Source organism: Balaenoptera ricei, chromosome 15, assembly GCF_028023285.1.
Source record: "Balaenoptera ricei isolate mBalRic1 chromosome 15, mBalRic1.hap2, whole genome shotgun sequence".
Classification (NCBI taxonomy): Eukaryota; Metazoa; Chordata; class Mammalia; order Artiodactyla; family Balaenopteridae; genus Balaenoptera; species Balaenoptera ricei.
The window spans coordinates 11,588,320-11,649,267 of NC_082653.1; the positions used below are offsets into that span (position 1 = coordinate 11,588,320).

A 60,948-nucleotide genomic window follows, 5' to 3' on the forward strand; every position below is an offset into this window, starting at 1 on the left:
CAGGCCAGTCTGGTTCCAGAGCCCACCTCTTAACCATTATCCAGTGCCCTGCACGCAATCAAGGCTAGCTGCCATTACTGTTTTTGTCACTGTTAATGTTGGTATCTGCCTAGCTTTCTGCAGTTAGGGTCCTACCCTGAGAAGGAGGGTACGTCCAAACTTCCCAGGATCCATCCCAAATGCCCACCCTGCTATGACCCTGCTGGGGAAACTGAGGCACAAAGCGGGCATGTATGGTGCCCAAGGTTGCACAGCCCTGGGGTCAGCTACAGCTTCTCAAGGCAGCCTCCCCCCGAGCCAGCATCTCCTGGACCACTCCGCATCTCTCTCTCTCTCTCTCTCTCTCACACACACACACACACACACACACACACACACACTCCCCGTGGGGCAGGGGCTGCCTCCCCCGCCTCCCTCGGCTCCACGCCGGCTGCGGGACATTTGTTACTGTGTCAGTTCCAGCTCCCGCCCTGATGGGGGGCCGACAGGCAGGGGGCTTCCTGGCGGCTCTGGGAGGGAGGAATGCGTCCCCGCCCCCAGCCCCATATGGCCTCCATCCCGGCCCATCTGCTTCCCATTGCCTGACGCTGCCACTGCGGGGCCGCCAGAGCCCGCCCGCAGGGGTGCGAAGTTTATGTGGCCGGGCCCGGAGCCGGCGGTGACAGGGCCACACACGCTCGCACAGACACACACCGGACACCCCCCACCAGCCCCGATGCGTGCACGCACACAAAATCCATCCTTCCCTCCGCCCCCAAACACACCCGTGTTCTCACACTCACACCAGCTAACAGCAAAGACCCCCAACCTGAACACTCCAGAGACCTCCAAATCCCACACAAATACACCAGAGCCCCCCACCAAACCCTGACACACGCACAACAATCCACTCCACTCCCAGAACTGACCCGCTGACAAATATACACACAGACTCACACATGCAACCACTCTACACTCCCCACCCACTGACACACACCCCCCACTCTCCCAAATGTGTCTCCCGCACAAAGACACACTCACACCTACACACACACACCCTGCCCTGACCCAGATGACACCCAGATGACAGCGACGCAAAACGGTGACTCACACACAGTCCCGGGTCCCAGAGAGGCCACCAGGCACAGAATGGCCGCTCCCCTCCTTCAGAGCCCTGTCCCACCCTAGCATCTCCCAAACCTGGGAGGTGTTACGAGGGCCCAAACCCCTGTGCTGGCCATCTGACACCTACTGTCCTGCCCCATCTTCCCTCCTAGAAGCCTGTGGAAGTCGGACCCAGGGGACTCCGTATCCGGTTCCTTTTCTAGAACACCTGAGGCTGTTCCCACCAGACTCACCTGGGCTCCTGGGCACCTGGACCATCTCCAGGAGACCTCATCATTCACCACCACCTCCAACGGCCCACGGTGGAATTCAGGGGTCCATGAACCTGGACTGGGAAAGAAAGGTACATCTTCACTAACCAACTGAAATTCAGCATTTCCTGCTCTTACAGGTGGACTTGGGAAATGAACCTCAGCAGGACCGTGGCTTTGTCCCTCTGAAATCACATGCTGTTCCACATCCCTCTACAGTGTCTCAGAAACAGCTTTTATCCTCTTTTCAACTTCAACATTACCCTAGTTATTAGGTCCGATCTTATCATTAAATTCATTAGCAAAGAAGTACAGCTGTCCCCGTATCGAACATTCGACTAGTTCAATATAACTGGTTTTCTTTTAATCCTATACACTTTAATTTATAAATTTAAATCTAAATTTACAAACATAAAAGGGGTCCATGGCATGAAAGCAGATAGGAGCCCCTGAACCAGGTTCAGGTACTGTATTATTTCACATTTTTAATATTATTATAGCTTTTTATGGTTAGGAACACAGTGCGTTTGGGTAGCTTGCCCAGGATCACACAGCTCCAAATGGCTGAGCTGGGATTTGAACCTGGGCAGCCTGACTCACCTTGAGCTCTATGCTATCGGGACTGTGAAAATGCAGGGTCCGTGCCCCGCCCCCAGGGAGAGGATCCCAGGGTCTAGGAGGCCCCACCAGATACACTGCCCAGCCTGGGGACCCTGGGAACGTCCTGGCCAGCCCAGGGCAGATCCAGCCGGCTGCCCCAGCCAGAAGGGAGCCTAGCTGCCTTTACAACGTGTGAGATTTCTCACCAGTGGCAATGACAGGAAGAGCAGGCTCCCAGCTCCCGGGCCCGCATGCCACCGGGGCTGCTGCAGAAGTTGAAAATGAGCTTCCCTCTGCAGGGCCCCTGGAGGAGGGAACAGCCGGTGGGCCCTGGACCCCTCTGTCCCCTGTCCCTCTATTCACCTGACCCTCTCTCTGTCTGCCTGCCTGCAGCTCAGGAAACCTGTCCCCTACAAGCCAGAAACAGTAACCAGAAAGAAAAGGGAGGTTTTCTTTGTCCTCCACTGCTTGGCTCTGTCCATTCATTCATTCCTCAGTCATCTATTGAGCACCTACTCTGTGCCAGCCTGGGAGCAGAGGCTACAGCTGTGAACAAAATCCCCATCCTGGTCGAGCTCATGGGCAAGTGGAGGTCTCAGACAAGAAATACACGAACAAAAAGATATATAATATAATAACAAGACATAAATCAGGGCCGGGGGCAAAGAGAAAAGCCCGGGGTGGGAGTGTGTTTAGATAGTGGTCTGGGGAGGCCTCGTTAAGGAGGTGACCTTTGAGTAGAGGCCTGGAGGAAGCGGTGGCGAGAGCTGTGGAATATCCAGGTGGAGGAAGGAGCAGATGAAGGGCCGCTGCCATCTGGCTGCCCTGAGCTCTGCTTTCTGCCTTCTTCCAGTCTGACTCTGAAACTGGGCATTCAGGAGCTTGCCTTCTCGCCAATTCCCCCATCCTGGGGTCACCTCCCTTCATCCTCCCGTTCCTCCCTCCCTCCCTCTCTCTCCTTCCACCCTAAGGGCCCAGGGTGTTACATAAGCACCTATGTAACTATTTGTTTCCCTCTTTCAAGGGAATGCCTCGTCACCTCCACTGGAGTGGAAGCCCAGGAGTCCAGAGGCTGGGGGTCCTGCTCCTTGCTCTTCCCCAGCACCTCGTACAGTGCCTGGCCTGTGCCCATTTGACAGATGAGGAGACTGAGGTTCAGAGCAGCACCTTGGCTGACTCAAGCTTCGCCATGGAGGCTCTGCAGCTGGGGACTCAGCTGTGTCAGACTCCAGGTCCTGGGCCCATAACCTTAATCTGATGGCCTCTTCTTCAGGGACTGCCCTGATTCCAAGCCTGTCTCCCGTCTCACCGCAGGCGGTGGAGAACAGCCCCCAAATCCAAATGTGCCGCGGTCTCCTGAATACCTCAGCCTCAACTTGTGGCTGATGAAATCATAAAGTTTATGGTACCCATAAATTACTAGTTTTGTCCAGGGCTTCCCATGTGCTGGACACCATTGCATCTATCAACGCATTTAATCCTCCCACCCACCCTAAGAGGGCAGGGCCCATTTTACGGAGGAGGAAGTCAAGGCACAGAGCAGCAAGGCGCCTGGAAGGGAGGAACAGCCGGCACGGAAACGAGCAGAGCCCAGGCGCACGGCGCTTCCCGCTCCCTCCACCTGCCGACCACGGCCACGGGCAGCGCGGTCCCGGGGGGCCCGGGGAATGCGCGGGGGCGGAGGGCGCCCGCAGAGCCCGGCTCACGTTTCCGGCCCGGCCGGCAGCCCCCTCCGCCCCCTCGCCGCCGCCGCTGCTGGCGGCCCCCTCATTAAGGCGCCTTGCCTTCCACCTCCGAATTTTCCACGCAGGGTTAGCCTGGCGACGCGCTGTCTGCGGGCCCCATAAAGGCCGCCGTGTGCTGCATTCGTCTCGCTGGGGGCCGGCGGGGGAGGGGGCCGCGGCCTGGAGGGGCGCCCGGCGGCCCGCGGGCGGGGACCTCGCCTGCTCCTTGCAGCAAGGGCCCCCTTCCCGGGACGGGACGCAGCCTCGAGAATTCCACATTCATAAATATCCATTTCCAAAAGGCAAACAACAACAAAAAAACCCAGCCGGCATTTATGGAGCCCTGCTAAAAGGACCAAGCGAGCTTCAGAACCAGCACGTCCCATGAGACCCTCCTAGCAAACTCAAGGTGGAAAGGCTTTTCTGAGCTTCGTTTTTGCAGGAGAGAAAACCGAGCCCAGGGAGTTGAAATAAACTGACCACGGTCACACAGGAGGGTGTGGGATCATTTTAATGAATCCGAGCACAGCTCAGGCTTCTCTATGGAGTACCTACTATGTGCCAGGCACTGTTCTAGAGATTGGGATATAGCTGTGAACAAAACACAAAACTTCCTACCCTCCTGTGGCTGATGTTCCAGTAGGGGAGCCAGACATTGGCAAATAAACTCCTAAAATAAAGTGTCAGATGGTGGTGAGTGCTGTGGGGAAAGATCAAGCAGGAAGGGGGGCTGGGGAGTGAATGTGGTGGGGAGGGGCTCTGTGAGGGGGGTGGGGAGTGCATGAAATGGTCCATAATAGGATGGTCAGGAGAGGTCTCTTTGAAGGTTGGAGTCATGTGGACTTCCATTAGATAATGGAAGGGTGTTCCAGGCAGGAGAAACAGCATGTGCAAAGGCCCTGAGGCAGGAGCATGCTTAGCCAGCATTTCTTGATCATTTACTATAGGTATCTCTCATGCATTATTTTTTTCCATTCCTTTCAACCACTCTGGCCAGTCCAGGAATCTACATAATTCTCTTTTTCTAGCTGAGGAGATTGAGGCTCAAGAGATGTTAAGAGGCCTACCTAAGGCCCCTTAGCAGGTCAGTGGCCAAGGTGGGATTTGAACTAGGGTCTCTTGCACTCATAATGATGTGGCACATTGATGTGACATGGGCAAAGGCAAGTCTGATTCTCCATCTTTTAGCACAGGGACTGGCCAGGGCAGTAGGGGAGGGACAGAAGGGAGGAAGAATTTCAGAACAGTGTCCACCCTGCATCCATTAGTGGTGGGATTCCTCCTGGTGGCTCATCTCTGTGTGAAGATGCATGCAATAAATAATACCTAGATTGTCTCAGAGGAGGGCAGCATCTGGATGAGTTTGTCTGAGCCGCCTGCACCTGGTGCTTACAGGGTCCTGCAACCTGCAAGGGAATTCAGAGGGCAGAAGGACAGAACACTTGGTAAGTGAATCTCTGTCCTTCTGCCTGCTTTGTTTATATCCACGTTTGTTTCAAGGGCACACACACACACACATACACACCCCACACTACCTTCCATTTCTGCTGTCAAGAGAGGGCTCGGGTATCCTGGGAGCTTTGGGTTTCTCAACCATGTCCACATCTGAGGAGAGTGGGGTCCTCCCATGAAGGGTCCCCCGGTCCTGACTCCCCAGACTACACGTCAGTCTCAGCCAGCTTCTCACTGGCTCTCCAAGCATCTCAGAACCAAGAGGCAACTCTTGACCAGTGACCCTGGCCTACTTTACATTCTCCCCCAGCGACACCAGCCTCCTCTGCATTATCACCTCCACTGCACAACTTCATGTTTCCCTCTCCATGCCAGCCAGGATGCCAGCGGAGTTATTTTGCTCTACCCGGACTTCCCCTGGGCATTCTTCAGAATCGCTGCGCTCATCAACAATATACCATGTTTTTTTTTTTTTTTTTACTCCCATCACTTAGGAATTCATGCCCAGCTCTCCGAGAGTCACCTGTGTCACCCAGCTACTCTCCAGCCATCCCCAGATTTCTGTGTGAGTCAGTCCATCGCTCAGGAAATCCCCGTCGGCTCAGACCTCGGGGGTTACTCCTTTTGCTCCCCCATTTATACAGCATTGCCTCCCCGACGTCCTCCAGTTCCCATGCTTATCTTTCCCACTTGACACACCCGGGACCTCACAGCCACGCTCCATGATTCTCCTTTTACTTCAAGATGTGACCAAGGTTTGGGTCGACATAAGCCAGTGTCATGCCTATTTCTCCATGTCCCCGTCACAGTCACACACCCACCTGCAGAAGGAACACTCCTGCATCCCGCCCTCACACACACTTGCTCTCAGAGGAGACTCAGCTAATGGCTGACTTCACCACCCTGGCCTTTGTCACCCTTTCTCTGTGCAGTGGGACCTTCCTGCCTGCCGACGTCCTGGCTTCTGGGGTCCATGCTAGCGTGACTCCCCAGCTTGCCTGTGTCCTTTTGGGTGACACTGCAGATGACGGGGACCCCGTATCCCCAGTGTACCTGCGTCACTGCTGCAATGATCCCCTAGCTTACATATGAGCAACTGGTAGAAAACAAGACTGTTACTGAATCACCCTCTTCCTTCACACCACCTCTCAGCCTCCCAGTGTCTCTCGACAATTTTAAACCATCTTTCCCTCCTCATTTGGTTTCTCGCTGTCTGGCCACTGCCCCCTCTTCTGTGCTCTGCCCTTTCCCCGCCTTTGCATCCCTCTGATGTCATCCATCACTGCTTTTGTCCTTCCTCTCCGGAGGCCAGGCTTTCCTCTGTGTTTTCCCAGGAAAAGGGCTACAAGCCCAGCTCTCTTTTAGTGGCCCCCTCTGCCCTGCCTTCCTCTATCCTCCCTCTTTCCCTCTGTGTCGGCATCTCCTCTCCATTCTTCCTACGGCTCCAGCCTCTCAGGGAACACGTTGTCTCTATTCATCTCTCTCTGAGTCCCTGTCTTAGGTTCATATCTCTTTCTTCTCTTTTCTCACTTTCTAGCAACTCTCTCATCATTTTACTCCCTTTCTACCCTCCCCTTCTCCAACCTCCCAAGGCCCCCTTCCTCCTCCCCGTTCTTGCTCCCTCCATCTCTTGCTCTTTAATCCTTTCCCCCATCTGTCACTCACCCACCCCATACCCCAGGTCTTCTAGTCCCTTGTGCTTCTTAGTCCCCTTTTCCAAGTCCCACCCCTTGTTCTTTCAATTAAGCCCATCACCTTATTTCCTTCCTCCACCCCATGACCCTGATCCATCTCCAGATCCATAGATATCTTTATGCCCTTTATCTCGCAAATTTATATTCACCCTGGTCCTCCCTCCACCATCTTTGGCCTTTATCCAACCCCACCCTGACTTTCATCTCTGCACCAGCTCTTTTCCCCATGAGCTCCATCCCCTCATGAGCCAACCATCCCACTCTGCCTCAACCTTGTAGGGTCTTCCCCCCACTGTATGGTCTGTCTCCCAGCCCTGCTCAGACCCCCTACTAATTCCACATCTTCTGCCACCTCCCCTTTTGCTCTCTGTCCCTGGGCCACCTTTCTGCCCTGTCCCTTTTATCTATCATACCAGCTACACACTCTCCCCTCCTAACCCCATGTATACATTTCAGCTCAGTACTAAAATTCCTGAGGGTTAAAATCTCTGTTTTCTGAACGCTGACTGAAGCTGAGTATCACCACCATGGAATGCATCTGAAAGGCAAGGGGGAATGTAAAATCCTATTGGACAATTTAAAACTATCCGTCCATTTTATTATTACTATGATTAGTAGTCAATTTTAAACTTTGAGCTCATTGGGAAGATCAATTTCTCTCACGCTGTCAGCTGCTCGGGGACCCTTTCCCTGCGCCCAGGGAACCACACTGAAGAGATGGGCCCTCTCAGCAGACACATGGAAGGCTATCACTGGTCTCTGGGTCCAGGGCCATGAATTCCCAGACACACTTTTTCATAATATGTTCTCAAGATGGAACTTTTTTACCCAGGATTCACGATTTGGGCAAATTTAAAACATCCTTCCTTTTCAGCTACTGAAGTACTTGCATGAATAGCAATAACTATAGCACGTTGCTTGTACAGCGTTGTAGCCTGAAGAAAGGAAATAGTATAGAAAGTATGTACCTAAAGCTCTTGCAGGATATCCATGGTTCTGCAGTTTGATCGGCAAGGACAAAGGATCATGTGGTTCCTCATTTTCTCTAAATCTTCCTTCATTTTCTAAATATGCCCAAATAAGATTTTTTCCTAAAAGACTCCTAAAAGAGGAAATGAAATAACTGAAAACTATTACATTCTTAAAGGTTATATTCTTATTATGAATTTTATGATTTGTTATGAAAGCTAGCAAACCACGTAATGGTACAAGTAGTAGAATTAATGCTACTGCTCTGTTGCTATCGTTTAATTATTTATAATCATTTGCTCGAGAAAAAATGATGTTTCATCCAAAGTTATCACTTTTGTATTAACCATCTATTTATTTCCTTAGTTTTGATTTCTTTGAACCTTCTTGTTTTTAATACAGTTGACCATGTTCACAATAATTATTAAAATAGGACTGTGTTTTGCTCCTTTATAGTAAATATACATTTATATTTCAAGTGATTTATAGACTTTCAACCAATAGAGCCCACAAGAAGATATTCACTCAACTGTCCTGTAGTGACAACTTTTAAATTTTGCCAACTTTTAAATTTTTATTTTTCTAAGGCCTGTAGGCTTTTGCCAATGTTTCATGATGACTTTTAGAAGCAACCAGTAAAGTGAAATACAAGCCTTGTTCATATCCCTGATGAGGTGCGACACTGACAGCGTGTTCACATATTGGCAGGTCAGGCCAAGTGTGGCTGAAAATAACCGAGAGAAAAGCGCTTGGTTCTTAGGACAAACAAGGCCATTGTAAGCGTTTGCTTATGAAGAAACAGGAGTTTCTTAAAATAATTCTCATCTTTAACACCAGAGGGACACAGCTATAGTTCTCTCTATTCTTTATTCTATTTTACTTATTTATTTATTTATTTATTTTTGGCCACGCCTCATGGCATGTGGGATCTTAGCTCCCCGACCAGGGATCGAACCCACACCCCCTGCACTGGAAGCTCGAGTCTTGACCACTAGAACACCAGGGAAGTCCCCTATTTTACTTATTTTAAACAATGCTCGGTCTCATTTACCTTTGATCATGGACTCCCACCCTCATCCCCACTCTCACTAATATTTCGAGTCCCAGTGTGTCACCCCCTTTCAGAGCCTCCTCAGCCCCTAGACAGCCATGGAGGAGACATGCACTTTCCCAGCACACGCTCTACGGGCCAGGCTCTGGTGTGGGTCTCGGAGGAGGCAGGTGAGGCCATAAAGGACCCTGGCCTTCAGCTCCTCCTCTGTCAAATGCAGTGATTAGTTCTGATCACTCAGAGCTGCCGTGAGGATTAAGAAAGATGATCCATGTGAGGGGACAGGGTGATGCTGGTACAGGGTCACCTAATCCCCACATTTGTTCAGACACAGACCTGCTCCCTCAGCTCCACTGCCACAACAAGTCAAAAATCTGATATTCCATTGAACTTGTCTGAATTTCATTAAAATAATAATAGTAATAATAATACCTAATTTTTTTTTCCAGCCTTTACTCCATTTTACCTGCATTCGAGTATTCAACCGTCATATGAACCACCTTACAGATGGGGAAACTGGGACACAGACGGAAGTCCCTTGCCCAAGGTCGTGCAGCCAGGGAGTGGCAGAGCTGAGATTTGAATCCTAGCACTTGCACTCTAAACCACAGTGATGAAAAGGATAGCAATAAAACTGCCAGCCAGTGTTTCCAGCGTATATTACAACTCTCTTCAGTCTGTCTGCCAAACATATCTGATAAAGAACTTGTATCCAGAATTTATAAGAAACTCTCAAGATTCAATAATAAAAGAAGCCAATTTAAAAACGGACAAAATATTTGAATATTGTATATCTTCACTAATTAAGATCTATTGATTGTAAATAAGTGCGTGGAAAGAGGTTCAATGCAAACTAAAACCACAACGAGAAACCAGTAAACACCCAAGAGAATAGCTAAAATCTAAAAGACTGGCCGTACCAAGTGCTGGTGAAGCCATGGAGGCGCTGGAAGCCTCGTGCACTTCTGGTCGGAAGGCAACATGGTGCAGCCTCTTTGAAAAGTGGTTTGACAGTTTCTTAAAAAGTTAAGCATATACTCATCATTCAGTCCAGCAATTGCACTCCTGTGTGTTTACCCAAGAGAAACAAAAACATATGCCCACACAAAGACTTGTCCATGTCTGTAGCAGTTTTATTTGTAATCCAGCCCTCAGGTCTCTTCCATAGAGGCCACCAAACACATGTCTGTATTAATTCCTGGAATGCTCTAGAAGGGCCTCTACCTAAAGGAATTCTTTCTCGCCCCAGGCCCCAATTTTTTTTTTTTTTTTTGCCAACTTTTAAATTTTAATTTTTCTAAAAAGTATTTTTGAGGACAAAAAGATTAGATAAGGACCTACGCAGTTAGACAGGTCTGGGTTTGAATCCCTGCTCAGCCGTTATCACCTGAGGGGCACCTTGGGCAAATGCCTCCTTCCTCTGGGACTCAAGTCTCCTCATCTTTAAAATAAGGATGTGATAGTGAGCGCGTTTGCATCTCCCAAGGGCTGTTGTGATATCCTCCTTCCTGGGCTCTAGAACCGGCTGCTCCACCTTGGTGAAGATCCCCGAGAGCCTCTGCCCTTCCACAGGCCTGGGTGAGGAGGGAGAGAGTGAGCGAGAGAACTCAGCCTCCCTTCCTCCGAACTCCTCTCTGTCTCCCTAGTACCACACTCTCTGCCAAGGTCATCCACAGCCTTCTTTAATTAATTCACCACATATTTACTGAGAGCCTGCTGCGTGCCAGGCACCGTACCAGGTGCTGCTCCTGCCCGCTCAGAGCTGCTGTCCGGTGAGAGAAGCTCACTGAGAAAGGAGGTGGGACCAGGGGAGGGAGTTGAGGGGGGAAGGTCCATGGAGTGCAGGGGGCTGTCCATTTGGTTGCTGGTGTGAGGCATTGCATCGCAGGTCAGGACTCGGGCGAGGAACACCGAGGCGGGGTGGGGGCTGTAGCGGAGATGGCTGGGGGAGGGTCCGGCAAGAAGACAATTCTAAAGACTTTCTCCATCTTCTCTCCACCGCCCTCTTTTCCAGCCAGTAGCGCTGGAATCCCTCCTCTGCTCATCGCCTCATTCAGTCGCTCTCCAACCCCACCCAACCCACGCACAAAGACACCTCCCACCCATTCTTCCTCGGCCGACTCTCCAGGCGGAAGCCACAGCCTGCAGGTGCCTCCTCTCTTGTCTCCCACTTCCTTTCAGTCCCCTCAGTCAATTTCCCACCCACAGCCAGGGGGAAGTCTCTCCTCCGCATAAAATCCCCCTGGCAGCTTCCCATGGCTTAGAATAAAACCCAAACACCTGGCCTACAAGGCCCTGCGGCGTCGGCCCCTGCCCACGTCTCCTACCCCCTCTCCCATCTCTCCCCTCCAGCCACACTGAGCTCCTTGTCACATCATGAAGACACCAAGCACATGCCCACACCAGGACCTTTGCACTTGCAGTTCCCTCTGCCCGCAGCTTCCTCATCCCCCTCAAGTTCTCTTTGCCTGGCTCGCTCCTGCTTTTTCACCGTCTTGGGACGGCCCCCCAAATACCTCCACAGCCCTGACTAAGCTGGCGCCCTCCTGCTGTCTCTCGGCACCCTGCACCCTTTCCAGGCAAAGTCACTCCCCTCCCTGGACTGTCAGCTCTCTGAGAACAGACCTCGACTATCTGTTCGCTGCCTGGAATGGGGCCTGGCACACAGTAGGCGCTCAGTGTACGTGCTGAATGCAGACAGGACCGAGCTCCAGTCGCAGACGCTCACGTCTGGAGCCGCAGACCTTCTGTAGACCTGCCCTCTGCTCAGAGAGAAGACCCAGATGGCAGAGTCAGGGCTGAGGCCCATCGGGGGCACCCCAGCCTCCCCTTCCCAAGGCAGTGGGCCCCGCCAGCAGAAATCCCCCCCGGCCTACGGGCAGGGCAGACACCAGTTCAAATACCGGTGCCTGAACAGAGTTACCACATGACCCCAAACTCGTTTATTTCCCAAGAGACTAACTTATCAAAATGTGTACTTTATACCTGGCAGTTGATTGCATGTCAATTACATCTTGAGAAAACTCTTACACTCATACACACGCACACACACACCTTTATGCACTAAAATGGCTAAAATAAAAACTAAGAACCCATAATAACAAAACGTTGGCAAGGATGTAGTACAGCTTGAACTCTCCCATAGGTTGCTGTGGTCCACACAAGACCTGCACAGGAATGTTCACAGCAGCCCTCTTCATTAGAACTAAAAAGTGGAAACAACCCACATGTTCTTCAACGGATGAATGGATAAACAATATGTGGTATATCCATCCGTGGAATATTACAGGGTCATAAGAAGAATGAAATACTGACACATGCTACAACATGGATGAACCTCAAAAACCATCTGCTAAGTGAGAAAAGCTAGTCACAAAAGGACACGTGCTGAATTGTATGATCCATTTATATAACATGTTGAGAATAGGCCAATCCATAGAGACAGAAAACAGATTAGTGGTTGCCAGGGGCCAGGAGAGGAGGAAATGGGGAGTGGCTGCTCATAGACACGGGGTTTCTTTTTCCGGTGATGAAATGTTCTGGAATTAGATGGTGGGGTTGGTTGCACAACCTTGTGCATGTACAAAAAACCACTGAATTGTACCCTTTAAATGGATGAATTGCATGGTATGTGAATTATATCTCAATAAAGCCGTTGCAAAAAGAAAATGCTGGTGCCACCAATTATCTCACAGCTGTGTGCCCTTGGGAAAGTCCCCTGCGCTTTCTGAGCCCAGGCTCTGCCTCTCTCACTCAAAGGATTGACCAACTCACGGCCGGTAAACAGCCCTGCACAGTAACCATCCAGGCTCTCGGTGAATAACGGCCCCACCAGGGCTGGAGGATGGGCTGCTCATAGACACAGAGGCCGAGGATGAATTCAGCTCACGGGCAGTGCCCGGGGTGGGGGAGGCACCCGATGATACCCAGACATCACCCTGCAGCCCTCGAGAAAGTGACAGGGTGGCTGTGATCACCATGTGTGACTTCCTTCACCTGGGGACATTGCCAAGTCTTGAATGTCATTCTTCTGTGTGTGGGTGTGTGTGTTTCTGTTTACAAAGAAAAACACACGCTCATTATAGAAAATTCTGAGATCTATGAAGAAGAGAATTGAAACCTCAGCAACTCCGCCCTCCAGACAGAACCACCCTTGACCCCCAGGGCACACACATCCCTCTTGGTGAAGGCAAAGATGGATAAAGGTGGAGGAACTTTTTACCCAAATGGGACCGTACTTTTTTTTTTTTTCAGGCTGATCTGTGAGCTGCTTCTTGCACAGGTCGGCTCCTTTTCAAGTCAACCTGTGAGCATCAGGTTTATCCATGAAAATATTCATTGATTGACTGTAAATCAAGAGATGCTCACCGGGGGGAACAACAATAACACAGCAGTGGAAAAGGTTAAAAATTATGAATGAAATGCCCTCCTCTTCACCAGCACCTCAACCTACCCCCAGAGACAATCACGATGAGCAGTGGGTACACTTCTTACAGATCCTTCTTTTTCTTTTCTCTCCTCTCTTTTTTTTAAATAAATTTATTTATTTTATTTATTTATTTTTGGCTGCATTGGGTCTTCGTTGCTGCGTGCAGGCTTTCTCTAGTTGCCGCGAGCGGGGGCTACTCTTCGTTGCGGTGCGCGGGCTTCTCATCGTCGTGGCCTCTTGTTGCGGAGCACGGGCTCTAGGCGCGCGGGCTCAGTAATTGTGGTGCCCGGGCTTAGTTGCTCCACGTCATGTGGGATCTTCCCGGACCAGGGCTCGAACCCGTGTCCCCTGCGCTGGCAGGCGGATTCTCAACCACTGAGCCACCAGGGAAGCCCTTTTTTTTTTCTTTTCTTTTCTTTTCTTTCCTTTCTCTCTTTCCTGTCAACAACTATTCAGTGAGGACTAACCACTCATGCATTCATTCATTTCATCATTCGAGAAACATTTGAAGTGCTTTTCGTGTGCCAGACATTTGTCTTTCTCCACTCACATGCTACCTACACAATATATATTTTAAAGATTGTATGGACATTTATAGTAGCTGCAAAGTTCTCAGGATACGCAAGGACCCCAGTTAACACATTCAGTCTCCTGGTGCTGGACATTTGGGTTGTTTACGGCATCCTGTTATTCTGAAAAGCTCAGGGTGGAATGTGTTTATGTACTTTTTATTTGATGATTGGGTCAAAAGTTGAACATGTTTTACTGATGTGCAAAATGAGGGCTAGAGAGGGCAGGGACTCATCCAGGGTCACAGAGTGAGGTATTGGTGGCACTTGGATCCACAAGGCAAGGACCGAGTTTCTTAGGAAATCCCCTGCCCAGCCCCAGCTCATCTCCCTAAGGTAAAAATGGGTTTCCTTGGGGGAGTCCCACCCTAAGCACCCTCCTGGGTGATACATGGCGCTCCTTTCTCCTTGCTGTCACCTTTTCAGCACATCTAAAATGTTTTTTCAGGCCACAGCACCAGCTAAATAGAATTGGGTTTGGGAGCACTGGTTCCCCTCACCTGAGGCCCTTCCAGCTTGTACCCACAGAGGGATGGGGGACGTAGGACTTCACAGAGAGTCTTCAGCTCCCCTGGGCCCTGCCACCTGGCCACTCGAGGCTCCAGGGGAGGGATTTCCCTGGTGGTCCAGTGGCTAAGACTCTGCACTCTGAATGCAGGGGGCCCTGGTTCGATCCCTGGTCAGGGAACTAGATCCCACATGCTGCAACTAAGAGTTTGCATGTGGCAACTAAAGATCCTGCATGCTGCAACTAAGACCTGGCGCAGCCAAATAAATAAATAAATAAATATATTTAAAAAAATAAATAAAAACTTTGCAATACCTTATTTATTTATTTATTTTTTAATTTTTTGGCTGCATTGGGTCTTCGTTGCTGTGCGCGGGCTTTCTCTAGTTGTGGCGACCGGGGGCTACTCTTTGTTGCGGTGTGCAGCCTTCTCATTGCGGTGGCTTCTCTTTGTTGTGGGGCACGGGCTCTAGGCACACGGGCTGCAGTAGTTGTGGCTCATGGGCTCTAGAGCGCAGGTTCAGTAGTTGTGGCTCGCGGGCTCTAGAGCGCAGGCTAAGTAGTTGTGGCACACGGGCTTAGTTGCTCCGCGGCATGTGGGATCTTCCCGGCCCAGGGCTCGAACCCGTGTCCCCTGCATTGGCAGGAGGATTCTTAACCACTGTGCCACCAGGGAAGTCCCAATAATAGCCAATGTTTACAGAGGCTTTCCTCTATGCCAGGCCCGAGGCCAAGCAATTTATAAATATTCATTCATTTAATCTGTACAGCAACCCCCAGAAGGAGGGGCTGTCCTTCAGATGAGGAAATGGACACAGAGAGGTTGAGCAACATGCTCTAGGTCACACAGCAGGTAGGCCATGGAGGAGAAATGTGAACCTAGGCAGTCTGGCTCCAGAGCCTTATACCTGTATGACCTAAGGTTGTTATGCGGATGAAATCAGGTAATCTGTGCAAAACAGATAGTGAACTGTCGTGAGCTGTTTATTGTTGTTATTATTATCATTGTTATTATTATTATTTGCCTGACTGGTTGCTCTTTGCCTCACTGAGTCTTTATTTCCCTCAGTTGCTGAAAAATCCGGACGAGGCGTTGTCCTTGCCCCGCTCCCTCATTCCCAGATCTCTCTCCACTGCATCCGTTCCTCTGCCTCATCTGACACCAAGAGGGTGGGGAGTCTGTACTGCTGGTTTTGCTCCCTACACAGCTGCCCATGGGATCTTCCCAAAGAATGTATTCATTCATGTTCCTCCCCTGCTCAAACCCTCCCGCCCCTCCTGAGTGCCCCCAGGGTAAGTCCAAAATTGCCCCCCAGGGACTTCCCTGGTGGTCCAGTGGTTAAGAATCCGCCTTCCAATGCAGGGGACACGGGTTTGATCCCTGGTCAGGGAACCAAGATCCCATATCCTGTGGGGCAACTAAGCCCGAGCGCCACAACTATTGAGCTTGCGCGCCCCAAAGAGAGAGAAGCCCGCGTGCTGCAACTGAAGACCCGACGCAGCCCCAAAATAAAAAATTAAATAAATTAATAAAAATAAATCTTAAAAAAACAAAATTGCCCCCCAGGCCTACATGGTCCTGGTCCTAATCCCAGCAGACCTCTCTCACCTGGCTCCTATCCCCCTGCCCCTCTCACACAGTAACTTCTGAGATCTGGGGTGGGCAGAGATTTTGCCTAAAGACCTCTCTCTTCCAAGAACCACAGAGACAAAATCCGACTCCTCAGATCTCCTCCTAAGGGTCCCCCTCCTCCAGGCCAGCTTCCCAACTCTCCGTCAGGGTTTGTTGGGTGAATAATAAAAAGTTCCCAAATCCATTCCAGGCCCTGAGAAAGGCTTGTCACACCCTTGGCTGTAACCACCTGCAGGGGGTTAAATTGGGTCCCCCCCACCACCACCCGCTGTCACCAAAAAAAATATATGTTCAAGTCCTAACCCCCAGATGTGTAAATATGACCTTATTTGAAAATCATGCTCTTGTAGATGTAATCAAACTAAGATGAGGTCATACTGGATTAGGGTAGGCTTTAAATCCAGTGACTGGTGTCCTTATAAGAAGAGTGGGTACACACTCAGAGAAATAAAGGCACAGAAGAAGCCCACGTGAACATGGAGGCAGAGACCAGTGATGCAGCTACAAGCCAAGGCTACCGGGAGCTGCCAGAAGCTGGAAGAGGCAAAGAAGGAGTCGCCCCCTAGAGCCTTGGGAGGGGGTATGTCTCAGCTGACACTTGACTTTGGACTTCTAGCCTCCAGAACTGTGACAGAATAAATTTCTGTTGTTTTAAGCCACCCAACTTGCAGTAGTTTTTTATGGAAGCCACAGGAAACTAATTTTTCACCCAACTGTGGGCACCCAGAGTGGGTCTAAGACCCTAGGTACAGAGGGAAGTCGGACCAAACAAGCTCTTGCCAGGTGGGTGGTCCTGCCCTCATGGAGCTCCTAGTCTGAAACTTCTCCTGGTCTTCAGGGACCACACAGGATACCCCACCCCACTGGGTACCGTTGGGGACTGAACTCTCTTTTCCTGGTCCTACACCACCCCTCTATCTATGCACACCTTTGGCTGGCTACCTGGCTGAAGAAGGATGTGTGGTGTTTCTAGAAGACATGTTAAAGGACAGAACGGGCCCCTCTACGTGAGAGAGTCTAGGCAGGAGAGTGTAGTAGGTAGAGACCCAGACTCTGTTCTACTTCAATTTAAAAAGTTTTAATTACACCCACCCCAAAGGGAGAAGGAACAAAATGACCACAGTAATAAAAGAACTCAGGGTTTCAATCCCAGCTCTGCCACTTACTTGCTGTGTGACCCTGGACAAGTTACTTAACCTCTTTGGGTCTTGGTTTCCTCTTTCTTGAGTCAGTTGTGAAGGTTTAATGAGTTAATCTATACGAGGCACTCAGCACAGGGCCTGGCACATAGAAAGTGCCCCATGAGAATGGTGACAACGTTGTACTTCCTAGGGGCACACATATATTCATTCATCATTCATTCAGCAAAGTTTTACGGAGTGTGCTCCTCCTGTGAGAGAGACGAGAGGCACCGTGAGACTGCACTATGAACAAAGCAGACGAAGTTTCCACCTGCGTGGAGCTGCCATTCTAGTGGGGAAGAGAGTCAACAGAGAAACTGTGGATAGAGAAATACATGGATTGTCGGATGGTGACAAGTGCTATGGAGAAAAAAAAACAAAACAAAACAGGGCAGGGCATGGGGGCTGGAATGTAAAGGGGAGAGGGATGGTGGGGGAGACCAGCCACGTGAGCTTCCCTGGGGGCTGAGTCTTCCTGGCAGAGGAACAGCAAGTGCAAAGGCCCTGAGGTGGCAGAGGACCCCTCGTGACTGGAGGAAGTGAGGGGGGTAGGGGAGGGGATGAGGCAGAGGTGATGGGGCCGGATCGTGCAGGCCCCTGTGGGCCAAGGTGAAGACTTTGGCTTTTCCTGTGAGTGAGATTGGAGCCATATGTGCATGTAAATATTTATTGTTTTAATCTAGAAGATATAAACTAAGCCCTTCACAGTGGCACGCTGGAGACAGTAAAGGCATCAGGATAGGGTGTGTTGATCACAGATCACTTGAGCCTCACATCTAATCTTTTCATTTTTTCTTTTTTAATGAAAGAATAAATTTCCCTAACATTTGTGAAATTGACAATTTGAAAGCAAAAAGGAGCAAGGAGGACCCAGATCCCTGCTCGCCAGAGTACCCCCCCATCCCAGCTCAAGGGACATCCATGAGTAAGCCACCGGATCACTAATGGGGCCCAGATGTGCCCAGAGGTGGCCCTGGCCGCAGACCTGCCTGCCTGGACACTTGCACGGAGACCAGCTTTACAGCCAGTTTATTTCCTGGACTCGTTTTAAAGAAAAACCCAGGGGAGGATCTAAGGGCCTGGCCAGACCCTGCTCCTCCCCACCCAATCTTTCCCAACCCACAGCTCTGAGCTGCTGCCCAGACAGAGGAGGGTAGTTCTTCCCTACGGTAGAAAGCAAACCAGTAAAAATAGAAGGAATGATGGAGCTAGAAAAATCACCATTTGGCAACCACCATAATAATAATTGATTTAGGCAGAAAACACCAGTGAGGGCTAAACCTTGTGGGTGGAAGTTTGAGGAGTAACGTGATATTCACGTGGCCCTGGAAGGTCTCCCCACAAGATACGGATTAAGTACAGAAGGGGAAAAAGAGGGACTTTATCCAGGCGACACCTGGCAGACACCACCTTAACCAAGTGATCAAAGTTGATGTCACCAGGAATGGGACAAACTGACGTCATGTGCCCCATGATACGTTGCCCTGAGAAGGATGCAGCCCCACCGCTGTGGTTCTGCCAAAAGTGCACAGCTCAGATCTCATCATGAGGAAGCATTGGGAAAATCCAAACTGAGGGACGTTCTATAAAATACCTGGCCTGAACTCTTCAAAAATATCAGAGTCACAGGGGCTTCCCTGGTGGTACAGTGGTTAAGAATCCGCCTGCCAATGCAGGGGACACAAGTTCGAGCCCTGGTCTGGGAGGATCCCACATGCTGCGGAGCAACTAAGCCCGTGCGCCACAACTACTGAACCCGCGAGCCACAGCTACTGAGCTCACGTGTCACAACTACTGAAGCCCGCAGGCCCCAGAGCCTGGTCTCCGCAACAAGAGAAGCCACTGCAATGAGAAGCCCACGCACTGCAATGAAGAGTAGCCCCTGCTTGCCACAACTAGCGAAAGCCTGCGCACAGCAATGAAGACCCAATGCAGCCAAAAATAAATAAATAAATTTATTTAAAAAAAAAAAAGTCAGACTTACAAAAGACCAAGGAAGGAGCTGTTCCAGAATAAGAGAGACTAAAGAGGACAAGTAAATGTAACGTGGGATCTGGATCTCTCCCCACCCCCTAAAGTGCTACGGAGGGCATCACTGGGGCAGTTGGGGAAACCTGATTATGACTGTGGATTGGATAATAGCATTGCACCAAAGCTAATTTCCCGATTTTGATCATTGAACTGTGGTCATATGAAAGAACGTTCTTATCCTTAAGAAATACCCGCTGAAATACTTCGTGGTAAAGGGGCATCATGCCTACAACTTACTCTCAAATGGTTCAGAAAAAAAAAAAAGTGGGCATGTGTGTATACAGAGAGAGAAAATGCAGACTTGCATTTGATAAAATGCCAATCGAAAGATTCCAGTTTATTGTACTTTTCTTGCAACTTTTCTGTCAGGTTGAAACTATTGCAAAATCAAAAGTTTTAAAGAAATCTAAAAAGCCTGGCTCCCTGCTCTCTCCTGCCTGCCTCCATCCACCCCATTCTACCCCTGCACCCGCCTAGAGATGGCTTTGATTGTTTTATTGTAAATCCTTCCAGAGTTTCTGTATGCAAATACAAACAAGAATGAATAACATGCTCAATTCCACCCTTCTTCCCACAAAAGGGAGCATGGTCTGCATGTTATTTTTTTCACTTAGCTAAATGTGGCTGAGTGGGGGCTTGTCCACATCAGAACACAGGAACCATCCTTCTTTTTATCCCCACCCCCGCTACCGGGTCCAACATCTCCTTTAAATAATCCCTAGTAACTCGCACCCACCAGCGCTCAGGTGTGCCTGGCACAGCGCTGGAGGCGCAGCTGCTACAGATTCTTCAATCCAACCATCCCCCGAGGCCACCAACCCTCTGGGCCAGGCCAGAAGTCATCCCTCTGCCTTGGGCCTTTCACTGGCTCCCAGCTCTGACTTGGCTAACTCCATTCTCCACCAGGATGGGGGGAATCAGTGTAAAAGTAAAGCAGGCCTCATGGCTCCCCTGCTTAAAATGTCCCCGTGGCTGCCCTCTGGGCTCAACAAAATCCAACTCCTCCTCACCACCTGCACAAGTGCTGCAGGAGCTGGACCAGCTCATCAATCCCACCTGGTCCCCCCAGCCTCTCTGCCACCCTGGTGTTTTTCAGCATCGTGGCAAGCTTATTCCAGCCCCAGAGTCTTTGCACTTGCTGCTCCCTCGCGAGGCTGGAGCTCTCTTCTCCAGGTCTCCGTTGGAATGGGCGCTGGGCTGCAGCTCTCCTGCCTTATCGGAGGGTGCCCTACCCCATCACTCTCTAGTAGGCGCTCTCTTTAATTCCATCTTGGCACGTCACTGTAGGAAAGCAGCTTATTTAATCACTTGTTTGTTTTCTGTCTCCCCTGCTAAAACATTAGTTCCCTGAGTGCAGGGACTGTCTCTCTGTTCAGGGCTGTAACCCTGGGGCCTAGAACAGGGCCTGGCACACACGGGGCTCATCAAAACCGATTGGATGGGCATCCCTTTACAGTCTCCGGGGAGGAAGGCGCTGTCATCACCCTGTTTTAGAGGCAGCAACTGGGGGTCCGAGAGGCGGAGAGCCTTGCTCCAAGGCCTTGCGAACCAAGGGCATGAGCCTGGTACCTGACTCCCAGAATGATCAGAGCCTCGTGCACCCACGTTGAATGCCAGCTGGGAGTTTCCATGAGGCCCATCCTTCTGGGAGTGTGTGAAATCAATTATTCATTCACCATCAATGTCAGCACCTACTACGGGTGGATGTATGACACCCAGGGACGTGGGACACAGTAGGCCTTCAGCAAATTGACGCCCAAGCCCCCAGCCCCCCACCGACTCCCTAACTTCCCTTCAGGGAGGCCAGCTACAATTTGGCGATTGTTAGAGAACTTTTTTTTTTTCTTTTGGGAGGAAAGCTGCAAGTCATTAAGGGCTGCTCCCGGCCTGCGGGTCACCATTTCCTGTTTAGAAGAAAGAATCATCTCTCCTTTGGAACACGAAGCTCCCCCGCCCCCGGCCTGACTCTGGGGCTCTGGGACGCCCGCTCAGCTCCCCGCAGGAAACTGGCACCTTCGGCACCTTTTGTGCTCAAAAAGGACACTCATTTTCTCCTGGCCCCAGGAGGGCCCCAGAGGTGAGGTCACCATGACAGCCTGCCGGGAGTGAATTATCTCAGCCCGGGACGCAAGCTGACCGTCTTCCCGTCCTGTCCTGTCCTCGAGCAGGAAGCAGAATGACCCCTACCCTTTGGCCTGGCTTCTCACCCTCCCGACTCCAGCCAGCCAATTTCCTTGCATCAAAGGCCATTTGGTACCCAGGGGCCAGACAGAGGTGTGGGTCTGACAGGGAGGCCAGAGCGGGGCCTGGAGCCCTTGGAAACAGGAAGGACGTCCTCTGTCCCCTTCTTGCTCGTTGCATTCCACTCCCTCATCTGGGAGCAGCGCTGCTCCCTCCCCAAAAGACCTGCAGTGCTGGGGAAGGCCCCACAGCAGGCCTAGCTGCTAAGACCCAGGAGCCCGCTTCTCGCCCTGTGGGCCTGGTCGGCTTCAAAACAGGAGCACGAGAGGAGTAAGCGCCGCAGTGTAGAGACCACTAAGAAACCTGCACACACAGCCCTACTGCTCACTGGCCCACAGGTGTTTCCCAACCTCCGCATCGGACAGGACATCCAGGCTCGGAGGAAAACCCATCTGCACAAACAAGGTCCCTGACAAACCCAGAGGTCCAAAGCCATGTGATGTTTAAGAGGCCAAGATTTAAGGCTGTGTCAGGAGTATCTGAGCTCCACGAATCCCTGCCCCCTCCTCCCTCCCTAAAGGCCCTTTAAAATACCCACTCCACTATAAAACCAAGTAGACTTTTTTATATATAAATTAACCACTTTATTGAATATCAATAAACCGAACATATAACTATACAAAACGTTTCCTTAGTACAAAATGTCGCTTGCAATATAAATACCAGTGTACCTTTAAAAATGTAAACATCTTCCTCCCGGGCCCACCTGTCGGGCCCCCGAAAATAGTTCCGGGAGACACATCAGTGGAGCCGAAGCACCCCACTTGGGCCCCGGACAAGTGAAGGCAATTATTCACAGTCCCTTTGGAGACGTTGTTAAATTGCCCGTGAAACAGGTGCCACCATGACAAACAGGAGGCTGAAATAGCTGCCCAGGCCCTAGGGCATCCTGGGGTCTAGACGCCGTCCTTGTGTCAGGGACCACCCCCGCGAGTGCACCTGGGGGTGGATGTTTGCATAGTTAGTTGCACCTTCTGGAGGGGGTGGCCTGAGGGTTCCTGTAGGGGAGGCTGGGGTCCCCTGAGTGGGGTGGGAGCTTCTCATCAGTCTGCTGGCTTTTGTCCTGGAGCTCAAAGCAGCTGTATCCAAACAGCTCTGGATACACAAACCCACGCAGAAAGGCCAACTCCAGAACACTCTGGAGCAGCGGCTGCCAGGAGGGGGTCTCTGCTGCAAGCCACTCTCCCATCAGCCGTCCACAGAAAGGCCCCCCTCAGAGCCCGGTGAGGCGCTCAGAGCAGAGGACTGGGAAATGGTCCTCAGAGTCCTGGGGGGCCAACGCAGCCAGAAGGCAGAGCTCAGGAGGGAACTCTGCGGCAGCGAGAAGGATGCCGGGTCCTTCCTTCTGGAGTTGGGGGAGGCCACTGCATGGTGGGGGGAGGGCCCGGAGAGGCGCAAGGAGCCTTGAGAGTCAGCGGGGCCCCCCTGAGCAGCCTGACTCTTGGTGCTTGTGGAGCAGGGACATTCGGGAGAAGGTTCTGGAGCACGTCTTGCACTGGTACTTTTTGACATCCGAGTGGGTCTGGAGATGGGCCCGCAGGTTGGAGCGGTCAGCGAAGGCGCGGCTGCAGTGGGGGCAGGAGAAGGGCTTTTCGCCTGGGGAGAGAAGACAGGAGGCAGCTGAGTGAGACTCAGCCACTTGGGAGAACAGCTGATGTCTACTGAAATCCCCACCCACCCCCGGCTCACCCCAACCTTGAGGAACTCCTGCGACCCAGAAAAGCCAGGCCATTCAGTGTCCAAAGGCCTGGATTTGGCAGGGAGCGCTGCTGCTTCCCACTGTGTGGCCCTGAGCAAGTCAGCTGGCTTCTCTGAGCCTCCATTTGCTCATCTGTAAAATGGAGCTGTTCATCCCCCACTCATAGAGGCTGGTAATTGAGAGAAGGTTGAATCAAGTACTTTTCCTGCCCTGCCAGCAGGAAGTGCTCAACAATGACAGTGATGGCAACTGTGTTTGCTGAACACTTTGTGCCAGGGACAGTGGAAGCATTTTACACTATCTCATTTAACCCCACCTTTGTCCTGAGTTTAGAGATGGTGAATCTGAGGCACAGGGAATATGCAGCGTCTCAGCAAGAACCAAATAGCCCGACTCCAGCGCCCTTGATTTTAACCACTACACAGACTGCCCCTCAGTTAAGGGGGCTGTAATGGGTGTTCCTTATTAACCCCTGGATTTACTTCCTCTTGGAGACAAAGCTTAAGAGTCAGCCTTAAAGCCCCACCCCACCCCCATCCCCCAGCAGGTCACTCCTTTATCCTGCTTCCCCATCAACTCGGATCACACTCAGGGTAGTTTCAAGTCTGTCCGTCCCCCAATCAGACTGAGTCCCATGAGGGCAGGATCCCACCCCCCGCCCCGACCCCGAATCCATTCCAAGCTTCCAGCCCAAGGCCCAGAACCCCCAAGAGGCTACAGAAACCTTTTACCTTATGACTTATTTTTTAAAAAAAACCCCACCTGTGGCCCTCATTCACCTGCCCGGCCAGGCTGTATTGAGAAGAGTCTTGCACTCGGGGCTGGGTACACAGTGAGAGCTCAATAAATGCTTGTACAACAATAAGTCTTTTTTTATAAAGGTCTCAGAAGAGCCTGACTCCTCAATCACCACCAGAAAACACCATTCACCAACTTTTCATAATTCCTGCCCCAATCAAGAGACTGTAACTCACATTCCAGAAACGTCAAATGCTGCAGCATTTCCCAAATAAAGTCAGAAGGGTAACGCATTAAACAAATACTAATCAGGCTCCTACCACAGGCCAGGCACTATTCTGTAATACTGAACAGTCTTTTCCAGAAGAAACTACATTCTCCTATCCTTCCATTCCCAGCCTTATATGCCCCTAGGCCAAGGCCCTCTAGTTGAATCCCAGTGCTGGAATTGAGAGCTGGGAATGAATGAATTCCAGCAGCCTCCTGGGTGCCTGGGGCGCTGCGCTGAGCAGGGAGGGCGGGGTCCAGAAGTCAGATGCCTGCGGCCCACTGTGGAACCACGTTCATGGGCTCAGTCTCCTGGGGCAGGTATACAAGGAAACAGGCCACCGGCAGAGAGCAGGGACCTAGCCAGAGGATTGGGGAAGGGACACCTGAGTAACCTGCTCTGCCGTTATTGAGCTGCCGCTGCATACCAGGCCGGAAGGGTTTGATGACTGCAGTCTACGAGGTCCAAGGGAAGTTCCTCCTCATTCACACACTCCTTTGTGAACTCAGGGCCCATGCTATGCAGGTCTGGAAAAGGGGAAGGAGTCCTGTAATCCCCACTGCCCCCTCACCCCCTTGGCCGAGGTGAAGGAGCCCTGGCTCCAGCCTATGGGCTGTGACTTGGGAAAGTGACTTCCTTCTCTATGCCTCAGTTTCCACACCTGTAAGATGGGGTTTATGACGGCACCTCTCTCTTAGGACTGTTGGTGGATTTACCGCCTTGACACAGGTGAAGGAAGCCCTGAGCACCACGCCTTCCCCCGCCTCCCGCACTGCCAAGTGCTCAGTGAACGTTATCTTTATGTTTCTTATGATTAGACACAAACCTGAACAAAGGGGCAGGCTTGATGGGATGTGAGGGGTGCAGCAGGAGGCAGTAGACCTCCACCCCTCGCGGATTCCCCTCCCCAGCCCAGCCACGTCTTTATGGTGCTCCTGGAGTGTGAAATCGGCACCAGACCGGCGGGACAAAGGCCGCCGAGGGGGGCAGTGTACATGCGATACTCCCTGGATTAAAGCGGCCTGACACACTGCGGGCCAGCAGCTGCGGCCCGGAACAGGTGCTGGGCACCGCTGCCCCGTGCACCTGCTCCACCCCCCAGCCCCGCCTCCTGGGCGCACCATTAAGGCACACAATGGGAGTTGATGAGGATGGCACTGGTGCATTTCAACAGGCTTTTTGTGTCTGAGCCATGCCTTTACATTAAAATAATGTCCGAGTGGGAGGGGAAAGAAGCTGAGGGGCCCAGGGGAGCATCTGAGGGCTTCCACTCCTCCCAAATAGAGACCCCATCAGCTGGGCAGGCACCCAGGACAGAGGACAGGCAGTTGGACCCCTCCATGTTAAAATCAGGGCTGTTTGTGCACCAAGTAAGAGACATGGGTAGTAGCCACAGTCTGCAAGCTGTGGAGGATGCCTCCCCCCGCCCCCACCCCCGTAGGAGTAATGATGACACCAGTAATGCCTGCAAAATGCCAGGCTTCACAAACCACCTCACTGACCCTCACGGCTCACTCAGAGGTCAGCCACCGGATGAGGAAATGCCACAACTGAGTCTCCAACCTGGCCAACCTGACCCCCAAAACCAACAGTCATGACCCTTGAACCCTCTTCTCCCTCAGCAGACACTCTCCAAAGAGCAGCCCCAAGCAGGGTTGCCTCCACCATTCATGTTCTGAAAAGGTGGAGTGGCTACCTTTTCTGCATTTCCAGAAAGCTAAAGACTAGAACAGGCTCCATTTCATAATTTTCTACACATTCAGCATTGCATTTTTTGAAACATCGAGACATAATTGTGTTTTCTGCCAGCAAAGGTGTTCCCGGGTCTGCATGATAGGATTAAGATGATCTCTTCAGCAGTGTGAGTCGGGGTGGGGAGAGCAGATCTGAGAACCATGATGATATTATAAAGCGATTAAGGAGCCACTGAATCTAGACAACCCCCTATGAAATGCTACCATAACCCACCCTGTAAGATTATATTATAATCGGAGAGGCTCAGAGCGTTAAATCACTTGCTCAAAGACACACAGCATGGAAGCAGAATGAATACCAACTATGATTTTTGTGTGTACTGATCATGTACCAAGCACTGTCCCAGGTGATTTCTGTATGCTTTCTTTCATTTAACCAGAGCAAAAACCCTACAAGGTGTTTCTATGCTCATTTCACAGAGGAGGGTACTGAGGCGAAGAGAGGTGAAACAGTAGCCCAAAGTTTGGGGAAGATCCCAAAGCAGGATTCAGAGGCAGGTGGGGAGTCTGACAACATCCTGTCTGGCTGGGGGGGGAGGCGGGTGGGGGAAGGTGGAGCAGGGTGAGCCCCTTCACACCTGGCCCCAACAGCAAGGTGTTGGTTACACCTTTCCCATACCCAGCTCCAACCCATTTGGCTGAGGAACTGAGCCTGCAGAGGGACTTGTAAAAGTTATCTCCTTAGCCCATCTGCTTAGTTGATGAATGAATGAATGTTTCTGCCAAACTTTTCAGAGCCAGGCCCCTGAACTCTTGAGCTAGGAGTCAGGAGACTGGGCGGGGGTGGGGGGTGGGGGGCTCGGTTTCCACAATCTGAAAATAACAGCAAACCCATCTTACAAGAGCTGGTAGCAAAGGCAGTGGGACAGTGAGAAGGGCAGCCAGCCTGCAGGGGTACTCACCAGTGTGGGTCCGGACGTGGCCCTGCAGCAGCCAGGGCCTGGAGAAGGCCTTCCCGCAGGTGCTACAGACGCAAGGCAGCGTGTGGCTTCTGATGTGCATCTTAAGGGCACCCAGACTGATGTACTCCTTGTTGCAGTATTTGCAGTTGAAGGCCTTGCGAGACTGGGGGTCCTTGGCCACGGAGAGCCCAGCCAGCTGCTTGGGCAACTGGCCCAAGCCTGGGAAGGCAGCATAACCCTCGGCCTCCAGGGAGGAGGCTGAGGTGGAAGAGAAGGACGAAGGAGCCGGTGAGGGTGGGCTGGGGGGCTGGGAGCCTTTCCCGCTGTCCTCGTCAGACAGGGAGGTCAGCTCGACGGCCTTGGGGATCTCCTGGGGCAGAAGAGAGGCCCAGCCAATCGGCTGGGCTTGGGGTGCCAGGAGAGAGTCCCAGATGAGCGTAGGCAGTGAGGCCGTGGGATTGAGGACCTCAGGCGGCGGGATGGCTGCCAGCAGGTGGGCCTGGTCGTAGGGCTGCTGAAAAGTGAACTCTGGGGGGAGACAGGGAAAAGGGCAAGGTCAGGGATTCGATTATTCAGTCAGTCAGCAAACGTTAGCCTGATGTGGGCCAGGGGCTGAGTGGGGCTGGCACTCAATGCTTAGTAGATGAATAAAAAAGATTCATGACCAGGACAGACAGGTTCCTGCCCTGGCAGAGCCCCCTCCTCAGCCAGGTCACCTGGTTCTCCCATCTCAACCTCCAGATCTTACAGGAAGGACCCCCCCCTTCCCCAGCTCCAACTCAAGGAGGTCATTCTCAGGTCTCCTTCCTCCTGCGGTGCCCAAGTCCCCAGCCTGAGGCAAGACCCCCAGCTCCCAGGCCCCTAATCTCCCCCGCTGCCGAGGCACCACCCCTGTCCCCCTTCCATACACATCTCTTCTCCCACCCCCTCCCCCAAATCCTCTGGACTCCGGACTCTTTCCAGCCCCTGGCCGGCGTCTATCCAGACACAAGCCGCCTCCTCTCACTTCTGTGCTCTCGAGGCGCCCGGCTTCTCGGCGGTTAATTAGTCCCCTCAGCCCAAGACCACCGGCCTCTAAAAGCCCTCTCCCAATCTCCCGGGTCCACCTGCCCCGGCCTATTCACACCCAGACTGTTATCTTTGACTCGACTTTGGCCCCTCGACTTTGGCCCCTCGATTTTGTCCCCAAGCGCCCTGCCTCTCAAGTGCCCCCCATGTAGCCTTCGCCTGCCTCCCCCAAACTCCCTGGGGTCCGGCACCCCGTCCACTCACCTGGAGAAGAGTCGTGGAGCTCGCTGTAATTGGGTCTCCGGCGGGAGCAGGCGGACTTCCTGACGAGGAAAGAGCGCGGCATGGTGGCCGAAGCACCGAGGGTAGCCGGGTCGTGCTGGGATCCCAAGACCCTCCACCCGCGAGGCCGTGCAACTGCGCTATGCGTGGATACTGGCCGCCAACTCCCTTAAGTACGCCAGCCGCGGGTGGGCGGGGCCTCCTACGGCCGCGCCCCTTTGTCACCTCCGCGCCAATCGAGGCGCGCCTTCGCTGGAGGCCACGCCCCAAGCAGGTGCGCCGGGGTCTGGCGGGGCTCGCGCCGCGTGGCGCTGGGAGCCGGGAGGGGCCGCTCGGGCGCTGGGCCTAGGGGCTGCACTCATCTCCCGGCTGCGGACTGCCGGGGGCGGGGCGCCGGGAACCCCGGACTAGGCGGGACCCCCTTCGGAACCCGAGCTCCAGCCAGCCCGACGCGGCACGGTCGCCCGCCTCTGGCGCCCCCTGGCGCCGCGCGCCGCGGGTCTGGACACCTGACGTTCCGATACTGCCACCGCCTCGGGTTTGGGAAGGGCGTGCCTTCGCCCGTAAGGTGACTCGCAAAGAGCGTGGGATTGACAAGGGACAATACACAGTTCGGGGACGGAGAAGAGCAGTGGACTTCTGCACGTGGTTGCTGACTGTGCAGTGCCACAGCCTTTTTTGCAAAGCAAACGGGCATCATCTAGGAAAATGCATTCGTTCCCTCAGTGTTTACTGAGTGCCCACTAACATGCCAGGCACTGTTACCGGAGCTGGGGGTACAGCCCTGAACAAAACACTCGGGGTCTCTGCTGAAGAGTAGCTCCCCGTCCGACGGAGGAGACAGACGAAGTAAACAGACAATTCCAATGCAAAGGGAAGTGTGCTTTGATGAGGGGAGACCACAGGGCACTGTGACAGTCAAGAGGCGGGTCACTTGACAGGGGGTCGGGGGGGGGTGCCACTTACCAGAGGAAGTGAAGAAATACCGAGGGGAAAGGCCTGAGGTTAGAATCAGTAACTATTTCAGAGCCACTGAGAGCAGCTCTCAGGGCTGGGGGTGGGGTGGGCAGGGCTGATGGGTCAGATCTGCCGGGCCTCCAGGGCCTGGAGGAGTTTGGACTTTGCCCCAAGGGCACTGGGGAGCCAAGGAAGAATTTTCAGCTGAGGAGGGACCTGTTTAGAATGGTTGAGAAAGAGTACTCTGGGCAGGTGGGAGAAAGAAGTGGGGAAGGGTGGGGCTGAGGTGGTCTCCTCACTTGTCTGGGGACATCAATACTGTGCCTAAAGGACCTAATGCTGGGCTCCAAGGGGGGCACTGACTGATTCATTGTGGGGTGGGCCCAGGGGAGGGACACTTCATCCTCAGCTCTCCTGTGAGCCCACCAACTTTGAGGGCCATGACCCGCCTGGAGTGGGGTTGTGGCACAGAAATAAATCCACAGGTCTTGCCCACGGGTTTCCACCTGTGAAGCAAGGACGATGAAAACCTGTAAGTCCCTCCACTCACCACCTAGAATGAGGGCAGGGACAACTGTCTGTTTTGGTCATCAGGTGCTGGGGATAACAGCTGTGAACAAGACAATCCTTACCATGTTCTAACTGGTGAGGGGAGGGTAAGGTAGGGGAGACAGGCCATGCACAGTCATTACGAAGAATATAGCCTCTTCTACATCTGTTTACTTTCAATCACGATTTTCCACATGCATCCAGAGGGAGGAGTAAGGCTGTGTCTCTCTGCTCAAAACCTCCCATGTTCCTATCTCACCCAGAGTAAAAACCAAAGTCTTCACCATGGCCCTCCACCCTGCTGATCTGACCTCTGCTGATCTTGTCTTGAGCCACCCTCCTCCTTCCCCCTGCACAATGATACCACCCTTCTTTCTGTTCCTCCGCATCCCAGCCCTTGCCTACCACAGGACCTTGGCACCTGCCGTTCATCTTCCCTGCCCCCTAAATCTCTCTCCCCAGATCTTCACCATGTTGGCTCCTTTTCTGTCTTTGTTTCAGCATTAACTTCACCAACTGCTCAGCCTCATTAGTAATGAGAGAAATGCAAATTAAAACCACAGTGAGATACCATTTCACACCATCAGAAAGATAAAAAGTTAAAATTTGGTCACTAGCAAGTGTTGAGGGTGTGAGGACAGCAGGACTTTCGTTCCATGCTGGCGAGAGTGTCATAGGTACAAGCCACTTTGGAAAAGTTTGGCATCAGCTAATAACAGGTGACTCTCCTCCTAGCAATTCTACTTCCAGGCCAACTGCATCCCAGAGGTTCTCAGCCCTGGCCGCAGATTAAATTCCCTCAGGGAACACCCTAGCCTGGGCCCCACCCCCAGAGCCATCCTGATTTGATTAGTCTGGGTGGGACCCTCTGGTATTAGCATTTAAAAAAACTCCTCAGGTGATTCTAGTGAGCGGCCAAGGTTGAAAACTGCTGCCAGCCCTAATCCCAGAAGAAACAAGAGAATATTCATTGCACCGTTGTTCCTAATAGCAAAACAAAAACAAAAACAAAAAACAAAAAAAGTGGAAACAACCCTAATGTTCTAATGTTTATCAAAGGATTAATAAACTGCAGTTCATTCCCATAATGGAACATATACAGCAATAAAAACAAACTGCAACTCCATGCAACAACAGGGATAAATCTCAAAAACATAATGTTAAGCAAAAAGAACCAACTCACATGCATACAGTTAGTTGGATTTACATAAGGTTCAAAAGCAAGCAAACGAAACCCTTTATTGTCTAGGAATGTATATGGAGGCGGTAAAACTATAAAGAAAAGCAAGGAAATGTTTAATACACAATTCTGGAGAGTGGTTAGCTGGGGGAGAAGGTGCTTCTAGAGTTCTTGATAAAGTTGTTTTAAGCACAGAAAGATATTTATTAGTAGTCTTGAAACTGTACAGTAGACAATTTAAACACTTTTGGTAAGAATGATATATTTAACACAAATTTTATGTCACCTCAAGGGAGGCTTGCCTGATCATCCCAGCCAAAGTAGCACCCTGCCCCACTCACAACATCACTGTTTATTGCATTACCCTATTCAATTATCTTCAAAGCTCTTAGTAGGGGCTCAAGTACTTGGTGAATGACTGATTACTGGCTGTACCTCCTCCTGGGTCACCCTGTGCGAGTTACCCAGTCTCTCGGAGCCTCAATTTCCTCAACTGTGAAAGGTGGGTGTTCTGTCTCCTGGAGATGTCGGGATGGGCAGAGTCCAGAGGCTGGTACTCAAAACACCATTGCCTGGGCCTGCCTCTCTCCATTTTCCTTCTGTCGGTCACCTGCGCCCTGGATGAGGTGTAAGGTGGGGGAGGGGCCTTTCTCAGATCTGGGCTGTCCCCTCCCTTCCTATTGAACTGTCCCGGCGGTTTCTCCTCCCAGGTCACCCTCACAACCCTCCCTCCAAGAGGCGACGGAGACTGCGAGGTGGGAGGGGGCTTTGGGCGAGGCGAGGCCCTGGGCGGCGAGCCAGCTCCCGGAGGTACGGTCCCGGCCTCCTTGCAGGTGAAGGCGAGGCGACACTTTTGATGCTGTGGTGTCAGGTCCTCCCGGAAATGGACTGGCTCTGCGGCTAGGCTGCAGCGGACCCGGCCGGCCCAGCCCTGCCCACGGCCCTACGCTCCGGGGCGCGGCCCTGCGGCGCCCTCTGCTGGCCGTCACGTGGGGCCGGGTGCACACGCCTTTAACGAGGATGAAAACTGGTACAGCTGCCTTGGAGAGCAGTTTGGGAATATCTAATACGGCCAGGAAAGGCCTCTGAGAGAAGATAAATTTGAATAAAGGCCTGCATTTTCCACGGGTGTCCATCCCCCACTAAAAGAACAATAACTAAAAATGTGAGGTACAACCCAACCAAACAAAATAGCGTCCCTCCATCCCAGATCTCCATTTCCCTCTGCAAAGGTAACTAAATACTTTTACCAGTGTCTTGTATGACCTTCCAGAGATGGTTTTTATAGAGACAAGGAGATATATGCATATGTGAATATAATATGTACCTCCCTTTTTTATGGAACACAAATTGGAGCCTATACGCTAGCCTACTTGCTTTCCTCCCAAGTAACTATACTGCGTGTCCTGAAAGTTGTTCCAATCAAAGTTGTTCCATATCAAAGTTGTTCCACATCATCCACATGTAGCTCCCTTCATCTGTTGCAGGGCTGCAGACTTTTTCATTGCATGGATTATACCATAATCACACAATTTATCTAACAAGGGGACTTGTGATAGGCATTTAGATTAGAATATAATTTTTTGCTACTACAAACAAGGTGGCAATTTCAATGAATGTCTTGTACACACATCTTTGACCTGAAGTGTAAAGATATGTTATAAAAAATGTTGAGGGAATTCCCTGGTGGTCCAGTGGTTAGGACTCTGCGTTCTCACTGCCGAGGGCCCGGGTTCAATCCCTGGTCAGGGAGCTAAGATCCCAAAAGCCATGTGGTGTGGCCAAAAAAAAAAAAAAAAAAAAAAGGTTGATACATTTGTCCAAATGTCCTCTAACGAGGTTAAACTAAATTATACTTACCAGCAGGGAGGTGGGGGCCCTTCTCAAAACCTGGTGGAGGCAGGGTATTGTCAAATTTTTTTTATCTTTTCCCATCTGATAAGGGAAAGTGAGATCTCCTAGTTACAATTTGCATGTACATGATTGAAGCATCTCTTACATACTCCAAAGCCATTTCCTTTTCTCCATGTCCTGAACTATCCCTGTGAGTCTGTCCTTTGGTCACTGAGTTGATGAACTTCCTAACTGATAAATACTCTTTGTATATTATGCCAACTGGCCCTGTTGATTATTAGATCATTAATCAGTGAGTGGATCAATCAGAGCGGATCAATCAGAGTGGATCAATCAGAGAGTTAATCTCGACCGGGAAGAAGACATTGTCCATGGGAATTTCAATGAATGAATCAAGGCTCAACCTCCACCTTTATCCTTGATTTAAAAAAACAAAACCTCTTGAGTGTCTCCCACTTGCCTGAATGCAAATAGTGATTCAGCCTCGGGCCTTGACTCAGAAGGCGCTCTGTCACCATCCCAGGATACAAAAGGCTTTCAAGGGAAGTTTTTGGGTCCAAGTCCATTGGGCGTGGCCGAGTTGGGGGCTCCAAGAAAAGATGGATAAGCCCTTTTTGTTCCCATTTACTGAGCACCTGCTGTGTGCCAGGCTCTGTGCAGGAGCCTCACCCACACAGGTGCCCCTTTAGCACCCCCAAGTGGTATTTGACGCTCCTGCACTGGAGCCAAGGCCCACATAGGACCAGTTGATACATTACAGTGCAGTCAGATTAGCCACCTGTCAGAAAGAAGGAAACTCTAGATGTAATGGATGTGGAATCATATCTAGACATGAAGTGGTAAAAAGCAAGGTGCAGAACAGCATGCGCAATGTGATGCCATTTGCATATAAAGAGGGAGAAATATGTGGGTATTTCTTAGAGACACAGAAACAACCATTGGAGGGAGAACTAGAAACTGGTCACAGGGGGATTGTCTCTGAGGAGGGGATCTGGGTGGCGGCCGGGCAGGAGTGGGAGGGAGGTTCTTTACTATCTGCCCTTTCCTGTGTCTTAAATTTTTTTTTAATCATTTGCAAGTATTAACCTCATTAATTATTTTTTTTGGGATGGCCATGCCTCGCTGCATGTGGGATCTTAGTTCCCCGAAAAGGAGTAGCACCCGTGCCCCCTGAAGTGGAAGCGCAGAGTCTTACCCACTGGACCGCCAGGGAAGTCCCTAACCTCATTAATTCTTTTTTTTTTTTTTTAATTTATTTAATTTTGGCTGCATTGGGTCTTCATTGCAGCGAGCAGGGGCTACTCTTCTTCGCTGCGGCGCGCAGGCTTCTCATTGCGGTGGCTTCTCGTTGTCGAGCACGGGCTCTAGGCGCGCAGGCTCAGTAGTTGTGGCGCACGGGCTTAGTTGCTCCGTGGCATGCGGAATCTTCCCGGACCAGGGCTCGAACCCGTGTCCCCTGCATTGGCAGGCGGGTTCCCAACCACTGCCACCAGGGAAGCCCTAACCTCATTAATTCTTAATAGGGTAGCAAAAGTTGTCCATCATGGAGGACCTGTTAAATATATAACAGTCCAATCAATGGAATATTTTGCAGCTGTTGAAATGTTGAAGCCTGTCTATGTACATAAAAATGCTCCAAGGCTCCCATCTCTCTCATAGGAAAAGCCAAAATATTCACACCACCATGAGGCTCTGCGGGACTGGGCCCCCTGTGGCTCCTCTGACTTCACCTCCCCGACGAGGCTCCAGCCACAACGGACCACACCAGGCATGCGCCAGCCTCAGCACCTTTGCATGTGATGTTCCCTTTCTGTGGAATATCTCCCCCTCCCCCCACCCAGACGGCCACCAGGCTCAGCTCCTCACCTCAGGGAAGTCTCCTCCGGCACCACTTCATCCCCCACCTCCCCAGCCTCTCACACTCCTTACCCCCTCTCCTTGTTTGACTTTTCTCCCCAGCACTCAGCAAATATCTGACATCATGTATATTTTACTTATTTTACTGACTGCCCTTCAGACCAGAGGTTAGCAAACTACAGCCCCCAGGCCAAATCCAACCTGTGGTTTGCTTTTGTATGGCTCTTGAGCTAAGAACAGCTTTTATAGACAAACAGTTGCTATCAATTTGAGGAAAGGGAGTTCTACCTGGGCAGGAAGTATCTGTCTCCTTCACTGCTGTGACCTAAGCCTGGTTTATAGTAGGTGCTCAACAAATATTAGCTGAATGGATGAAAGAACTCATATACTTTTTTTTTTTTTTTTTTGGCCACGCTGCGCAGCTTGCAGGATCTTAGTTCCCCGACCAGGAATTGAACCTGGGCCCCCTGCAGTGGAAGCGCCGAGTCCTAACCACTGGACTGCCAGGGAATTCCCACTTTTAAGTGAAAAAAATTCAGGTGAACAGAATATCTCAGAGGCTGCCTGTTGTGCAGAACTTAATAAATTATAAGTTTAGGCCCAGACTGTACAATTAGACCCAAGAATCTGGTTACTTCTGAGGAGGGAAGCAGACAGGGGTGGGAAGGAGATTTCTTTTTCTCCAAACCATTTCTGAAGGGTATGAATGTTTTATTTCAGATGCATGTGTCACCATTTCAAATAAAATACTTTTTCATGAAAAAAAACCCAACCACAAAACCCAAGCAAATACTGACTGCCTGCTGCTGAGACCCAGTTTCTTCATCTAGTAAATGGGGGTAAATAAGTAGGGTGACCAACCATCCTGGCTTGCCCAGGACCGAGCGAGTCCTGGGACGGTCCCAGGCAGCTGGGAAGAGGGGGTCTCCCTGGGTAAAAGGCAGTTGTCCAAGGCCTTGAGGGTGGTGGGTGGATGTGTGGGTGCTGAGTGGCGCCCTGAAGCTAGACCTCTCCACACCTGCTGGGCCGGCATCCCACCTGGAGGTCCACTGATGTTCCAGACCTGACGCAGGTCCCTGGATCTCGCTAAGGTGCAGAGCGCATCTTGCCTGGCTAATCATGCGTTTGCCAAAGGGGCTGACATCCGTTATCTCGCAGACTATCTCGAGCGCACTAATTTGCCTTGGCAGCCTCGCCCCTCGGACTGCACTGATATTGCCCTGTTATCTCCACTTCCTGACAGAAGGCTGAGCCTGTTTCCAGGTAAGGCCCCAGGGCCTCCTCTTTCCCCACCTGTGCCCACCTTTCGCACCTGGAGACCTTTGTGCATCTCTGGACCACTGAGTGTGGCAGATATTGCCAAGGCAGGGAAAGTGAGAACAAACTATTTCCTCAGGTCAAAGCTACCTTAGTCTCGGACTCAAAATAAAATCCAAACCCTGCTCTTGGCTGACAAGATGCTACCTAACCTGGGGCTCGTCTCCTCCTCTGTCCCCGCTGTTCACCTGCTCCAGCCTCAGTGACCTTCCTGCTTCCTCTTCATACAGGTTCTTGCCCATAGCAGGGCCGCTGCCCTTGCCGTGCCCTCTGCCCACGACGGCCTTCCCCAGAGCTCTTCTCAGTTCATACAGCACCTCCCAGATGCTAATGTCATCTCCCTTGCCCACTGCCGCCACATTGGCCCATATGACCCCCACAGCAAGCCCTGAGTGGTAGGCAAGATTATCAGCCTCTTTTTATAGATAAGGAAACCGAGGCTCAGAGAGGTGACATGCTAACATGCCCAAGTCACAGTGAGCAAGCGATGGGATGTCCCTGGCCTAGCAGGCTAGGATATTGTAATAAATCAGCCAGACACAAACAAGCCCCGATGCTCGAGGAGCTCACAGGTGAGGGAGGAAGAGTGGTAACAGGCAATTCGCCAACCCCGAGGGACCCAGGTGAGTCAGAGGAGTGAGACTCTGACCGACTCCAGGCTGAGGTCACAAGGATGGGCAGGTGAGAAAGGGAAGTGAGAAGACATTCCAGGCGGCAGTGACCGCTGACCACCATGATTAAGAAGCCCAGGGGCAGACGAGTGTTCCAGGATGAGAAATGAGTTCAGATGGCAGAGGCTCCGGGGCCAAGAGAGCCCCAGGCCCCTTGAGCCCACCTCCCCCATGAGGCTCCAGCCACAACAGACCACACCAGGCGTGCTCCGGTCTCAGCGACTTGGCATGTGGTGTTCCCATTCTGTAGAATATCTTCCCCCCAGATGGCCCTTGCAGTTTTTGAGATTGCCAGTCTTTTTTAAAATTAGAAATGTTCAAATGGAGTTTAGAAAACTATGGTTTGTTTTTAATATTTTTATTTAACACATTAACACTTTTAAGACATATATGCACATTACTGCAAAGCACAAAGGTGGGGTCCCGCCTAGCCCTACCACCTGTGGTTGTGTGACCCTGGATAGGTCCCTTCCCTTGAACTACAACTACCACGTAGGTTGGGACCTAGAACCTGGAAAAGCCACCCCAGAAGCCCTCCTCACAGGCACGTGTACACAGACACAGACACAGATACACAGACAACCAGACACACACACACACACCCTCTATCTTGATTTCACCTGGCTGTTCTCACTGATCTTGGAGATAGGGTTGCCAAATAAAATACAGATACCCTATTAAACTAGAATTTCATATAAACAACAAATAAGCTTTTAGTATCAGACTGCATGGAACAGAATTAATTCTTTACCTGAAATTCAAAATTAACTGTATCTCTTGTATTTTTATTTGCTAAGTCTGGCAGCCCTACTTGGAGACTGGCTCCGACCAGCACTTAGAGCACAATCTATATAACCAGTCCCCTGCTGATGATGGGCAATGAGGTTGCTTCTCATCTTCTGCTTACAATAGTAAGCAACAGTCCCATGATAATCCTTGCACAAAGGACACTGACCTCATCTACAATTGTATCTGTAGGGTGTGTTCCTAGAAGTCGCTTAGTCACTCTCTGCCTGAATTCCTGTGGCCAGGCTGTCAGGGCCTCCATGCCTCAGACCAGCTCCCTCTCAGTCTCCCCGGAGAGCAGCAACCCTTCTCTATCCCAGTCTCTCCCTCCACCTTGTTCTTTCTCCTTGTCTCTCTCCATCTCTGTCTCTTTCCCACTGTCTCTCTGGGAGTCTCTTTCTGACTCTGTCTCTCTCTCTCTCTCACTGTCTCACCTTGGGCATGTCTCTCTCTGTCTCCCCGGACTCTGCCTGCCTCTGTCTCTCTGTCTTTCTCCCTATTTCTGCCTCTCTCAACCTGTCTCCATTTGACCCGGCAGCTCTGTATATAAAATGCTTAGACGAGCAGGCAAGACATATTTGGAAGGATGCTCACTCTAGCACAGTCCATAACAGTTGTGAAAATTAATAAAGGGAAAGAAACCTCACTAAAATGGAGGTGGGAGGCCAGAAGGGGGAGCTCTCATGCATATGCCACTAGAAGTCAATACAAATCCCGACAGGGGATGTACCTTGCATCTCTGGCAGGAAGTGACGCTATTTTAGTAGTACCAGCAGGAGGAAGAAAGATTTTCTCCTTGCTTGACAATAGCTCGGCCATTGAGAGACTGTCACAATGCAGCCAATGACAAGGCACTATACTTTGAACTCCCAGTTTCCTCCAATGGACTTTTTGTTTACAACAGCCCCTCCCAACTTCCGCTTCTCCTCTATAAAAGAGTTTCCTCTCCTTTGTTTTACCAGACTCGCATGTGGTTTGCCATAGCTGCATGTCCCGATTTGCAATTCTTTGCTGCTCCTGGATAAACTCATTTTGTTGGTAAAATAACTGGCTGTATTATTGTTTTAGGTTGACACAGTCAAACTGGAAACAACCTAAATACCCACTGATAAATGAAGTATGGTCCATCCTCACCAGGAGCATCATGCAGTCATTAAAAATGACACCACAATGACAGGAAGGATGTTGAGAGATAGATCGTGGCGTGAAAAATGCAGGTTATAGGCCAGAAGGAAAGCATTTGCCCATTTTAAGTTTCAATCAAAAATATGGTGATCCAAGGACATGTAAGTATTTCATTAAAGAAATGATCACTGGTTGTCTGTGGGGTGGGATGAGGAGTGGTTTCCACTTTCTTTTTCAGATTTTTCTGCTTTACCTGTCTTCTGTTATTTTTTAAAACAATAAGCATTATAATTCTTAACATTGTGCATATTTGCTTTATCATTTTATTTATGTATTTATACACAGGCATGTATACTTTTCTTCTGAACCGTTTGAGAGTAATTTGATATGCTCTTCTATGCATATCTCCTAAGAATAAGGACATTCTCTATGTGACTGTGGTGTAATTATCAAAATCAGGAAATCTAACACTGATAAAATACTATTACTTGTTCCACAATCCATAGTCAAATGTCAGCAATTGGCCCATTAACATCCTTTAGGGCAACCCCTATCGCATCAAGAATCCAACCCAGGATCATGCAGCATTGCAGTTGGTTGCTTGCCTCTTTAGTCTTCTTTAATCTGACCTTGACATTTTTCAAGAGTTTCGAAGAATGTCCCTCAGTTTGGATGACTTGCCTGATGTTTCCTTATAATTAGACTCAGGTTAAACGTTTTTCTGCCAGGAACCTCGGAAGTGCTGCGTCCTCGAGTGCATCCCACCAAGTCACCCACGGTTTGTCCCATTATCGGGGATACTAAGTCTGATCCCTCAGTAAAGAAGGTGTCTGCTAGGTTTCTCCACTACAAAGTTACTAATTTTCCCTTTGTAAATAATTTGTGGGGTCATCATGTGAGACCAAACAGATAGCCTAGATGATTTTTATAAGCAGAAGAGTTAGCACTAAAGTCTTGTAAGAACTGAGCTTGTCCGCCTGGTTCTAACCATCAACTGAGCGGCTGCCCCACCCCAGCTGCAATAGTGTAACACTAGCCTGTGTACAGAATAGAATTTCCTACCCTAGCCTAAGGATGCGTTTTACCTGAGGCTCTTTTTAAAAGATACGGATTCCCAGGCCCCACCCACATCTGCCAATCAGAATCTCTAAGAGAAGAGCCTGAGAATCTATTTTGGAGCAACTGCCTCCCAGGTAATTCATGTCTTCAGGGCAAGTTTGGGAAACACTTCACTTAATAGTAGTACTTAGTCATCAAACATTTACAGCTGCTAGCTGCTTGGGTGAGGCTGAGCACTGCTGGGTGGTCTCAAGAATGGAGGAGAAAAACAGTAGTGGCACTGGTAGCTCACATTTATTAAGCACTTATTTTGTGCCAGGCCCCGTTCTAATGCTTGACGTGGATTATTTCAATAGATTTCCCACAACTCCGTGAGGAAGACATGTTTATTAACTCCATGTTACAGATGAGGAAACCAAGGCACAAAGAGATTAGAATAAGTTGTTCGAGGGAATTCCCTGGCGGTCCAGTGGTTAGGGCTCTGCGCTTTCACTGCCCAGGGCCCGAGTCTGATCCCTGGTCGGGGGACTAAGATCCCACAAGCTGCATGGCGCGGCCAAACCAAAAAAAAATTGTCCAAGGTCACACAACTAGATGCTGGGGACTGTGCAGTGTGCCTGAGACCATGCGTCTATTCACACCTCTATGCTGTACCACCGAGTCGCTCCTGTTCTGCTCGGGCAAATTACTCACCCTTTCCCTCCTCCACTCCATCATGTGTGTAATGGCAAGGCTGGTTAAGAGGATTCAGTCAGATTGACTTTTCTGGAGTATCCTGAATGACTGGTTTTGGTCACCTTTCAGGAGAGAAAGGAGGGAGGATTAAATAAAAATTATTTGAGGGCAGGCGCTGTGTCAGGAACCCGGGATGAGAATGATTATCTATTGTCGTTATTCCTGTACTCATTAACGCCCAGCTGAGTCTCATATGGGACATTCAGCAGATACCGCGGAAGGCCAGGGGATATTGAGAGAGGAAAAAAGGCAAGAGAGCTTCCAGGGATCACGTCGAGGGCCTGGGCAGGTCAGGTCCCCACCAGGCAGCAGCCATCTTACCTGCCCCCGGTCTCGCCCCTTCTGCCCGGCAAGTCCTGGCTCCTGTGCTTCCGGTTTGAGGACCCGCCTCCCCGCCCTGGACAGTGGGGCCAGCTTCTTTCAGGCTCTTTTCGCCACCGTACCGGCCCCTATTTCCGGGCTGGAAGAGTCGCCATGGAAAGGAAGTATCATTGTAAAAGGGCTCCCTTTAGTTCCATTTCAATTCTAGGAATATTTAGTGAGTATACTCGGGGTCAAGTATGGAGGACAGTGGTGCACGAGACAGGTGTGGTCCTTGCCCTCAAGAGCTTTACTAGTGTGTGAGGCAGCCATTAAAACAAGTAACTGCGCAAATGATGATTTAATGACAAGGTGTGAGCTGCCTGGCATATAGCAGATGTTCAGGACATTATTCTGCTAATATACATTGACTGGGGTTTCCAGACTTAACAGATAAAAATACAGGACACCCAGTTAAATATGAATTTCAAACAAACAACAAATAATTTTTTAGTATGAATATTCCTGGTGTTCACTTCCTAACTTGGGGAAATTACACTCCCATGCAATATTACAGGAAAGGGAGAAGGCACAGGTGGAGAAGGGATAAAAGGTCTAGATGCTTCTGTAACCCTTTGGACTTCCGGCTTCTAGTTTCTTTATAACGTAGGAGGTATTTACTATTTATGAAATAGCTACCATTTATTAATCCCCTACCACGAGCACTTAACAGTCTGTAATTATACATTTGATTAGTGTATAAATCCCCAGTGGCTACCACAATCCTGGCTCATAATGGGTGCTTAGTAAACACCATATATGCCTGAATATAAGGAAATCAAAAAAGTTTTTTGGTCAAACTGAATGTGAGAGCTTTTACCACTGAAGATGAAATACTTCTAATGCCTACTTATTTTTAATTATACTATATTTAAAACAAGTGTAGAAATATATTGTCTAGTCATACATTTTAAGAAATAGTTTGATCCACATCCATCTTTGACATCAGAGTAATTGACAACATCAGAGTAACTTTCAGAGTTATTTAAGTGTCCCAGGCACGTCCTAGTCCTACTTGAGTTGCTTGAGAGCTGGCACTTCCTGTATCTTGTGCATGATGCTAGAAGTCTTACCCCAAGGCGTAGGTACCCATCCCTAAAACATCTGATTCCCCCACAGCTGCTCCTCTTGGAGTCTTCCCTTCAATTCAGAAAGATAACTCCACCCCCCAGTCATTCAAGCGCCAAACCTTGGTGTCATTCTCTCATGGCAACTCCTCTCTTGCTTTCACACCTTACCCTCAAAAAATATCTGACGGAATCAGACACCTTCAGCACCCATGGCTACACGGCCCCAAGCAGCCGCTGTCTCCTGCCCGGAACCACCAACAGCAGCCTCCCTGGTCTTTGCTTTCCCTCTTTCCCCGCTGTTGTCCCTTCTCCACATGTAGGAGACAGATCCTATTAAAACCTATTTAAATCGGGAGGGGGAAGTATTTTCCAGATGTCCTACAGCCAGCGGCAGAGTGCAGCACGGAAACACGCCCATGACCTCAGATCTTCACGTGTGGAACCCTCTACTATGATGTCTCAGGGTTGCCGCTAAGGCACCTGAAGTCGTTTCATGGAACATGGCCACTTCTTGCCTCACGGGAGCTCCCAACATGGGGGGCGGGGTTCGGTGGGGAAGGGGGTTCGTTCTCCAGACAAGACAGGCCCGGTGAAGCCTGCCGGCGAAGTGTCAGAGCTGAGATCAGAGCCAGATGGGACTCACTCGTGACAGACAAGACCTTCCCCTTAAAAAGAGCAACAATCTTCCGGAGGCCCCCCCAGGCCCAGACTTCAGCAAATGGTGGTTAATGAAAACAGGCATTACAGCTTACCAGTTGGATAAATTATGAAATTTATTTATATTTCACCTTTTAAAAGCCAGAACATAACAAATGTCACTTTCTGGAAAGTCGTCTTATTAGAAATACATGAAGTGCACTTAATACAAGGAACTCAGTTTCTTGGTATCACCAGTGAGACCACCATCATCAGGTCCCGCAAATGAAGGTTTTGTCAAATTTCCCTCTAAACTTAGACTGAGATGAACTTCTTCCAGAAATTACAGTGAAGAAGCTGACCATAACATCGGGGCCCTCCCAAGCAACAGCACATTAGAAAAAGTTACTTTGCCCCCAAAGGGCCCATCTTTGCTGGGCCCTGGGCATGTGCAGCTCTCGCTGGCAGGCAGCGCGAGGCCCACAGTGCAGTGCACAGGCCCAGAGCCCCTTGTCATCTGAAACCTCAGCCACTGACCATAAACAATGTCCATATTCAGACAAGAGGTCTAACAAGGAAAAATGAACCTAAAACCCAGATGCCTTTTGGTGGATCAGAAGCTCTGCTCCTACAGATTAGACAGCGCTTAGCCTCGTATTTATTAATATTCGTGAAACAGTCGAACTTCAAGCTTCCGGAGCTATTAGCAAAGCAAGTTTCCAGTGGACAGTTTCCATTACCGACTGCTCCCAGGAAGTGTGCTGTGCCTTCTGAACAGCGTGTCTTGTCAGAGACAGCAGCGGCAATGCCAGACCTCCCCAACCCCTCTGCTTTAGGAGGCAGGTCTTCACACACCAACTTACGTGTTGAAAACAGTTTTATAAGGAAACCATTCGTGATAGAAAAGCAACACGCAGTTTAATCTAAATTACCAAATAAAAGAACTAGTATCCACTGGAGCGCCCAGACTTCTTATTCATTTGAGGACTCCTTTTTGTGCTTCAAGGACAGGAACATAAGCAGGCTCCCCAACAGAGAAGCAAACATAACCAAGTCATTGGAAAATACTTCATTAGTTTGAAAATCAGAACCAAAAAGCTATGGCCCTCCCACCTCACTTAGGTGACCCTCCTCCCCACTTATGGATAAATGGAGTTTAACTTCCCTAAGCCAGAAACACTTACTTTCACTAAAAATATGTGGTTACACCTTTATCCTAAAAAGGCACCATGCAGGCATTTAAGATTGAACCAGTTACTCCTAAGGGTGTGCAGGAATGGTAGGAAAATATCACTAAGCAAAACTTCCAGCACCAGAGCATGTTAAGTCCAGAACATTCACCCCAACAGGACGTGTGAAATGTCTCCCATGAGGTAACTCCAGCTTCTGGCAGCTGCTGCCAAGGACGAACTAACAGGAACTTGCACAGCACAGAAGGAGCTCCATCACTGATCAGATGCATTATTGCCAGAGCTCACACACCCCGGGGACAAGGAGAGGAGACGCTTGTCTCATCTGTGCTATTCATGACCCAGAAAAGGTCCTGGCTGGCTCAGAGGACCTGAGAGGTCAACATCGAACACGAGGCTCAAATGTGAAACAAGGACAGGTGGAGAAGCTGGGTTCCCTTCCAAAAAGGAGGGAGAGGCTGCAGGACATGGCTGAGGAGCAAGACCAGACATGTGACAAACAGGGTAAACAGTAGGGGAAGAGCCCAAAGGAAAGGAGGGCTCTGATCTGGGGACCTGTTCCCTGTCGGAAGTGACCCTGTCCTAATACCACGGCTCACTTCTAGATCTGTTGTACGTTTAGGTGGAGGAGTCACATGTTTCCCGCTGAGCACGTGATGGAAGCTCTGGAACACGAGCCCCAGCAGAGGCTGCTCACTGGTCGATGATGGAGCGCTGCAGCACCTGGTTCATCATGTCCTCCTCATCCACGTCGTAATCCTACGGGCAAAAAAGACGCTCAGCCTCAGCCAACTGTGCGCAGCTGCAAGAACTCACTTTCAGTCAGAGAAGCAGGGCATGTGAGCGGTGGCTCTGGAGAGGGGCCAGAGGCCAGGGGCCAGCTCCATGGTCTGCGATGCCGGCTGCATGACTCTGGGAAAGTGCTTGATCTCTCTGTGCCTCGGCTGCCTCATCCTGACGATGACCATGATGACGGCTCCCTCAGACGGGAGGGTGGGGACCAGAGAGCACCTGAGTGAAGCCTGGCACAGACCAAGCGTTCAGACCTGGAGCGCTCCGAAGTGAAAGCAGCCTTTTTGATTCAATGAGGCAAAGCTATCTACTTGGGAACTGTATTCATCTTTAACAAAACGACAGTTATTTTGAAGTCTTGAGTTTCAGATACTCTGTTAAGCCGAGAGTAAAATACTCTTTATGACAACTCAGGAAAGAGTCATGCTTTCCTTCTCAGGTCCTGAAACACAGTCATTAAGACTGAATACTAGAGGCCTGACTGGCGGCGCAGTGGTTAAGAATCCGCCTGTTAATGCAGGGGCCACAAGTTCGAGCCCTGATCCGGGAAGATACCACATGCCGCAGAGCAACTAAGCCCGTGCGCCACAACTACTGAGCCTGCGCTCTAGAGCCCGCAAGTCTGAGCCCGCCTGCCACAACTACTGAAGCCTGCACGCCTAGGGCCCGTGCTCCTCAACAAGAGAAGCCACTGCAATGTGAAGCCCATGCACTGCAACGAAGAGTAGCCCCCGTCACCTCAACTAGAGGAAGCCCGAGTGCAGCGATGAAGACTCGATGCAGCAAAAAAACAAACAAAAAAACTGAATACTATTCTAAAATCCGAACTTGACATCTGTATATGCAAATAAAAGGTTTACTTTAAACAGCCGGCCGGATTTGTCTGCCACTACAATGCCAAGACAACAGTGTGCTCTTCAAAACCACTCAGCTCTAGAGAAAGGATATAAACCTGATGACCACACTTGGCTTGTTGGTGTGTTTCGTTTGACCTGAAGTACTTTAAAATAAACTCGGGATACGTCATATGAAATTCTGCATTGCCAGCTTCCTGGGGCTGGGGCGGGGAGGAGCCTGGCAGTGCTGTGCCTGTCTTCCCACACAACAACAATCAGCTGGCGCTGCGGGCTGCACTACCTGAGTCACACACCGCCCAGCTTGCCATTCCTTAGCAGAAGCACTTCCATTACTTGCCTGGTTCCCGTGGGCACCTGAACTTAAGGATCCTAAACCAGGTTCCATAACAGGTAGAAACCACATACCGAAGTGGACAAAAGTTTTGGAAAACATAAAATAAAAGCAAGCTTACTGTATCTCAGTCTAGATGACTGGCCAGTTCATCTTCTTAAATACCACACAGCTGTCATTCCAGGGAGCCCATCACATCAGTGATAAAACTCACCAAGGAGGCCCACAGTTCTCCAGGTAAGAGAAGGGAGGGAGCTGTGCCATCCCCCGGGGGAAGGAGTTAGAGCCCAGGCTCCAGACTCACCACGAAAGTGTCGTAAGAAAACTGGTGCCGGCGCTGGATGTGCTCTATGAAGTTGGCGCTGCGGTAGTTAGGGTCTCCCCAGGGCATCGAGGCACATATCGGACAAACCTTTCAATAAAGAAGCACGGTATCAGGTACTGGATGTCTGAGCTGACATCAGCCCTCTGTGGCCTGTGTCCAGCCACCTTTCTTCCAGGACAGCTTTCCTGACCACCAGTCCAGGGCCTGGTCACATCTTCAAGTGCACATTCACATCCCAGAAGACACCGTCAGTCTCCTACTCGAGTCAAAAGGCTTAGGCCATGATACCACCCATTTTTGATCCCCTACTGAGGTGAGAACACTGTGTCAGCCTAGGAGGAGCCTAGACTACGACCTTCCAACCCAGCACACAAAATGATCTAAAAGCACAAAGAAAACCAAGGAAATGACAGATGAGCAACATCCCAAGGAAGTAAAACACAGCCTTACGTGCTGTTTTTATAAAGTAAATGCTCAGACGAGGGGGCTCAGGCTAAAGGGCCTTCACACAAGAGGTTGATTTGGGCTTTGAAGAGCGGGAGATATTTGGAAAGACAAAGAGTACGTGGCAAGCAGCCAATGAGTCTGGCTAGAATGGAAAATTCAAGGCGAGGGGCAGAGAGGGGGGTGGGGGGAGAAGTAGGCGTAAGTGGTCTGGCTTGACAATGGAACCCCACCATCTACAAGGAAGATATGTGACCAAGGGGGTTGACATGAGATAAATGCAAAATGGTGAAGGAGCCAGGCAGGCGGCTGGCGCTGTGGAGGAGAGCATGATCAGAACCAGAGTCTGGGGAGGAGGAGGCTTCCAAAGCGAAGGGCCGAAACACTGACGTTTAAGGAGTTCTGCAGAAGCAGAGGAGCAGAACAGAGGACCAAGGGCTGAAGGAAGTGAGGCTTCAACAGAGCCAAAATAATCAGAGGGATTTCAAGAAGCCAAAGGAGGGAAAAAAAGGACAAAAAATTAGGTTGCAGTACCAGATACCACAGAGTAGTTTAGCAATATCTATCAAAATTATGAGTGTACTTAACCTTTGACCAAATTAATCCATATCTAAGACTTTATTACTATTCTTTTTTTGTTAGGAAGTGGGATTCACTGATGGGCTTCAGTGAGGAAGGGACAGGGCCAAGGTCTCATGAGTGCCTCTGTCCAGGGGCCAATATTAGGGATGTATTTGACCCCAGAGCCATCTGGGATGAGCCACTTCTCAGCCGCCAGGGCTTCAGATTGATCTGCATTACACTTAGTAAATCCCCACTCCTTGGAGATGCAGATGTCCTGGCGGCCAGGGAACCTGAACTTGGCCCTGCACAGGGCCTCAACCACGTGCTCCTCGTTCTGCAGCTTGGTGTGGATGGGCATGATGACTTCGCCAACGAGGACTCTGGCTACTGTGCCCGAGGGCTTTCCCAAGGCACCCTGTGTACCTACCTGTCTGGAGCCTAGACTGGGGACGGCCTGAGGCCAGACATGAATGTCCACTGGAAAGGGCTGTCTCCAAGGTCCCTTCGGGCAACCCGTACAGGCAACAGGCTGCATACACTACCAAGGAGGCTGCTCTTTGCAGCCATTGCACACCGGGCCCCCACGGAGAAAAGAGCACGGTCGGCTTAACTGGCTGCAGGCTAAGACTTTATTTTTCAGACATACGTAAATATAGGCAAAGGTATGTTAAAATCTATGACAGTCTTTAAAAATGTACTATGAAAAACTTCAGAACTATAGGAAAGTAGATAATAGTTTGATAAACCATCCCTTATCCCCAACACCTAGATTTAAGTTTGGCATACTTACTTCAGCAAAAAATGAAGCATTTAAAAATAAGACACAACAATTCACCCTTAACTGTTTCAGAACAGTCTTAAAAATGTTTCCCTTTACAAATACAGTACTATTTATTATCTCACCCATCGATCAACAATTTTTTTTAGTAGCATTTAATATCCAGTCTTTCATCAAATTTTCTGATACTGTCTGGAAGTAACCTTGACGTTTATCAATAAGGGACCAGTTAAATCATGGTACAGACAAGTAATGGAAAACTGAGAAGCTCATTAAAAAAGAATCAGATCTACATGTACTGATGTGGACAGATGTCAACAACATTGGTTAGTGTGCAGAAATGAGCTGTCACTTGCATCCAAAGGGGGACAAAAGAGGAGGACAGCATGAATCATACACTTGAAAGCTAGAAATGTCTCTGGATGACATAATTTTGTATTTTCCACACACACAGTGGAGCACTACTCAGAGGCCAATGAGCACTCCACAGAGGTGTCTCTGATGCTGTTAAGACAGAACTGGTTTAGGAGCCAGGACACTGGGTTCCAGTACTGGTTCTGCACTAACCAGCTTCACAATGTGGGCAGTCCACTTAGCGTGCGTGGTACGCTGGTTTCTTCACTTATTCACTTCCAGAAATGAGTGCAGGGGAGACAGTGGTAGGAAATGAATTTGAGTAGCTCTATCATTTGACTTAACATCCGTTTTAGTTTTCATAATTACTAAAATAGTTGAGCTTATCTGGCTAACTTTAAAATGGAAAATGGGTAGTGGGGGCAGGTGGTGGTGTCTGTGTATCTCTGTGCCTAAGCTCATTTGCTCTTTCAATTAGTAATTGGTTATTAAGAACCATAACTGAAACATCTTGAAGAAGCAGCTGAAAACTTGGCTTTGGGGTGTTTTTCATAGAACATATCATGCTTAGTGCAGACAAAGAATGTGTACTGAGCAGCTATTCTGGAATCATAGGAAAAGAAAATGTCTGGCCTCAGGCCGTCCTCAGTCTAGGCTCCAGACAGGTACACAGGGTGCCTTGGGAAAGCCCTCGGGCACAGTAGCCAGAGTCCACGTTGGCGAAGTCATCATGCCCATCCACACCAAGCTGCAGAACGAGGAGCACGTGGTTGAGGCCCTGTGCAGGGCCAAGTTCAGGTTCCCTGGCCGCCAGGACATCTGCATCTCCAAGGAGTGGGGATTTACTAAGTGTAATGCAGATCAATCTGAAGCCCTGGCGGCTGAGAAGTGGCGCATCCCAGATGGCTCTGGGATGCGATGGCCATTCCAGATTGGCATCTGCCTCAGAAACCTCAACACTCATCTATGTAATAAAGATACAGATCTCAGAAGGACGGGTATTAGTATCAAATGATGGGGCTGTTTATTTTTGAGAGAAAATAATCAATTCTTTGTGACTGATCTCATGAAAGGCCGGCAGGCATGGTGTGGTGTTTTACTTTTACACTGGGTTTACTTCTATTATACAAAAATGACAAGTGGTAATATAATGCATGTATTACATCCAAACATAAACTAAATTGCAAAAATATACTTGAATAACTGATGGTATAGAGGGAACCAGGAGTCTAGGGGAAGAGGCCACAGTCCACTTCTTATACAAGGAACTGACTACATACAAAGAAACAAATTTTTAAAATTGTAGTGAGGTGACAGAAAACAAGGACTTAAGATCAGCTGGGCCCCTGGATAATGTGATGCCAGCAGTGGACGCTGGACTCTAAAGGGATAAAGGAGAGAACATGGAAGAGACAGCAGCAGCTGACAAACCAAAGCTTGAAGGAAAAGAGAAACTGCAGGCTATATAGAGAAAACAGTGGATCAAATATTCCTCCCACCAATTAGACAGGGAAGACTGGGCATGTCTGAAGGAAAGCAAGTGTTAGGAGCGGGTAGAGAGAAAAGCTGAAGGTGACAGGAGAAACATGGTGGGGAGAGGAAGCCTCAGGAGCAGGGCAAGGCCCTAGTCTCAGTCCTCCGCCTGGATCTGAGGATGCGGGCAGAGAAGAGGCAGACTTGCAAAGGAGCCTTTTCCTCAGCACGAGGGAATGATAAGGACACAGAACGAGGGGTGCACTCTCAAGTGTTCACAGGAACCCGGCGGGAAAGGCAAACAAGCAAAGCAGGATGTCTGTGAGCCATCCCATCTAGAGGGGCCAGCACTATTCAGAGCCAGCCAACTTTTGCCGGAACTTCTAATTTCTCAAATGTAGAGTATCAAGATTGAGAAATCTGCTGATTTTTAAAGTTTGGGGAAATGAAATTGTGTATGGGCCAGACAGGCTGCCAGTCTGTGACCTCAGAGATAGATCAGAGAGCTCCTGAGACAGAACGAACAGAGAAGAAAGGAACACACACCTGGTACTTGGATCTTAGTGAAAAGCAGGACTCACATTATCTGTGGAAAAGATGGGGACAGTTCATGCCAGGAACTTAATGAAAAGAGAGTGCCCAGAATAGCCACCAGACAGTGTGTGTGTGCGCCAGCGGCAATAGGGCCTGGCTGAAAACAGCGTGCTCGCTGGACCAAGCCAGCCCAGTTCCCTAGTTTGGGGAGTTGGGAAAAGCAGAGAGAGGGGGGATTCATCTGTGGAATCTGTCACAGCACAACATTAAGAGTCCAGGGAGCCCAGTGTAAAAAGTAGCTGTACTGACCAGAATTTGGACTTGGCAAGGAGTTCAATAAAGAGAAGATTCAAGGTATTCTCAAACAGACTAGCTGAATCTTAAGATTTAAGACAGAAAAACACAGAGTGCCATCAGGCCTAATTCTACTAGCAAAAGCTCATGCAAATTCTCAAGTCTGTGCACCATCTTTTACAGCAGTGGAGCTGAAGATCTGCTCATAAAACTTGCTACATAGTTCAACAGAAGCAGTGTGAGATAAATGGGAAAACAAACAAAACTATAGAGAAAGTTGTATTAAGACCTAGTCTGTCAATCACATTAAGAGGGAAGGATAACACTGCTGAGATGGACCAAATTCAAACTTTTTTTTTTTAAAGAAAACTACATGTCAGCCTTGATATATAAACTAAATATCAAAGGACTGATAAGCACTTTCCTAATAATTTCATCTACATTCTCTTTCCCCACAACTATGAAGACGCTACTCAAATGGAAAATGGCAGCTTTATGCAGACACCAGGGGATCCAAGTTAACATTACCAACAATGGGAACAACAAACATCACATGACCCGCCTGATGTATACCCGGACGTGTAGCATCCCTGCACGTAATCATGAAGAAACAGACAAACCCAAATTGAAGGGCGTTCTACAAAACAACTGGCCTGTCCTCTTTAAAAATGTCAAGGGCATGAAAGACAAAGAAAAACTGAGGACTAAAGAGACATGACACCTAAATATAACTCACAGATCCAGGATTTGGGGGCCAGGGGAGATGGCTATGAAGGACACTACAATTGTTAAAATTTAAACATGAATTCCAAAGGAGGTATTAGATTGTATCAATGCTACAATTCCTGAATGTGAAAATCAAACTCACAAAAAAATGTGGTTTTCTAAGAAGACATTACTTCTTCTTAGGAGACATGTGCTGAAGTATTTAGGGACAAAGGGTCATGATATCTGTAACTTATTCTCAAATGGTTAGCATAAAATACGTATATAGAGTATGGTTAAGCAAATATGGTAAAAGCTTATTAATCTGTGACTCTAGGTGAAGGGTACATAGAGTTCATTTAACTAACCCTGTAATTTTTCTGTTAAGTTTGACTTTCTTTCCCCATAAAAATTCAAAAAACAACAACAACAAAAACCCACATAACAAAACAAAAAACTCAAAGAGTTACTCTTACCACAGATTTAGTGTCCGTGCTATGGAACAACTTGCAGTGTTCTACAAGTCCTTCTTGATCAAAATTCTTCTCGGGACAGTAAGGACAAGGAAACGTATAACGGTTTGGGACATTTCTGGAAGATGAAAGGCAGGAAAAAAGAAGAAACCTCTCTGTGAGTACCTTTCCGCACAATTTCAATCACTGTACCCTCCCAAAAGGAGCAAAGTTCACTCAATGTGTTATGACAGGGGTTCTGATGATCACTTATGCATCAGGTCAAATGATTTGAAAGTAACAGCTCAGCTAATATTTGAAGTGAACATGAGAGTCCTTCTCCACACCCACCCCAAAACAAAACCTTAGGTCAGCTTTAGCCAGCATAACAATTATACCTCCACTTTCCAAAATTCATGAAGAAAGACGTCCACCTAAGAGAGTGACAGAGTCATTTACCTTGGCTGAAGGGACACATCCTTGGTGGTGGCCTTCACACCTTCCATGATGTAATTCTGGTATTTGGAACAGGTGGCCACATGCGCACGGATCTTGGATAGGAAGAACTTAAGTAGGAAGAATCAGAGCCCACAAGTTAGTCAGGATCTTGTACCCAGTCCAACATAGTCCCAAAGCAAAGGCAAGATGAAAACTAGACCTATATCACCCTGGCAAACAATCTCACCAGACTCCTGGCTATGCTGATGGGACTGAAACTCTGACTGTTGCAGGGTTTCTGTTAATACCAAGCCTGATGTTTTACTTGACCAAACAAGGATATCTGCTTCCACTCTAAAATCACTCTCAGAGAGGTTTGCTTTATTCATGATATGCTCTCTGCTCAGAGGCACTCCAAACCCAGTGAAGTTTTTAAAGTTTTCCACACTAGCACTTAAACTAATCTCCTTACGCAAGCCAAGAACCACATTCCATTATAAGTGCGGCAGAGAAAAGTGATGATTTACGTAAAAGGGATAAAGGCTAGTAATCCTAGTTAAACAATTATATCCTATCACCAGATTGTGATAAATGATCTTACAAAAAAAACCCCAGAATCTGAATTCTATTTCTCTAATAAAATCTAGTCTTTGCAAGATGGAAAGAGAAAAGAAAACCCACAGGAAGAGTGCTTCATCACAGGTGATCTAAAAAGAAAGAAAAAGTGTAAGGAATGAAGAAAGAGGAGGTAAAGGGAAGATAAACATTTTTGGAGGTATAATATAATACAATCACAAAGCATACAGAAATTTTTAAAAACTCATCATGCATACATAAAGAAAGATGAAGGTAACAGGAAACTTTATTTCAGTATACTGAGTTTCTGAAACAAACGAAACTACAAGGAAAAATATGTTTCAGTATTTGAGCTCTGGCTTACCATGATGCTTCTTTCTGTCTTATCTCCAGCTAAAGAACTTGACCTCAAGCTGTCTATCAAAGAGCTCCCAATTAAAAGGGATGGGAAAGAGCCCTACTCAGAACCACAGCCACTGTGTAGCCCTAGTGCTAAATCACTCTGAAAGGAAAGAAATGGTAAGGTATATCCATTTTATGGCTATCCGTATTAAGGTGTTAAAGTAATGAAACTAACATGCGAGGATGTCAAAGTCATTAAGTAAAAAAGTTTTCAAAAGTGAAAAGAACTTGCAGAAGTATATATTATAGTATGATCCTATTTTGTAGAAATCCCACACTTGTGTTCGTCAATGGGCAGAAAAATGTTTTGCAGCCTTCTAAATTGAAGCATTTTTAAAGAGGTAATCTCTGGAGTGGGGAACAAGCCTATATTAGTTTATATTTTTGTGTTGTTTGGAATTAATAAAATCATAATGATTTAAAAACCAATAATGCTGTGTATATCTCTTTGAAAATAAAATGTTGTAACCTGTGCAGTTACAACAGATGTTAAAATAAATATTCTTGACTCTAACATGGTCATACAAAAGAGTATGGATGCATTTCAAATGTTAGATATTGCTATTATAATCAAATGACTTCATATTGACCTTTGCACTACAATTCCTCCTTGCCAAGTGCTAAAAAGTTGAACAAGTTTTATATCTTTAGTAATATACATTATAAAATTTCCCCTCAGGACTTCCCTGGTGTTCCAGTGGTTAAGACTCCGCACTTCCACTGCAGGGGGCGCGGGTTCCATCCCTGGGGTTGGGGAACTAAGATCCTGCATGCCGGGTGGCATGGCCAAAAAAAAAAAGAAAAAGAAAAAAATTCCCCTCAAACTCATTGCAGCAGGTAACTTTGAGTCACTGACTTCATTTTATATTTAAAAAAATTAAGAAATATCATTGTCATTATATTCTAATTAAAACTGTGCATGCTGCTTTGGGAAAATAGGTCTTCTGTAGGAAAAAACTGGGACAACTGATTTCTATGGCTTTCAAAGCTAAACTATGTAATATACTAAACCAATTTTTAAAGGAAAAAAAACCCCACCACAACCAATTAAGGTTACCAAAATGCAACAGCACAGCCACTGCCACAGATAACCAGCATGCACACGTGCTGTTAGTCACTTAGTCACGTTCTAACTTCAGAAACAACGTGGCAACAGATCTACATTTTACCCATCTTATAGAAAGACACTGACTCTTCCGTTTTACTTCCACATACATTTTTACGGCAGCCATGGCAAGAAGTCTCTGTGCTCTCAATCTGCCGCTCGAGCTCCACGGCTCGGACGCCAGGTGCCAGAGTGCTGCGACACACCCCACAGACAGGCTTCTTCGGCTTCAGACATTCCTGCAGGCATGCAGAGCAAAAGCTAGAACAAGACATACAGAGAACCTGCGTCATGCATCGTGGAGACAAGACAACAAAAATGGATAAACTTTTAAAATGACATCAATGAATAAAAAACAACTTGCTCCCTGCTCTTGATTCAAATACTGAGTCCTTCTGGGCAAGAAAAAGGGGGGAAGGGTGTTCCTTGCAACGAACACACAGGTCCAGCAACAGAAATAAATGCAAACTCCCACGACATGGCAGAAGGTGCTACGGCACAGTCTTCAGACCTCAGCCCCTGCCGCTGAGGGATCTTGGTGGGATCTCCTGAACTTCAGTTTCTCCTCTGTGAAGTGGAGATCATAGTACCTACTTCTAGGATTGTTGGGAGGGTGGATTGATTATGCATAGCACACTCTAACTACAGTGCCTAGCACATATGAAATGCACCACAAACAGACGCGGCTATCACTAGAGGTGAATGCAAAGCACTATGGAAACACAAAGTCAAGAGCAACAGTTGTGACCCAAGAAGGACAGAGCTGGTAAGACTTCAGAGGCAGCATCCGCGAAAGAGCCTTAAAAGAAAGAGTTCAGTGGTACAGGAGGGGAAGAATATTCCAGGCCCTTAGACTTAGACTTTTATTTCCTCAGATGCATCGTGAGTGTTTAACACCTTTCCTCATAAGCAGTAGGGAGCCAGGTGTTTAAAACAAGGTAGCAACCAGACCAAATTCAAGTTTTAGAAAAATAACTCTGGCGTTATCATGAACAATAGAGTTGTCGGCTTTAAAAATTTTTTAGATGAGGAAAGACGAGAAAAGACTTGATGTAGAAACCAAACAGATGGCCAAAGGCAAGAAACCGCGAGGCAATAAAGAAGTCAGGAAATGATTCAGGGGTAGAATCAGTAGGACTTGGTAATTTACTGAATTTGGAAAAGCAAAGAAGTCAAAGATGACCAACTTTCTGTCCGAAGCCTAGACAGGTGGTGATACTCAGATACGGTACAGAGAAAGAAGGAATGATAAGACATGAAAATACCCTGGCTACATACTCAACCTGACAGACAAGATAACAAAATCTGCCAGGAAGAACTCAGGACATATAATCAAAGGTAATTTGTGCATCTGACCATTTTTTACTGTCTCTAAAAATTTTCTTCCTTTTTGTTATTTAGCTAGATGTTAAATGCTGCTAGACAAAATTCTAAACCAGGATGGGAGAAGGTGAGCGGGTCTAATGATTCACAACCAAGGGCACAGTGGTGAACTAAACAAAGTCCCTGTCATCATGATGCTTATATTCCAGAGTAGAGGAAAACACAAGTGTTAATTTCAGATAGTGATTAAATATATGAAGGAAATAAAACAAGGCAAAGAGATCAGCTGCGGGGGAAGGGGATCACAGAAAGCTTCTTTAAGGGGGTAACAGTTGAGCTGAGACCTAAAATTATGAGGAGAGCCGCACAGACGTGGATGAAAAGAGTTCCACAGAGATGACACCAAGTGCAAAGCGGGAACCAAAAGGTAGAAGGGAAGGTCTCTGAGGCCATGATGTGGTAGACCACGGGGAGAGGATAAGTGATGAGGTTAAAGAGGCAGATGGGGCCTTATGGCCATCATTTGTTGTACCTCTTCTCAAAGGCAGGTCAATAGAGTAACCCAAGAGAGCACAGAAGATCCCAGAGAGCATAATGAAATCAAACCCAGCTTGTAGATAAAAGCGGCTCAAAGCCTCCCTTCAAGCATACACCGAGATTCAGCTCAGAGATCAATGTTCACAAGCCACTCTGTGACTGAGTCATGCCCGACGAACAAGCCTGCTTTTAAATGGCCCCTGTATCTTGGACTGGCTTTTAGTTTCCATTTCCTATTTATGGGCCTTTTTCTAGTTCAGTCTTCTAGATGCTCCACTTCCTGTTATAATGCTACTTAGAAAATCCTTCTCTTGGGCACCCAGCCACCTGCCATTCTCCAGCTGTACTCCACTAAGTTGGAGGGGGATGTAAAATTCAGGGCTTGAAATAAAGTTTTATAAAAATTCAATGCCCCACGCAGCCGGAGCTGCAGTGATGCTCACTTCCAAGCACAAAAGTTAGCAAAAATCAACCAGGCAGAGCAGAAAGCACTTGGCTGGAGCTAAGGGAGACTTGGCTGCCCTCACAGAGGTGTAGCCATCTGTCTTCAATCAGCACTGAACTGATGAACACACGGAGCTAGTATGGTGAGTATAGAAAAGAGCCAAGGTTTGAATCCCAGTACTGCCCCCTGACCTCTGACCTAGGAAAGGTCCATCTGGCTCAAGGAAACCTCAAATTTTGCTGCTCTTCAGTTGGCAAATTGTGCTGGGTCAATTCTCTTTATAAATGTTAATTGTAAATGAAATCCACTGAATTAATCCAAAATTAGGTAAACATAATAAGGAGGACTGATCCAAGGAAAGGAGGACTCAACGAGAAAGCTACCTAGGCTCCTCTTCAACTTTCACAAAGTATGCTTCCACCACTAATTTCTTAGTTCATTCGTTCCTTACTTGATCACTCCCCCTGCCCCCACCCCAGGTTTGATCTCTATAATACCTTCCCATCGCACAATGAGTTTTGACAAAAGTTTGAGCATTAGTAGTACTTATTTATCATCAGTTCACTGCACTGTGAACTCCATGGGCAGAATCACCTTGTTCCCTACTGTGTCCCCAAATCTGGCACATAGTGAGCACACAAATATTTTAGCCAGTTGAACATAAGATTGGAAGATGGTTGCTCAGACACTACGTTGGGCACCTGGGACAGAAAGAGGCGCAAAACAGACATGATCACTGCCCTCGTGATCTCTAAGTTTTGCTCTGTGCAAGGTAGGAGAAAGAAACCCCAGGAAAGAAGCAGAGAGATAATTTAAATGGGGATGGTGACAAGGGAGATAACTTAAACTGGGACTTGAAGTCTGGAAAGGATCTGGGATAGTGACGGGGGAGGTGCAAATGGGGCAAGAAGAGTTCCAGGCTAATTGAACTGCAAACAGGAACAGCCTGAAGCTAGAAAGAGCTTGGTGCACTTGAAGAAGCAAAAAGCAGTCAGTGTGCCTGAAGAGCCCTTGCCAGGTGCCAACTGTTCTCTGAACTGGCAAACAGACACCTGCAGTCCATCTGGGGAGAGTAGACAATGGTGAACCTGCCCTAAGTGAGCCTCAGTGCCCTCACCCGCAAGATGGCCTCCAACCCTCTTCCCCTGCAGGAGTGCTGCAGAAATAAGAATGCCCATGAGGTCCAGTAGGTGCCTATTGTGCCTACTGACCAACAGAGGGGTCCTAAGACCAATACCAAGATGATGCCCGTGACGAGCACTGGGGAAGGCCACAGAGGAAAATCCAACTCCCAGTAGCAAGAGGAAGGTAGCCACATTCTCTACAGTTCTTTCAACTTAAGCGTCTGATGTGTGTCTGATGGAGCAAGGCTTAGATTCAAATCCAGCCAACCTCAAAGCACCTACCCCAGAACCTGTACTGGACATTTTCACACACATCTCCTTTAGTCGTTATAAGCAGTCTATTAGCAATATGGAGGCTTTCTAATTTCAAATACAGTGCAACAAACCTCGTACCCAAGTAGGAATGCTAACAATCCCTATCTGCCAACTCCCCACCTCTTTCACAGTGAAGGGCAGACTGGTCAGATCTACATCAAGACTTCCCTTTTGTTCTTTTGGTCTAGTCCGGCGTTTCCCCAACTGTAGTGAACATTAGCATTACTTGGCACAGCTGGACACATGACGCCATACACAGTGTACTTCAGGGGCCACGTACAGACTATTTAAGGGAAACTGGCTCCCCAAGAGCCGACTTTAGACTCTACCAAACCCCCAGCAGGGTGCGACTCCACCATCGCGCGTGGGAAGGAGCCTGGCAGGCTGCCTGTAACACAGCAGGCGCTCAACAGAAGAGCGGGATACTTGGGTGTAAGCAGGGCGGAAGAGAAGACCACCCCGCCAACTTCCACGGGCCTCCAGGAACTCCATGTCCTCTCGCTCCCGCCTCGAGACCCTCCCTGCCGAGGCCTCGCTCCTCGGCTCCATTTTCCTCCCAGTCAGGCGCCCCCCCGACGGGCCCCTGACCCTCCACTTACACGTGTCCACAGGGCACCTGCACTGGCTTCTCGTACACCTCTAGGCAGACGGGACACGTGAAGCGGCCCAGGGGGTCGGCCTCCGCCGCGGGCCCTGCCAGCTGCGAACCACCATCACGGTCCTGCAGTTGCGCCGCCATCTTGCCGCCGCTGAGCGCAGGGCAACGGCGGCCTAGAAGGAGGAGCCCGAGGGGAGGAGCTAGGGGCGTGGTTTATGGAACGTGCGTCGGGCTGGGGGCGGGGCTAGCGGGTGGGCCGCGCCTCCTGGCCTCTCTGACGGGAGGGAGGGAGGGAGGGAGGGAAATCTGGAAAATGTGGAGCCAGATCCAGAGACTGGCTTTGTGGAACAGGCTTTGTGCTTCAGCCACTGTTTCCCAAATTTAAATAGTTACTACTATTACTTAATATTTACTTATGCACTATTACTGAATCTTTCTCTTCAATCGAGTTGTTCTTTCTTTAAACTTCAGCAAACAAATTTTAAAGGGAGATCTGTTATCACTCCCAAGCTACAAATAGAAAATCAGTATCACATTTCTACAGGACACTGGAAAAATACAATGGAAACAATACAATCTTATAAAGTCATGCTGGATACTGTTGCCGCTGAAAAGGGGGATTAAACATGATTAGAGAGGTGCTGAAGACAGACTACCACCACACTGAGACTTCCTAGTGAAAGCAGAAGTAATCTCTATCTCCCTTAGAGTCAAACTATTTAAAATTGTGTCCACATGCCTCCTGGCCATGGGGTCCAGCTCCAGCTCTGTATAAGATGGGGAGCCTCGGGTTTGAAGAGAGAGACTAAACCTCAGTCTTGAAAGGAGCAGGCCTAGAACCCAGATGTTTTGAATCTCAAATTTCTCCACTTTTCACTGCACCAAATTGGCTCTTGCATATAGCCCACTTAACAAAAGCTACATCTTTTTAAAAGGCAGGCTCTGCTAACAAGTCTGTGTGGTTTTCTTAACCAGGAAAGTCAATGATCAATTAAACTCCACCCCGAAAGGCCACAAAGCCCTCACAGTAAGGAGTCTGCACAGGACAAATAAACCATGTTTACTAAGCCAGATAAATTGAATGCAAATTTGCGCCTCATTTGTCCCATTCTCAGTCCTCTGGGTTGATTTTGCTTGACCTGCTGGCAGCAGGAGGATTATTTTTAGCTTGCCATGTGGGCATCTTTTCACAAACGAATAACCTGGCGGGCAGGCAGCAACCCTAGAGGGCCAATGCTTACGTTTTACCATTTCTTTTTCTTGTTCCTATGCCAGGCACCTGTGCATCTGACCTCTTCCCAGCCAAAAGTGCCCTTTCTCCTCTCCAGGGATGGGGGTGCTTTAGTGGGGGCAGAGGTGTGTTGTGGGTATTTTTAAGCCTTTGTGTTGGCTTTGTAGCTGCCACCAGACCCTGTGCTGAGAGCGGGGAAGACGGTGAGGGCAGGGAAGTCCCAGACCCGGGCTTCAAATCCACTGAGTGCCTCCAGTTTGGGCTCTTGAAATGAACTTTCCATGAGCTCGTACACTTAGTCACAGAGACAGGAGGACAGGATTGAAATAATACTATATTAATAGTGAACTTTTTGTATGCTTATTATTCTAAGCACTTTACATGAATGAATCCTCAGAGCAAGCTATGACTTAGGTTCTACTACTCACATTTTACAACTATGCAAATCGAAGTACAGAGAGATTAAATTACCTTTTAGCACAGATGGAAAACCGGAGTCAGGATTTGAACCCATGCAGTCTGGCTTTGGTACCTGTGCATTTAAGAGTGCCAGTCGTTCTCAAGCTCTTACGTGCATCAGAGTCACCCGGAGGGCTTCTGAAAACAAGAGTTGCTGGGGCAGACCCCCAGAGTTCCTGATTCAGCAGGTCAGTAAATCTAGGGTGTGGCCTGAGGATTTGCATTTCTAACATTTTTTCCAGGTGATGCAGCCACTGCTGGACAGGACTGTACTTTGAGAACCACTAACCTACATTATACGCCCCCCCTCCCCGGCCCCCAACCCCAGCCCCAGTCAATGCTGAGACTAGACTATATGTGCAATATCCCTTCCTATTTTTTCTGGGCATTCTCCGTGAAAATGTCCCCACTCTCCCTTTCTTAGCTTGCAAATGTATTGCCAGCCCTCCTCATTCCCCACAATCACACTGGCTGTTTTTCAAAAACAATCAACCTAATAATGTGTGTCAAATGAATGGATCTTTCTCCTCCCATTTTCCCTTAATGTTCTTGAGGAAAATGTTTCCCACAATCATCTCTTCCTCTTTAGTTTTTGGCAGCCTCTCTCAGATGGCCTACATCATCTAAGACCCTCTTGGGGTTCTGATGAGAGCCTGGAGTGGGGAAGGGTCCTGCTCAAAGGCTTCGCAAACTTGATTTTTACTGCCAAGGGAGACTCATTCATTCAGGCAACAAAGAGTCCCTGTGGGCCTACTGTGTGCTGGGCCCTCTGGTGCCGGGGATATGGTGTGAGGGAGAAAGACATGGTCTCTAATAGGCAGTGAGGTAGGTGGGTGGCGACAGATGGTTTAAAAAATTATTCAACTAAATAGTGATCCTAAGGAAAATCAATGGGAAATCTGCTCCTGTAATCTTCTGTTATGCCATGATCCAGTCCCGCCATGCCCACACTTCTTGCCCACAGAAACTGTGACATAGTGTGTGTTGCTTAAGCTGCTAAGCTTGTGGTCTTTTGTTATACAGCAACGGATAACTAATACAACCTCTTCGTGGGCGAT

At 49.1% G+C, this 60,948-nt stretch overlaps 2 protein-coding genes and 2 non-coding genes across 4 annotated transcripts; 1 reads left to right on the top strand and 3 right to left on the bottom strand.

The window, feature by feature from the left end:
• The first annotated feature begins 14,458 nt into the window (after nucleotides 1-14,458).
• On the top strand, nucleotides 14,459-14,531 carry TRNAQ-CUG (transfer RNA glutamine (anticodon CUG)). Its single transcript has one exon. It is a non-coding gene; the product is annotated as a tRNA-Gln (tRNA).
• Nucleotides 14,532-22,024: 7,493 nt separating this feature from the next.
• SNAI1 (snail family transcriptional repressor 1) lies at nucleotides 22,025-28,214 on the bottom strand. Its single transcript, XM_059896895.1, has 3 exons — nucleotides 28,071-28,214; nucleotides 26,799-27,326; nucleotides 22,025-23,033 (listed from the first exon to the last, which is right to left on the bottom strand). Exons 1-3 carry the CDS (start codon nucleotides 28,150-28,152, stop codon nucleotides 22,849-22,851), a joined length of 795 nt encoding a protein of 264 aa, XP_059752878.1. The 5' UTR covers nucleotides 28,153-28,214; the 3' UTR covers nucleotides 22,025-22,848.
• A 14,149-nt stretch (nucleotides 28,215-42,363) lies between these two features.
• On the bottom strand, nucleotides 42,364-58,378 carry RNF114 (ring finger protein 114). The gene is made up of 6 exons (XM_059897560.1): nucleotides 58,202-58,378; nucleotides 53,969-54,119; nucleotides 51,797-51,903; nucleotides 51,362-51,476; nucleotides 45,719-45,826; nucleotides 42,364-44,193 (listed from the first exon to the last, which is right to left on the bottom strand). Exons 1-6 carry the CDS (start codon nucleotides 58,339-58,341, stop codon nucleotides 44,128-44,130), a joined length of 687 nt encoding a protein of 228 aa, XP_059753543.1. The 5' UTR covers nucleotides 58,342-58,378; the 3' UTR covers nucleotides 42,364-44,127.
• On the bottom strand, nucleotides 47,233-47,367 carry LOC132350104 (small nucleolar RNA SNORA70). Its single transcript, XR_009497852.1, has one exon. It is a non-coding gene; the product is annotated as a small nucleolar RNA SNORA70 (small nucleolar RNA).
• Nucleotides 58,379-60,948: the final 2,570 nt, after the last annotated feature.

Excerpts from the sequence above, each read along its gene's own strand:
- SNAI1 (XM_059896895.1), bottom strand. The coding sequence starts at position 28,152 with ATGCCGCGCTCTTTCCTCGTCAGGAAGTCCGCCTGCTCCCGCCGGAGA. Across the intron at positions 27,327-28,070 it reads GCTCCACGACTCTTCTCCAG|AGTTCACTTTTCAGCAGCCC; the intron begins GTGAGTGGACGG and ends GTCTCCCCCCAG. Across the intron at positions 23,034-26,798 it reads CCACGTCCGGACCCACACTG|GCGAAAAGCCCTTCTCCTGC; the intron begins GTGAGTACCCCT and ends TTCTCTCCCCAG.
- RNF114 (XM_059897560.1), bottom strand. The coding sequence starts at position 58,341 with ATGGCGGCGCAACTGCAGGACCGTGATGGTGGTTCGCAGCTGGCAGGG. Across the intron at positions 45,827-51,361 it reads GCACGGACACTAAATCTGTG|GTTTGTCCGATATGTGCCTC; the intron begins GTAAGAGTAACT and ends CTTTATTGAAAG. Across the intron at positions 44,194-45,718 it reads TTTCTTACGACACTTTCGTG|GATTACGACGTGGATGAGGA; the intron begins GTGAGTCTGGAG and ends TTTTGCCCGTAG.